A 72,089-nucleotide genomic window follows, 5' to 3' on the forward strand; every position below is an offset into this window, starting at 1 on the left:
ACCAGCATAGTCAGAATCAACATATCCAACCACACACTGACCAAGTGTTTCATCCTGTTCAAATATTAAACCAACATCCACGGTTTGTTGGAGATACCGTAGAATCCATTTCACAGCTTGCCAATGTCCTTTTCCAGGATCATGCATGTACTTGCTTACAACTCCAACTGCTTGTGAAATGTCAGGACGCGTACACACTATTGTATACATCAAGCTCCCAACTGCATTAACATATGGAACTTTTTTCATATACTCTCGTTCTTCGTTAGTTTTAGGAGATAACTAAGAACTAAGTTTCAAATGAGAAGCCAATGGGATACTTACATGTTTGGTATTTTTATTCATACCAAAACATTGTAATACATTTCTCAGATATTGCTTCTGTGTTAAACAAAGCTTTTCTCTCTATTTATCTCTTCTTATCTCCATACCAAGAATCTTCTTGGCCTCACCTATATCTTTCATCTCAAACTCTTGATTCAATTGAGCCTTTAATTTGTCTATCTCCCTTTTACTCTTCGAAGCGATCAACATATCGTCAACGTACAAGAGAAAATAAATGAAATATCCATCTTTGAGCTTTTGTAAATACACACAATGATCATATTTGCTTTTAGTGTACTTTTGCCTCCTCATAAAGCTATCAAATCGCTTGTACCACTGTCTCGGAGATTGATTCAATCCACATAGCGATTTGTTCAACTTACAAACCCATTTCTCACAACCACCATCTTTGTATCCTTCTGGATAAGTCATATAGATCTCCTCTTCTAAATCACCGTGCAAGAAAGTCGTCTTTACATCAAGTTGAGTTAGCTCCAAATTCAACTATGCTACCAAGGCCAACAATATTCTAATGGAGGAATGCTTCACAACAGGGGAAAATACTTCATTGTAGTCGATTCCCTCCTTTTGAGCGTAGCCTTTAGCTACCAACCTTGCCTTGTAGCGAACATCTTTCTTGCTATGAGATTGTAACATCCCAAATCAGGGTCAGTGACTAAATTGCAAACTTTGAAAGTTTTGTGTTTAATTTAGAAATGAAATTAAAAGTCTCGGGATTTAAGTAAAGAATTTTAATATTGGATTAAATAGCAAAGATGGATGAACTAAAGGGGCAAAATGGTCTTTTCATGGGAAAGATGTTTATCTTCCTTTTTGAGTATTATAAACGTGGGAAATATGAGAGAGTTCCGGACTTCTCTTCTTCATTCTCTTCTTTTCCACCGTGAAGCCATAAACAAAGGTAAGTTTCTTCATTAGTTGATTATTTGTTCAACTAAAGGTTTGGTTATGATTATTGGATGATAATTAAGCTTAAGGAAAGCTTAAATCATCTTAAAAACAAAGGATGGTGGAATTAGGATGGATTAAAGATTAAGAGTTTTTGAATGAAATTCGGGACTAGAGTTCTTTACTCAAATTGGAAGATAAATTTGACTTGTCAATGGTTGAATTAAGAGATATGAAGTGATAGAATTGAATTTAGAACAAGAAGAAAAATTAGTGTGATTCTTGAATTCTATGTAGAGAATTAGATTTTGAAGTTAAAGATGTATTGAATGAGTAGTAATGAGTTTAAGCATGTATATGTAAGTTAAGAATAAGAAAGGGGATGATATATGAAGTGTTTGAGAGGAAATGAAGTAATTTTCGTGCTGAAAAATGATTTCTGGGTTAGGGGGAATCGGTACCCATTCAAAGGGGTACCGATACCCTCTCAAACGACAGAATTTCATAATGTCATGAGGGTATCGATACCCCCAGTAGGGAATCGATACCCCCCTAAAGGAAAATTGTGAATATGAGTTTAATAAGTTCGTTTAAGTTGCTAGTATCCAATTACAAGGTGTAGGTATCTAATGATTGCCTCAAAATGTACATTTATGTAGATTCTGCGCGTAAAGCAATTCCGGAACATTTGGCAAGTAAGATCGATCAAGGGAAAGATAAGAGAGATTGGAATTGACTAGTGAGGCCAAGGTGAGTGCATACTAGTGACATGTAGTGTTTAATGGAAATAAGACTTGCGATGAGTCTATTTCCTAGAGTAATATGCATGAAGTCATAGACATGATTATGTGTTGGTTATAACTATATGTGATTATATGTATTACATTGATTGTATGTATGCATGACTAAAGATAATGATATGCTTTGTATATGCTATATGATTTATGTAAGACTTTATTATGTAATAATGGAAGAACATGGAATAAGTTATATGATAGAGTCATAAGAAATGAAATGAACATGAGAGAATAAGATAATCAAGTATAAGTCATATGATATGGTATAAGTAATTATACGAGAAATGTTAGGAGACTCTAAGAGAATAGTATGAATTCGAAGGCATAAATAAGGATACATAAGTTATATAGAGAAGATTGATAAATTAAAGGAAACTATGGTTTATGTATTAAAGTGAAGAGCTACAAAGTTTTATTAAAGAGTATTGTGGAAGTCATGAGAAATTGAACTAAATAAATAGATGGTTTATGTGAGTGAAAAGGGAAAATGATATAAAATAAGTTATGAAATTATAGGAATATAGAAGATAAGTCGAGAGATGTAGGGAAATAGAAATAGATGTTTATTAAGAGTCATAGGAGAACAAATATATGTAATATGATAATGAAATATAAGATTATGTGGATACATGATTATGAGATAAAATATGTAATAATAGGAAAATATGATGAAAGTGAGTTTATAAGAAGTGATATGAACTAGGTAAACATGGGTAACAGTATATGCATAATGGAAACATGAGTTGGACAAGTACATAGTGGTATGATTTATTATGATAATTAGTATAATGGAGTTATATGAAAAGATTATAATGAATATATGAAATTGAATTAAGTAAAGAGATTAAATTAGTACCTAAATAAAAATACTATTAAATGATATATGTTTAGAAATACGACATAATTTATAATCTAAGGGAATACAAAGAAATGGAGCATAAGGTAGATAATATGATATCCGTTATTATATATCTATATAATATATGTCATCAGGTAATATGAAAGGACTCTGAAAATTGATATAAGCTATGAGAAAGTGTTCTAGGTGTTTCTATGTGTTATATGAAGCATATATGATCATATGTGAACAAGATATGATATGTATGTTTATATGAATATCTGAGAAATGATCTAAGTTATATGATATGATATATGTGATTATGTGCACTTTGGGATATATGTTATATGATATGGATCTATGTAACTACGTGAGAAAGTATATAAGATATGTGACATGTAAATGTGACTCATATGAAAATGTTCTATGAGTAATTGAACTATGTGTTATGTGAAATGATAAGTATAAAAGAAAATGCCCATGTTATGTGTCTTGAGAGCTAGGGGTATAGTTGGCATGCCAAGAGTTGAGGGTCTACGCGGTCCTTCGGGACATATATGTATTCTTTGGAACATGTGTGAAGTCAGGTGAGACACATACTTGATCCTTGGCATATGTATATGATTCTTAAGGAATGATATGTGGTCCTTCGGGACATATATGTATTCTTTGGAACATGTGTGAAGTCTGGTGAGACACATACTTGATCCCTAGTATATGTATATGATTCTTAAGGAATGATATGTAGTCCTTATGGACATTATTATATGGCACTACGGTGCAATTCTACGCAGCACTCCGGTGCAATTCTACACGGCACTTCGGTGCAATTCTACGTGGCACTTCGGTGCAATTATACGAGCTGTGGTGACAGTATAGTGCACAACCTCTATAGACTCACATATCTATAGTTCTCACATGTGTACATGGGCTTTGAAAAGAGAACATAATTTGATATAATGATATGTGTATTTCTCGTGACATGGTAGAAGTGCATATATATCTTGGTGATATGAGAACAATGTATGTGATATATGTATATGATTTGTGATATGATGTGTGCATGATATGATATATGTGTGATAGGGGTTATGGTATCTGTTACATAATATACATGAATATATGTTGATGTATATGTAAATGAGTTGTATAATTTGATAGCATAAAACAGTCATGCATGATTAGTGGGTATGAATTCCATTAGATGTGTTTTCTTTATGCCTCACTAAGTCATCGACTTAGCGTGTGAGTGTTTCACACGCAGGTTACAGAAAGTGAATATGGAAGCTGTGAGGAGCAATACAGGTCAGCATCTCCCTTACAAGATTTCAGATCAGAAAATATATGAGATAAATGATTTTTGTTATTTTGAATATAGTTGGCATGTATTAATTGATTGAGTTAAATATGCTCTGATCGATTTTGGTTATTGTGGTCAAATTATGTAACTAAACTGCTTTTACTCTAAGGAAAGTTTTAAATTTTCTTTGAATTTTGTCAAGAGTCAAAGTTTGAAAAGTCAATGTGACACCTCGGACTCGTATCCGGGTCGGGTACGGGTTGGGGGTGTTACAGAGATCCATCTTTCTTTGTAAATACCCACTTGCATTCAATTGCTCTTTTATCTTTCGGTAATTGTGCCAGTTTCCAAGTGTTGTTCTTTTAGAGAGATTGCATTTCTTGATCAATGGAATTTTTCCACTTATCACTTTCCAAGCTTTGTATTGCTTCTTGGTAAGTGATAGGGATATCTTCTTCAACAACTGGAAGAGTATAGGCCACCATATCAGCAAATCGAGCAGGTCTACAAATTTCTCTCATTGACATTGTAACTGCAAGTGGTTCTGGTGTCTCCAATGGTTCTTGGGTTTGAACCTCTTCATCTTTTGATTCTTCTATTGGAGTTGAAGAATCAACTGCATCAACTTCTGGGATCATCATCTGTTGAAACTCCACCTATTTTGGAGTATGCTCCACCTGCTACGGAGTACTACTTGTCTGGACAGCTTTATTTGTTACCTTCTTTACTAGGGCAGATTCATCAAAGGTAACATCTTGCTACAAATTATCTTCTTGGTGTCTAAAACCAAAGGCGGAATCCCTTTACTCTATGGGTGATTTCCATAAAGAGAGTCTTCTTTGCTCTCGGATCAAGCTTGTATTCATTCATATGATAATAAGCATTGGATCCAAATACATGTAAAGAATCATAATTAGTAGAAGGTTTTCCAGACCATACCTCCAATGGTGTTTTTCCTCCTATCGCTAATGATGGAAGACGATTGATAAGATGGCCAGCATATGTCACAACCTCAGCCCAAAATGACTTGCCTAACCCAATATTAGATAGCATACACCGAACTTTCTCTAATAATGTTCGATTCATACGCTCTGCCACCCCATTCTGTTGTGGTGTATTTCTATCAGTAAAGTTTCAAACAATACTATACTCGCTGCAAACGTCAAAGAATGGGTCACTTTTATATTCCCCTTCATTGTCCGTCCTAAGACGTTTGATCTTTCTACCAGTCTGGTTCTCGATCATATTTTTCCATTTAAGGAAAATTATGAGCACTTCATCTTTAGACTTCATTGGATACACCCAAACTCTTCTGGAAAAATCATCTACAAAAGTTGCAAAATAATGGTTTCCTCCCAAAGACGGTGTCTTTGAAGGACCTCATACATATGAGTGAATATAATCCACAATACCTTTTGTATTATGTATAGTGGTGCCAAACTTCACTATCTTCTGCTTTCCCAGAACACAATGCTCGCAAAATTTCAATTTTCAAGCATTTACACCTTTCAACAATCCTTTCTTTGCCAGAATTTACAAGGATTTCTCTCCAGCATGTCTCAACCGCATATGCCACAACTGGGTTGTGTCCAAATCATCACCTTCGGAAGCTGCTGCAATTGCTCCAATAATTGTACTACCTTGGTAGTAATACAAATTATTTTTCCTGATGCCCTTCATCATCACAAGTATGCCAGATGTGACTTTTAAAACTCCATCTCTCATAGTGACTACTAAGCCTTTGGATTCCAAGGCTCCCAACGAGCTGAGATTTTTCTTCAAACTGGACACGTATCAGACATCATTCAGAACTCTAGTTGATCTATCTTGATTCTTCAATCAAATTGAACCTATCCCAATAGTTTTACAAGTATTGTCATTGTCCATATAAACAACTCCTGCATTTAGTTCTACTAAATCGGAGAACCACTCCTGATTAGGGGATATATAATAGGTACAACCCGAATCTAATATCCGCTCATTTGAATGGAATGTTGTTGATGAAGCAACTAATGATATGTCTGAGTTATTTGCATCATGCTCTGCAACACATGCATCTGGAGCAGCTTTTCCTTTCTTCTTCAGCTTCAGACAATCTTTCTTCTAATAGCCTTTCTTATGACAAAAGGCACATTCATCTTTTCCCAGTCTGGACTTCGACTTTGATCTCCTTCTCCACTTTGGCTTTTGACTTTTCGAGCGACCTCTTGCCACCATATCCTTTGCTGCTCCGTACTTGCTCTCATTCTTGGTTTTCTTCCTGAGCTCATAACTATACAAAGCAGCAGTTACATCTTTAAGGGTAACATTATCCTTACCATGAAGTAACGTTGTCTCAAGGTGCTCAAATTCATCTGGAAGAGATGACAACAACATCAAAGCTAAATCTTCAAATTTGAAGGTTTCATCAATGCTCAATAAGTCTGCCACTAGCTCATTGAACACAATGATGTGTTCATTCATACTGGTGCCTGGTTGATAATCAAATCTGAACAATCTTTTTTTCATGTAGAGACGATTCTTAGAACTTTTCTTAAGGAGTTTTTCCTCCAATGCTTTCCACATCTTACTTGTAAAAGTCTCGTTCTTGTAATCATACTTATGCTCCCTAGAAAGACAAGTTAGAATCGTATTGCACGCCAAACGATTGATTGTTCCCCATTCTTTCTCCTCCATATCTACGGGTTTTTTTTCTCAATGGCGATGTCTAGACCTTGTTAGAATAAAGTGTCTAACACCTCGCCTTGCCACATGCCAAAATGATCAGATCCATCGAACAACTCCATCGAGAAGTTTGCATTTGACATTACACTCCTCACCGGTCCAGATGAAGAGCTTAATGTCTCAACTGATCTGTATTTTGGCATTTTAATTTTAACGAACAATATTCAATAGCACAAACTGTATCCTTTCAGCAACGAGACCACCAGGATAACCTCAACCGAAGCTCTAGATACCAATTGTTGGGGAAACTAGGTTATTTCCCACACGAACGTAGTTTCAAACTTGATCTGAAATGTCAAGATCTAAAACACAAAAGGTTGCACAGCAGACAAACCCGCCAAACTATTGATTATTGAAACACAATGGAAAAACCGAATAATGAACAATAAAGGAGATAACACACCACATTTACGTGGTTCGACGAGAATATCGTATACTCCTCAGGCACCACATCGGATGATAACTTCACTATCAACAAATATTACAACAAATGAAATTCTTTAGAATTCTCAAAGTGAGAGAATGAAGAAAACAAATGGAAAAGAGAACTTGTTTTTGGGATGATTTCTAATGAAATACTTAGGCCTATTTATAGTTGAGTTTTAAGGACTAAACTTATAAATAACATAATATTTTATGGACCAAAGATGAAATTCTCATGTGCAAAGTTGACCACCTACCAAAGATGAATTTTCCAATAAGTTGCCACCAACCAAGATGAAATTCCCATGTGCAAAGTTGGCCACCTACCAAAGATGAATTTTCCAACTTGCCAAATTTGACAATTTACATGCCAAACATAACAACATATAAATCACATATGAAGAAAATACGAAAAAATATACATGTATTATATATATGGTTATAAAATACAATTTAAATTAGATTAAAATAATATCATAATATTGTAAAAATTTATAATTAAATTTAAATAAAAACTCAAATATTTGACTCGACTCGACTCGAAAAAATTTCAAGTCAACTCCGAGTTATGAAATAGGACTCGTCAACTCGAATAACTCGAAATTTTTTGACTCGACTCGATCGAACGTTCACCCCTAGAAAAAAGAAAAAGATAGATAGCTTGAAGAAGAAGAAGAAGGGAATTTAACGGAGTTAAGTTCCACGTCAATAAAAACTGACCGGGGGTAACGGTAGGGATCAAAATGAAAACGGACTAAAAGTTCAATGATTGTATTATAATTTTTAAAAGTTGAGTGACCAAAATACAAGTATCCTAAAAATTTAGAGACTATTTGTATACTTTACCCTAATTTTTTTTTATAGAAAACAACTTAAATATATGGATGATCATACTAAAAGTTACTCTTCACTTAATTAGAAAGTTTGAGTGTGAATTTAAAAAGTTATACTAAAATTTTAAAAGATATATAATTATAAAATTTTAAAGTGAACAAAATTAAATAATTAATAAAAAATATAAAAATATAAAAAAATAATATATAATATAAGTGAATTTGAAAATTTTAAGGATACGTCCCTAAATTAAATTTAAAGCCGCCAATACTGGTTTATTTCCGTTGAACATATCATAGCAGTCAACATTAAATTTAGAGCCGCCAATACTAATATATTATATTATATTGTATTATTTTATTTTATTTTATTTTATATTGTTAATTAGCTTTTAAATTTGTAGATAAATTAATCATTAGGTTATTTAATTATGAATTTGATTACAAATAATTCATTTTTTCTTTTAAAAATTATAAATATATAATTTAATTAAAATATTATTATAAATATTTTTTTATTATTAAACTTTAAACTTATTTTAATATAATAATTTTTTAAAATAATAATTTTTATCACTTAAGTCGCTCTATTCATGATATCAAAAAATTAACATTGAATGATAAGATGTATTGAAATTCCAAATATAAAAGAAATTCGAAAGGATTAACCATAGTTTGGTGGGATCCCTATGATTATCCTATTTATAGTACACATCCTATCGCCGGTGTTTTTATTTTCAGCTTCTTGTTTATCCATTATTATTTCCTTTCTTTTAAGGTTAGTTTCTCTACCAATTCATTTCACTTAGGGATGGCAATCTTGTTTTAGCTACGATTTATTTTGCATCTTGTGTTGAATTTCTTTGTTTTATACTAGGGTAATTTAGAATGGGTTCCGCGACTCTTCACGAGGAGATCAACTCGTTCTTTGAGTCAGCTCCTCCGCTTAAAGATTCCGTTAAAATCGCCGACAAATTGAATCAATTCGTCCAGCTCGATTCTCCATCTTCAGGTACAAGATCTTGTGGCTAATCAATTGTGTACGTGTATTCCCCTACTGCTTGTTTATACGTATTTATATACCATTTTGAAATTCCCTGATGGAAAAGGGAGGAGGGTTGTGTGTGTGACATCTGGCGGAACCACGGTTCCTCTGGAGCAGCGGTGTGTTCGGTATATCGATAATTTTAGTTCAGGGAATAGAGGAGCAGCTTCTACAGAGTAAGTAATATAAATAATATCTGAATGAGTTGGGATATTTGATTGAAGGTTTTGCTGTTTTTTTAACTGATTGGATTTCTTTTCTGCAGGTATCTTATCAAGGCTGGATACAAGGTCATATTTTTGTATAGGAGGTGAATTTCATTTTGGATGATTGTTTATTTATGTTTGGTTATTTTGTGGTTGTGTTCAACAGATGTTTGTATTGATTCTTCAACTTCTGTGCGTGTAGAGGAACCTGCCAGCCATAATGCAGGTCTCTTCCTGAGGATCCTTTGCTGGAATGTTTTGAGCTCGCTGATGATTCCGATTTTCAAGGTTTGTGGATTATCTTTACCTCAAATTATACATTTTTAGTGGACTGTTTCTCTTTGTTCAATACTTCGACATTGGCCATAACTTGAATGCATTATAATGGCTTTGGATATGTTATTTTCTGTCATAGGTAATAGAATTATAGAAATTCACTTCTGTATTCCATGCTGTTTTTATAATATATTTTAAGACATTGATCTGTCAACTTTTGCCTGCGATATATGGTATTATGTGTTGTTATTTCCTACTGAGGTTATTGGGTTATGTCTAATATTTCAGTGCGGCAATCACATTCCGAAGCAGTGAAGGGTGCTATTAGGAACCATCATGCTGTATGGGCTGTTAATATTACTAATTAATCTTCCTCTACTTTTCATCTTTGATCTAGCTTTTGGCTCTTTTGGTTCATGATTGCAAACCGAATCAACATTGCTTTAACAGTTGGCTTCTTTGCATTTTGTTGCAGGCAGTAGCTGGTGGTCTCCTTTTGAAGCTACCCTTTACAACCATATTCGAGTATCTTCAGGTTGGCTTCGATAAGCTTTCATATGACTCCTTGAAGTTCATATTAATTACACATTACGAATTGTAGGTTTAAATATATTCACAACTTAGGCCCTTTCTATACCCCTTTGGCCTTTTTCATGGGTGAGCTACCTTTTTGGTTAAGATAACTTCATATAAATTGTCTCTAAATGGCCTCTTATCTTTGCTTTTTGCAAAGCAAAATGATAGCTTTGACAGAGGCCATGGCCTCGTTATGTTCCTGAATAAATGGGGCGAGAATGTCGGGCACTGTACTTTTTCAGTTTTCTTCATATTTGGTAATCATATAGTTCTCATGGTCATTAGATAATAGCTTTTAAGTATACTATTTGGTATTACACCGAAAATATTGTTAAGTTAATCCTACACAACAATCATCTCTGATAACTTGAATGGTCTTTTCTTGCTAGAGAAGATGTTAAGAATGATTGCATCATCAATGAGAAGCCTTGAGCGTCGAGCAATGTTTTATCTTGCTGCTGCCGTCTCTGACTTTTACGTTCCTTGGAAGAGAATGGTAATGATTTGATATGATAAAATTATCTTCCTTTTCTGGACTGATATAGTTTTCATTTGAATAATCTTTTATGCATCTCTATTTTCTTTTGGGAAAAAGACTGATTAATTGCACAGGCAGAGCACAAGATTCAGTCAGCATCTGGCCCTTTAGACATGCGACTTATGCAAGTCCCGAAGATGCTCTCGGTGCTGAGGACGGAATGGACTCCGATGGCCTTCTGCATATCCTTCAAGGTAAGACATGGTGGTGCACTCACTTCATCGTCTGCTTTGGAAGCCAGGACTGATTAAAAGAGGTTATTGAAACGAATGCTCTTTAGCATTATGTATAATGAATTCATTGGTTCTGTTTTATCTGGTTTTGATCAACAGCTCGAGACGGATTCAAAAATTCTCCTAGAGAAGGCCAATATGGCTCTGAAAAAGTACAAAATGCATTCAGTTGTAGCGAATGAGTTATACCCGGAAAGAGGAGGTCACGGTAGTCACAGAAAACGGAAATGTTTTAGTTTGCCGGGATAAGAATCGACCGGGGTCTGATGTGGAGGATCCACTGATTGAACTCCTTGTGAAGAAACACTCAACATACATTAAAGATGCTAGCACATGATCTCTAGGTAAGCATGACCTTCCCCTGATACAACATAGCTCCCAAGATCACACTTTTATCATCTGAAATTCTGCGTTAATGTAGTTTTTCTTTAATGTTAGTCTGTTACACAGTCTAACAAATTGTTTAATTTCAATCACTGTTACTAAGTTTGTAATCGATTGTTTTCCATCGACTCTTCTTCGTTAATTAACAACTATAAAGAAATGGGATTGAGCAAAAATAATACTATCCAGAATGTTGAAAGACCCAAGTTCCAATCTCATGACAAAATCTATACATTGTAGCATGACAACAACAATCAAGTCCTTTGGAATGATGCAGACGCTCTATTTTCGTAGCCCACCAAACAGCAACTAGCAAGCCTACAAGACAATCAGAACTAGGAGTGTTTAATTGTTTATAACCGGGTAATCTATTATCCGAATAGTTAAAAAAGTGGCTCACATCCAGACCTGTAAAAATTGGGTAGGTGCAAGTCGAAAAGTTAAACCGGTCACCCTCTATATTCACTTCACAAGGTCATCAGCCACTGGATGCACCGGTCCATGTTGTTGCATACATCCAACAGAACACAGCACAGCACATACATCCACCATTCAAAATAGTGGAGAGAAGGGAACTTAACCAGGAATAACATTTCCTTAAAACTTGACACAATTTTATACATTTCCTCTTTTTGCCTTTCGTTTAAGCACAGAAGTATGTATATGCGAATATGCGTGGGGATCGAAGAAAGTTCTACGTAAAGAATTTAGTAGGGGGCCGGGCCATATGTACAACATTTCCTACTGAGATTCATCATCTGTATCAAGCTCAAGGCCTTCTGCAGCTAAACGCTGACTTATGACCTTTTTCTTCTCTTCTGCTTTCTTTCGCATCAAATCCCTTTTCTTTATCACTAGGGTATGCCGTTTAAGAGTGTTGTTGAAGTGTTCTATTGATGCTTTTTTCTCTTTCGCCAATATTTTTCTTTCTTCATCAGGATCTATCTGAAATTCCACCCAAATACAAGTTTTAGTTTGTGCAGTAACTATATTGGAGAGAGACACCATCTGTTTAACTGAAATATAAAATAATGATGTGAAGTCAGTCGTGTATAGGTAACGGAAAAGAGTAATATAATACCAAGTCTTACGGACTTTGAGTCACAATTCTGGAATTAGTTTGAAGCTCAAAGATCAAATTCTAAAAATGGCAATCTATTTCTTCAATTCTAGACCATGTGTACTTTTATTAGAATCTACCGCTCTACAGTGTGTACAACACTAAAACTTACCATAAATTCGATGGTGAACCAGTCAATGTTTAGAAAGTCCACCCTGATACAGTTACACTGTTAGAGAAATTTTAGAAATTGTTTGTTACCTTAGAACGAGAAAGACGGCGAACACGAAGATTTAGCTCGCGCTGCTCCCAAGCTGAGACAGCCATATCTCCTCGCTGATCCCAAGCTTTTCTCTTTTTTATAAGCCACTCCATCCATGCTTCTGATGCCTGGAATAAAGGAGAAAATTAGGAAATTCCACTCTTAAAGAACTCACACAAAGTAAAATAAGGGGAGAATAATTCAAGTTGTGCTGAACACAAATTTTGTGAATAACTGGAATGCTCACTGTAGTAAACCATTTAATCATACGTCTTTAATATCACCAGCACGTTTCCACTTGATAAGTCATTTTTTATTCAAAGAAACCAATATAAGGAATTTTGTTTCAAAGAAAAAAGGTGTGGGTACCATATAGGCTTTGGAAACAAAAATTAGTAGGAAGTCTGACTCAAGTTGTGCTTGATTAAGAATCGTAAGAACCAAGTCAATAAAACATATATTTATATAAAGGGGAAACAGCACGGTTTTATAATATAAAATTATGATATAAATTTGGATTGAGGATATTAGATCCCTCATTCTGCTCATAGAATCTTCAATTTCATAAACAAAAAAAGGACAAAAAGCAATGATAAATCACTTAGAAAATGTACATCATCTAAGTAGACCAAGTTCCAAATTTCAATTCCATAGAAAATGCATATCTTACCTTCATTGGATTGACTCGGTTATCCATATCATACTGCCTCCGTCTCTCCACGTCTACGAGCAATTCATAAGCAGCTTGAATCTTGATGAATCTTTCTTCAGCAGTTTCACCTTCTTCAAGAGCTCCTTTACCATCATACACTTCAAATTGAAAATTGACCAGTTAGTAAGAACAGATGCCAAAAATTTTAGGAAACCAGTGAAACGGAAACAAATTTTCAGTAAACCAGATAAACACATCTATAATAGCATCCAAAAGGAATCCTGAAGCCAACTGGTTAAGTTCTCCAACATAACATTATTACACTCTCCTCTCAACAGTCCCAGATGCCGAGTTCTTATTTAATGCAGTTAAATGAATTTCACAGGGGAAATGTCCTACCAAGAGGAATACCCCAAATGATTCCCAAGAATAAAATAACCCTATACCACATAACCTAGCAGTCTAATACTGAAACCATAACGACAGCAAATACTTGAAAAGAATTGACCTATTACTGAAACCACACACAAATTTTCACTTATGAAACTTAAAGAGACACATACCATCAGGGTGATAAAATTTGGCCAAACGTCTGTATGCAGTCTTGATCTGTTCTTCATCAGCATCCCTTTCTAACTCTGTTGTTTACAAATCAAAGTTCCAATATAATTATATATATTTATCAATTAGCAAACCCAGAAAAAAAAACCATTTCTAATTCTGGAAAATAACCAAACCAAAAAATATTAATAATAACGGCGCTGTGTTCATCAAGCTAACAACGCACAAGGGTTAAAAAAATTACCAAGAGTTTCATAGGGAGATTTTTGGTCGGACCAATTCGATGCCCTAACGGCAGTTCTCCTTTGATTGGCCCGAAACCACGGTTCCTTCCTGCTCAAATTTCTGGACAAATGGAACCACGGAGAGAACGAAGACGACCTGAAATCAGGGTTTCGAAAGGAAACCCTACTTCTGGATCGTGCTTGATGGAGGTGGAAGAGCCTGCTACTACACATCAACGAAGAAAAGACCATGTGCGGTCTACAAGCTGTCCTCAAATTGCTCATTTCCTTTTTTTTCTTCTTCTTTTTGGGAGCTTGAGCTTGGATTATTAGAAATTAAAATCAAAGGAAACGAAAATAAAATTTTCGAAATTAAGAATTTAGGGTTTTATCGATTAGAATTGGGATTTTGCATGGCAGAATAGGCAGACTGCAAAAGAAACACGGGGAAGAAGACGTGAAGGAAGTGAAGAGGCTCATATAACGAAAATTTGAATCTGACTGAATTTAAATTAAAAAAATGAATATTTTGTGTTATTTTTTTCCTGGCTAAAATTATTGCCATTTTCATGTAAAAATAAATATTTTAATTCTTTTTACCGGGAAATTTGTGGACGAAGCTGAAAGTTAGTCGGTTACTAAAATTATTTTGGGGTAAACTATCTATTTGGCCACTCATCTGTTACTTAATTTCTGGTTTGTTCATTCAATTATTTTATTAATATTATATCTACAGTTATGTTTTAGTTATATTTTGGTCACCAGCTGGTAAAAAAGTTAACGATATATCACTATAAGATAATATCACAATAATAATAAAAAATAATTAAAAAATTTAACAGATTTTAAATATATTTTATTATTATTTTACATTTGTTCTGATTTTGTATTTTTAGTGATTTAAAAATATTTTATATTTTAAAAATCGTTAGTAATATTTTCTTAATTTTAAATACTTTTCATTTTTAATGTTCGATCTATATTAATCTCCGATCTAGATATTATCAGCTACAAATTTAGGAAGAAGATCATCCTAAGAAAGCTTTCAAGACTCAATATGAATGCTACAAGTTTATGGTAAAGTCGTTTGGTTTAACGAATTTTCCTGCGACATTTATGATTTTGATAAACTGAGTATTTCAATTATACTAGGACTAATTGATGATAGTGTTCATCGATGATAATATGGTCTATTTTAAGACTAAAGAAGAATATGATGCATATTTTTGTATGATTCTCCCAATTCTTCGAGAGAAAGAATTGTATGTTAAGTTGATAAAATGTGAGTTTTTTTTTTCTAAAATTGCATTTCTTAGCCATGTGGTTTTAGTTGAGGGGATAAAAATAGACTTTAGGAAAGTACAAACGAAAAGATGTGTTATTTAATTAGATTGATAGGTGACAAGAAAATTTCAAGATATTAAAGAGAATACCGATAGAAGCCTAGTGTTAGTGTAATCCAATCTGGAAAAGACTATGTGATCTATAGTGGTGTGTTTCATAAAGATTTGGGATGTGAGTTTATGCAAAAGGACAAGTTATGGCTTATGCTTTATAGAAATTAAGAATCATGGAAGAAATTATTTGACTCGTGATCTTGAGTTAGCATGAGTTGTGTTCATTTCATAGATATACCGTCAGTGAGTGATGTTATATTTATATTGATCTCAAAAGACAAAAGTATGTGTTACTTGAAGGAGTGAAAATAAAGGAAATGGATTGAATTCCTTAAAAAATGATGACGTGCTTATCGACTACCACCAGGAAATGCTAATGTGGTAAATGATACAATAAAGCTGAAAGACATTTTTGTTTTGAGAGTTTGAATATGTGATTGCCTTTAAAGAGAGATGGTGCTTTGATTGCGGAATTAAAGTTAAAGCCTATGTTGTTAGATTTAATATAGGATCTTCAAAGAAAGGATGAAAAGTGCTTGTAAAAGACATGATAAGTAGAAAACGTGAAACCAAAGACCATGAAATTAAGTTAATGGATGTATATATTATCGAGGAAAGAGTTGATACTATCGGTAGGTATGAAAAGAGCTATCACCAAGTTTGTTTAAAATGCATGTCATGCCAACAAGTTAAAGTAAAACATTAAGTGTTTTCTGGATTGTTGTAAGTGATTTCCATCCCTTAGTGGGAATGGGAATGAATTAATGGAATGGACTTTGTAATAGGTAAAGTTTATTTAAGATAATCTCAAGTTAATTGTCAAATGACAAAAGTCTTGTTCAGATTTAAAAAGAAAAGAGCACAAAGTATGAAAAAAAAAACAATTTTTTCATCTATCTACATTAGATACGTATTAAAAATTTGAGGATTATTTTTTATTAAGGCGAAAGAATTTTAATACCCCAAATTTTGATTAGTGACCAAAACGTAAATTTTGAAAGTTTAGTAGCTAAAGTAGAAAGTTAAAAAAGTTTAGGGACCAAAAGGATAATTTTTAAAAGTTAAGAAAGTTTAATACTCATAAATGAATAGTTCAACCTCAAAAATGATGTTTTCGTGTGAATTAGAATTTTGATCCGAAATTTGTGTTAAAAGCTATAAAACAGTAAAGTCCGAAAGAAAACTAGATAATCGGATTGAACCGAAATTTTACGAAAATTTGAATGATGATAAATAAAGGTTAGAAATATTCTTTCTAAATTTTATAATAGTGAAATTTAATGTGGATAAGTGGAATTGAAGTGGATTTTACATATTTAGCTTAAATTGGAAAATTTAGTGACTAAATGTAGTTTTTGAAAATTTGCAAGGGAAAAGGTGGAAAGTGGATTTTTATTTGTTCATCTTTGACTTTGGAATATTAAAATGGAAGCTATTCCAATGGCAAGTTGAAATTATCATATTTTATAAAGGGTAAAATGATCATTTCACATTGATAGAATTTTAAATTTATTTATATTAGATTAAGCCAAGTGTATTATGTTTTAATTGAAGAAAAATCAGAAAATTTCAGCTTCTTCCAGCCCCAAACTTGAACCACCATGGCTATTAAGGTAAGAATTTTCAAGTTCATTTTTAAGCTTATTCGATTGATTTTTGGATTAAGCTTTTAGATAGATAATTAATCCCCATTGAAATTCTCTATCATTTGGTATAAATATTACATGGATATCATGTTTATATGATGAGTTTAGAAATTAGGGTTTATGTAGGATTTGCTGATTTTGGGATTTGATGAAAGATTTTTATATTGTTGATGTTGGAGATTAATTCTAAAGCTTGTATGATGATTAAAACAACTTGAAATTGGGTGAAATTCTATTTGACCATGAACTAGGGTTTTGAGAAAATTTTGGTTTGGTTAAATTATGTTAGGGCTTTGATTGTAGAAGCCTTGAAATGTTGTTTAGAGGTGGAATCCATGCTTGAATCAAGTGAAAATCAATAACCCTAACTACTATGATATTCGGCCCTAAGGAATTAATTGGGGAAAAATTGTGAAAAATTTCCCTAGGCTTAGAAATGATGTTTGAAAGGTTCTACAAGCTTTAGAAAGTTAATTGAACTATTTTATAATTTTATGAATGTTGGAGGACCTATTTGGAAATTATGGAAAATTATGGGGTTTTTGTAAATGTTAGAAAGATGATGTACTATGATGGAATTGAAAGTTAGAATATTGAATTTGATGTTAGAATGTGAAATTTGACTATTTTGAAAGTCGGTAAAGTTTGAGTACTAAATGGAAAATATTGAGAAAGTTAGTGACTTAAGTGGTAATAGTGGAGTTATTGAGGTATTGGACTGAAAATTAGATGCTGGAAATTTAATTAAGTTGTTTGAAACTTGAATTGAAGCTAAAAGGCAAAGGACTATTTGGAATAAAATGGAAAGTTGAAATGAATTCTAAAAGAATTCATAAATGGTAGTTAAAATGGAAAGTTGAAGAATATTATGTGAAGTTTGGGTAAATTTGGATAAAAAGAGATTTATTGGTCAATTTGAAGTATTAAGGTCAACATTGATGATGTGATATGAAATTCGTATAGAATGAGCATCAAAATGTTTTTAGGAATTTATTTTCTATTGTGTGTCTATGTTAGTAAGATTCAAATAAATAGTTTGAATTGTATATGTTTTGCAAATGGTGTTTATTTAGATTGTGATTGAAATCAAGATCGAGAAATGTTAAAGCTAATGAGAAGCTTAAGGACGTAATATGAAGTGATGGTAATGTTTACAAGCTAAGAACACAAGGAGAGTGTAAATTTAATTTGTATTTATGTTATCAAGCAAACATTGGCTTGCGATGAGTCAGTGATGGAGTTTGCTATAGTAAGAAGTGACTTGAAATGTTGTGTGACTTTGTGATTTATGTATATATGTGCATTTGGTAAGCTAATAGAATTAGTGAACAAGCTGAAAATGCAAATTGGGGAAATCTGCCTAGATTTATGATTGGAACAGTAAGTTTAGAAAATCACCATAAATTCTAAATAAATGATTAGAGAATTATTTTTGTACCTTTGGATTCTTATATGAGACTAGTTTTGTGTAAAATAAACTACTACTGATTTCAATGAGTATAAAAAAAGATATGAATTTTTAATCGATTATAGGTAAAAAACAAGGCATCAGATTCTGCTCAAAACAACTTCTATAAGTTAACTTTGAAAATTCACTATAAATTGTACAAATTGAACTAGAAGAAATGTCTTATATGGTTAAATTATTATTCGAGTCCAATTTTCATTGGTATAAGTAAAATAATTTTTAAGTGTGTAGGTTAATACATAATAATATTTCTTTGAATGTAGTACAAACTGCAGAATATAAAATTGTGATAAATTTTGTGATAGAAGTGAATCGAAAGCAAAAAAATCAAGCTTAAAGCTTAGTGAGACTTATATTTTGACTTGTATACAAAGTATTAATGTCAGTGCAATTTATTTATTTAATTATTATGATCGAGGACGACTTGCGATAAATCAACCTCATTTTATTTTCAAATATGATTTATAACTTTTAATCATGGATATTTTTATAATATTTTTGATAAGTTTTATGAGTGATTTAGGGTATGAACTGCCCAAGTAGGATTTGTATGATGATGAATTTTTAAGGTTTATGATTTTCAAACGTTGATTAATTAATGATTATATTATGATATATAAGCCCATTGTATGTTGCATTGAGAGTCGTAGGTACATTTGTCATGCCATTAAGTTGAGTACTTTCCAGTTAAATTATGGTACATTCGTGTACATTATGATTTGCACAATTGGTTCTCATGTTATGATTGTACTTGGAGTGCATTATATGTTTTAGCTAAGATTGGCACCATGATGTACCCTGTGCGCACCTTATGTTCTACTCACGTACATTGTGTTCTCATAAATATGCATTGGGCTTTGAAAGTAAATATGAAAAGTGAATATGAAAGTTAAGAAAAGTATCTGAAAGGAAAAATTATGAAAGTGAAAATGAAAGTTTTGAATTATATACGAATGAAAAAAAAATATGAAATAGTTGTTATATCTGATGTTGATTTACATGATTTTGATAAAATCATGAGATTGTGATTTTCAGGTTTTCTGAAGAGGAAATCGACTTAAATAGTTTGGTTTGAAAGTTTCAATGCTTTTTCATTAAATAACTATCGACACCTGTTTTTATCCGGGTTATAATTTATTATTATATTATCATTATTATTCTTATTTATTAATATTATTTTTATTTTCAGATTATAAATTACAAGCCCAATTACAAAGCACCAAACGACCCAACAAGCAAACCCAAACTCGGTTAAAGAAAACCCTAGTTTTCCCACTACCCAAGGACTGCCACCACCGGATTCGTTGCATGCTGCCTCGGGACGGAAAAAGATAGCCACGGGGTAAAAAATATTTTACCCCGTCCTTTTCATACCATCACTGCAAGCTTATCTCCTCGGTCAGACCCCAAAGTCGAAACAAACAAATATAACAAAAAGGAAATCAAAGGATATCTTCCCCATTTACATGCAACAGGAAAAAAAAGTCAAAATCGAAGCCTCTATATCAACCAAGAAGAGGGAAGAGAGAAAGGGGGAACAACAACCAAGAAAGTAAAAATCTGAGAACACAACAAAAAGAAAAAAAGAGCTCATTTCGAAAAGGAAAAAATGAAAGAAAGAAAGAGGAAGAGAGAATGAACATAACATCACTGATTTCGCAGAAAGATCTAAACATATCCGGAAAGTGGTGCCTTTTTTAAGGTAATTGCTTCGAATCCTTTAGATCTAGGATAAGATAATGGATCTAGGGCAAAAGGTGATTGGATTCGGGCTTAAGGAAGGTTGAGCGTTATTTTGGATGGCAGAGGGCTCTGGCGAGCGGTGACCGGAAGTTGTCGGCCTCCCCTCGGCGAGGAGGGAGAAGAGAGAAGGTAGAGAGAATAGGATTTTCTCTCTTTAGAAAGAAAAGAAAATTGGCAAAAATGAGTATGTTTCCTTAAAAGTAACCTTTATAGTATTGTAAAAATGCTCATTAAGGGCCCGTGTTTTTTAATGGCCAAGGGTAAATCATTTCCGTAGTTCCTCTTATTTTGTCTCGATTTTATATTGGTCATGTTTTCATTTTCTTTTTTCTTTTGATTTTGGCTTACATTTTTTTCATAATTTTATTTTTTTCCTATTCGCGCCTTTAATATTTATTTGAAAAACTTCTATATAAGCCCTTGATATTTTATTTTCAATCTTTCTGTAACACCTCAAACCGATGCGGGTAGCCCGATCCGATTCGGGAAGTCACATTAGGGCCACCGGAGCGACCCACCGTAAAAATAGCGGAAATTTTAAAACTTTTTATCAGAACATGTAAACTTATAAAATCATTTATCACTATTTAAAAATAAAACAGATTTCCAAACTCGTATATAAATCAAAATACAATTACATGCCCCCTAATCACAAGTACCATACTCTGCAACCACGCCGAAAGAACTCCCTTATTGAAGTCGATAGATGCACTGGTACAATTGTTTTAACCTGAAAAGGTGAGTAATAGAGTGAGCTTTGGAAAGCTCAGTAATACAGAACTACCAGATGATGCTACATGACATGTAGATAAATGGAAAGCCATATAATTTCCTTATTGAATCATATGTATACCAGCTTGCAGAATAATTTGGGGTTCCCTTAGAAGTTCATCGAGTAGAAGCCATGAATCTCAGTTCATAAGAAACCTTTCAAAGTATGACATTTTCAGGAGATCGAATAGGATGTCTAGTGTGTTCCAACAGTATAATAAAATCATAATAGGTACAAATCATAGTCTAGTAAATCTCACAATTTTGTAAAAGAGTTTAACTTTTGAAAATCATAGTTTAAACCCTTTTCTGGTAAACCATCAGTAGTTCCCAAAAATTATTTTCCATATAGCTTACTTTATGCACATAGCAAAAAGAAAGCCGACTTAAGGATAGGCTATGAAGCTTGTATCCTTAAGCCCAAGTCAATAAGTCCATATAGCTTACCCTAAGCACACAGCAAAGGAAAGCCGACCTAATGAAACATCTTGGGGCCCTCAAGAGTCACATTAGGCCCATTTAGCTTGATCAGAGCTATTCCATCGTAATTCAATTCCAAAATTCAATTGTACCATGACATAAATTCCATAAATCCAAAAACATGGTAATCATATACCATTTCAAAACAAAAATTAGATAGCAGCCATATTCCATAAATTGTCACATTAAATTGGTGCATCCATAAAACAATAACCAATGAATTCGATGTACCACATATTAAAACCAATAAAACAGTTCAGTAATAAGTAGGGAACACACTAGAGAATCCAAGTATTTCCAGAGGCCATTGTAGTTATCATTTTGGATAACATGAAACTTATGAAATTTGAACGAATTCCTGGAACAAGGTCCTATTGAGGAGAATCGATTACTAACCGATCTAGCCAGACATTTAATGTTGATACATTAGAATCCCACTATATTTTCGTGTGCTTTAGGAAAACGTTCAGGAACCTTTATACATAATAATTCTAAATTCAGATTTACTGCGAGTGATTCCATTACCCAAACAATCAGGGGTATTCAGGAATATACTTTAAATTCATAGGATTTCAGCCCAATTGAACCAAATGAGATATTCAGAATCTTTTCCATCTGCGTTACTTGTTTTTTTTTCTTTCAAACATGACCGAAGTGATTTTAGATGAAATATAGAATCGAAGATTCAAGTCATTTACAATCTACGACTATCGATCATATTATCAAACAACTCGAGTTACACAACTCTCAAACTGATGCATGTCAACAAGTCAATTCATTATCCTTCCAGTGTATTCACTCTTTAATACCATAGTTCATATCCATAGATCATCCCCATAATCATCACTGAATAAATCTTCCAACGGTCTTTATTTCATTTCCACGTTTCAACAATATCAGGAAATACTGACGTAATTGATCCATGGCTCATAACCCATAATGACAATTCATCATGTAAGTTCAACAGTGTTTCCAAACTCATCAAATCACCTATTTAATCCTTAGTCATTGATGTTACTTAGTTCGTTTGGTAAGCAAATCTATCCCGATTACTTTAAAGTTTTCCAGAATAATTCAGACGTTTCTGAATTTCAAATACACGTTGTACTTCATTTCATTTCAATTTATTCATATAATAAAGTCATTCTGGTATTCGTGGTTGATTTGACTAACGACTACCCACTTATTAGTACTGTATGCGCTCTAGAGTTGAGCTGCGCCAAGTACTTCCAGAATTATCATCGATCCAAATTTGAGAAGATGAACAAACATTCAAGTGATACTTATATCATTCAGGTAATGATATAGTACTAACGTTGGTTAATCACTTAAGTTACGTTCCACAACTTTTACTGGTAGCACAACATCCATGTTTATTTGGATTTCTTAATTAATCCAAGACATTTACTTATTCTAGGTCATAAGGGTATTTTGGTCATTTTGGTGCTTAACATTTTTTCTATTCATTTCAAAGCTTGAGTATATCCATTCATTCATGAGCTTGGTGACATTCTTGAGTCATTTCCATTCCAGGGGTAATTTGGTCATTTTATAATTCTAGAATATTTCAATCATTTCCTTCCATCCGGTCTTATTATTTAATTCAATCTGATCATTTACTTCAGTCCTTTCGAACAATTCTGTCAGCAGAATACCTCCGATAAATTACTCTTCAAGTGTTTACTCCTTATTCGAATATTTTCGGGTCAAGTGTCTTCTCAGATTTTACAAACGGAATATTATAAATTTTTCTGTACAAAGACAGGATCTTAACAATTAAATTCGTACTTAATCGAGTTAAGTACAAATCCTCAAAGTACTCTCTCATTCAGGGTCAATTCAGACTATTTTATCTCTAAAGGGCATTTTCGTAATTTCTTAACCAGATAATTTCAATATTAGCTCTTAACGAAAATAATTATAATTTAGAGATCCTATGATCAATTGCTTTCCCGAACATTCTTTGATTTTGAAATGATTCCTTCACAAACTCTCATAAGATTAAAACCGGTTATCCATAATTTCCAAATAAAACTAATATTTCTTATGCACATCAGTAGTTATATCGGATCAATATGTCTTTTCAGAGTTATTAACCAACTTCCAGTGACAATTCTTATCATTTTCCAACATAAGGGTAATTTCGTAATTTTACCATATCGGAGTATTCTCATAATTTTTCATCCAAATATCTTTAACATTTAACCCTTGATGATATAAAATATAAGTTACAAATCCAGAGCTGATTTCTTTATCACCAATCACAAACTTGTAATTTAATTCTAACAATTATCAATCTCTTATCTTAGTCATTCGATCCGTATTCAGTTACAGAATTTCTAGCACATTCATATCGAGTGAATAAATTATTCAACTCCACAAAATTGACCAACATTATCTTATTCATGCATTTACTAATATCATCATGTTCCATAAAGCATAAAGAGGTAGTAAAGTATTACCTCGATTTTCATGCAATACCGATCGACCATAAAAATTCCATTCGAATGCCTTTGATCTTCAATTCAACTTCAAATAATTCCTCAGATACATATCAACATAAATTATATCAGAAACGAAGCTTAATTGCGATAAACAGATCAAATCAGGTGATAAATCAGTGAAAGACGGCTTACCGGGTTCGAATTTGGCGAAACAGACTTCGGATTCGGATTCAGGACGTCGAAAGCATAAAATGTGACTTTTCGAAAATTTGGAATTTTCGGTCAAAATCAAAGTCAACGGGTTTGACCGGTAATTTCGAGGCCTTCGGGTTGGAATTTCGAAAAACAGACAGCGGAATCGGATTTGGAACGTCGAAAAATGTCAGGATAGGTATACTCGGTCGAAGTCAAAGGTCGTTTAATGCCCGGTCAAAGCCAGTCAAAGTTTTGGTCAACAGTGGTCAACGACGGTCAACGGTCAACGGGTCGAGTCAACGGGTCGGGTTGGGTCAACGGGTCGGGTCGGGTCGGGTTGTGACCGGTTAAACCGGTCAACTATGCACCAAAACCGGTCAAACTTGTCATTTTTTCTTCCCCACGGGCAGTGGCGGCGCGTGGGGGCACGTGAACAGTGCTAAAATCCCGGAAAAATTGCTAAAAATTATTTTGAGCGATTTCGAGATACTTACAAAGCTCGGTTCACAATTTTGAACGGCGGAGAGCTCGATTTCAACAAATCGGAAACTTTGACCGTTTCACCTCCTCACGCGCCGCCGTCGACGGAGACCAAGGATGACACCGGCAAACTCGGAACGATGCAACGAACACGATGGTGCGGGAGGTGTCATAAATAGATGACCCGATCGTCGTGAATCGATGAAAAACCAACTAAAACTGAGTTATTACCGACGATACTTCCGACTGAAATTCACGACGAACGGCGATGACTCACGACGAAAGGTTTGAGGGGTTTTGTTCCTCGATTGACAACGAACACGATGGTGGTTTTAGCTCGTCGTTTGGAGGTCGGACGACGAGTAGATCGGAGTTGGAAGTTGGGTTGTTGGAGAAGGGAAATCTGGAAAATATGAAACCTGCGCACGGGGAGGAGCTTATAATTCATCATATATAAGAAATGGTTAAATCATGGGTTTAGCCACTGAATTTCCTGCACTTTATAAAACGGTCTACCAATTTTAAAACTTTACAATTTAATCCCCAATGTTTCTTTCAAAATATCAATTAAATCCGCCACTTTATAATTTCTTAATTTTAGCCCCTAAATTGGGGTGTTACAATTCTCCCCTCCTTAAAAGAATTTCGTCCTCGAAATTCATTCATGTCACATAATTGTAGAAATGAAACTTTCATCAACTCTTCCATATCTTCGAGTAGCTTTTTATAGAAATACGGATTCTCCACTAATCCTTAACCAGTTGAGTATACATTCTTATCAGTACTCTTCCTCATTTCAATAAAAGAATCTGAACGAAAATTTTCTCGAGTAATCAATCTCTTCAGAATTCTCCCTCAGTCCAAGTAAGTAATCAAAACAACTTTATCCTTGTGAAATCAATTCAGCCTTGGTTACGTGAATAGGCTCGTAGAGCAGCAACATATCTCAATTTTATTTATGGAGTCGAGTCAGAAATTCTCAGACGAATAACTCTCACATGGCTAAGGTACTTTACTGCGTTAAGACAGATGTTACTGGTATTCCTTTTTGTACAAGTATAGCCTTAACGGATAGAAACTTCAGTTTATTCGTTACAGAAAGGGACTCAGCCCTGGAGTTCCGGCTCAGAGAGGTATGATTGCAGTCTAGGGGCATGTACTGATCAGACATATTTTGATATTCGACCGGCTGGTCTATCTTGAAAAATTTTGACTTAAACCATAGCTCTGATACCACTAAATGGAACACCCCAAACCGATGCGGGTAGCCCGATCCGATTCGGGAAGTCACATTAGGGCCACCGGAGCGACTCACCGTAAAAATAGCGGAAATTTTAAAACTTTTTATCATAACATGTAAACTTATAAAATCATTTATCACTATTTAAAAATAAAACAGATTTCCAAACTCGTATATAAATCAAAATACAATTACATGCCCCCTAATCACAAGTACCATACTCTGCAACCACGCCGAAAGAACTCCCTTACTGAAGTCGATAGATGCACTGGTACAATTGTTTTAACCTGAAAAGGTGAGTAATAGAGTGAGCTTTGGAAAGCTCAGTAATACAGAACTACCAGATGATGCTACATGACATGTAGATAAATGGAAAGCCATATAATTTCCTTATTGAATCATACGTATACTAGCTTGCAGAATAATTTGGGGTTCCCTTAGAAGTTCGTCGAGTAGAAGCCATGAATCTCAGTTCATAAGAAACCTTTCAAAGTATGACATTTTCAGGAGATCGAATAGGATGTCTAGTGTGTTCCAACAGTATAATAAAATCATAATAGGTACAAATCATAGTCCAGTAAATCTCACAATTTTGTAAAAGAGTTTAACTTTTGAAAACCATAGTTTAAACCCTTTTCTGGTACACCATCAGTAGTTCCCAAAAATTATTTTCCATATAGCTTACTTTATGCACATAGCAAAAAGAAAGCCGACTTAAGGATAGGCTATGAAGCTTGTATCCTTAAGCCCAAGTCAATAAGTCCATATAGCTTACCCTAAGCACACAGCAAAGGAAAGCCGACCTAATGAAACATCTTGGGGCCCTCAATAGTCACATTAGGCCCATTTAGCTTGATCAGAGCTATTCCATCGTAATTCAATTCCAAAATTCAATTGCACCGTGACATAAATTCCATAAATCCAAAAACATGGTAATCATATACCATTTCAAAACAAAAATTAGATAGCAGCCATATTCCATAAATTGTCACATTAAATTGGTGCATCCATAAAACAATAACCAATGAATTCAGTGTACCACATATTAAAACCAATAAAACAATTCAGTAATAAGTAGGGAACACACTAGAGAATCCAAGTATTTCCAGAGGCCATTGTAGTTATCATTTTGGATAACATGAAACTTATGAAATTTGAACGAATTCCTGGAACAATGTCCTATAGAGGAGAATCGATTACTAACCGATCTAGCCAGACATTTAATGTTGATACATTAGAATCCCACTATATTTTCGTGTGCTTTAGGAAAACGTTCAGGAACCTTTATACATAATAATTCTAAATTCAGATTTACTGCGAGTGATTCCATTACCCAAACAATCAGGGGTATTCAGGAATATACTTTAAATTCATAGGATTTCAGCCCAATTGAACCAAATGAGATATTCAGAATCTTTTCCATCTGCGTTACTTGTTTTTTTTCTTTCAAACATGACCGGAGTAATTTTAGATGAAATATAGAATCGAAGATTCAAGTCATTTACAATCTACGACTATCGATCATATTATCAAACAACTCGAGTTACACAACTCTCAAACTGATGCATGTCAACAAGTCAATTCATTATCCTTCCAGTGTATTCACTCTTTAATACCAAAGTGTAGATCCATACATCATCCCCATAATCATCACTGAATAAATCTTCCAACGGTCTTTATTTCATTTCCACGTTTCAACAATATCAGGAAATACTGACGTAATTGATCCATGGCTCATAACCCATAATGACAATTCATCATGTAAGTTCAACAGTGTTTCCAAACTCATCAAATCACCTATTTAATCCTTAGTCATTGATGTTACTTAGTTCGTTTGGTAAGCAAGTCTATCCCGATTACTTTAAAGTTTTCCAGAATAATTCAGACGTTTCTGAATTTCAAATACACGTTGTACTTCATTTCATTTCAATTTATTCATATAATAAAGTCATTCTGGTATTCGTGGTTGATTTGACTAACGACTACCCACTTATTAGTACTGTATGCGCTCTAGAGTTGAGCTGCGCCAAGTACTTCCAGAATTATCATCGATCCAAATTTGAGAAGATGAACAAACATTCAAGTGATACTTATATCATTTAGGTAATGATATAGTACTAACGTTGGTTAATCACTTAAGTTACGTTCCACAACTTTTACTAGTAGCACAACATCCATGTTTATTTGGATTTCTTAATTAATCCAAGACATTTACTTATTCTAGGTCATAAGGGCATTTTGGTCATTTTGGTGCTTAACATTTTTTTCTATTCATTTCAAAGCTTGAGTATATCCATTCATTCCTGAGCTTGGTGACATTCTTGAGTCATTTCAATTCCAGGGGTAATTTGGTCATTTTATAATTCTAGAATATTTCAATCATTTCCTTCCATCCGGTCTTATTATTTAATTCAATCTGATCATTTACTTTAGTCATTTCGAACAATTCTGTCAGCAGAATACCTCCGATAAATTACTCTTCAAGTATTTACTCCTTATTCGAATATTTTCGGGTCAAGTGTCTTCTCAGATTTTACAAACGGAATATTATAAATTTTTCTGTACAAAGTCAGGATCTTAACAATTAAATTCGTACTTAATCGAGTTAAGTACAAATCCTCAAAGTACTCTCTCATTCAGGGTCAATTCAGACTATTTTATCTCTAAAGGGCATTTTCGTAATTTCTTAACCAGATAATTTCAATATTAGCTCTTAACGAAAATAATTATAATTTAGAGATCCTATGATCAATTGCTTTCCCGAACATTCTTTGATTTTGAAATGATTCCTTCACAAACTCTCATAGGATTAAAACCGGTTATCCATAATTTCCAAATAAAACTAACATTTCTTATGCACATCAGTAGTTATATCGGATCAATATGTCTTTTCAGAGTTATTAACCAACTTCCAGTGACAATTCTTATCATTTTCCAACATAAGGGTAATTTCGTAATTTTACCATATCGGAGTATTCTCATAATTTTTCATCCAAGTATCTTTAACATTTAACCCTTGATGATATAAAATATAAGTTACAAATCCAGAGCTGATTTCTTTATCACCAATCACAAACTTGTAATTTAATTCTAACAATTATCAATCTCTTATCTTAGTCATTCGATCCGTATTCAGTTACAGAATTTCTACCACATTCATATCGAGTGAATAAATTATTCAACTCCACAAAATTGACCAACATTATCTTATTCATGCATTTACCAATATCATCATGTTCCATAAAGCATAAAGAGGTAGTAAAGTATTACCTCGATTTTCGTGCAATACCGATCGACCATAAAAATTCCATTCGAATGCCTTTGATCTTCAATTCAACTTCAAATAATTCCTCAGATACATATCAGCATAAATTATATCAGAAACGGAGCTTAATTGCGATAAACGGATCAAATCGGGTGATAAATCAGTGAAAGACGGCTTACTGGGTTCGAATTTGGCGAAACGGACTTCGGATTCGGATTCAGGACGTCGAAAGCATAAAATGTGACTTTTCAGAAATTTGGAATTTTCGGTCAAAATAAAAGTCAACGGGTTTGACCGGCAATTTCGAGGCCTTCGGGTTCAAATTTCGAAAAACGGACAGAGTAATCGGATTTGGAACGTCGAAAAATGTCAGGATAGGTATACTCGGTCGAAGTCAAAGGTCGTTTAATGCCCGGTCAAAGCCAGTCAAAGTTTTGGTCAACAGTGGTCAACGACGGTCAACGGGTCAACGGTCAACGGGTCAACGGGTCGGGTCGGGTCGGGTCAACGGGTCGGGTCGGGTCGGGTCAACGGGTCGGGTCGGGTTGTGACCGGTCAACTATGCACCAAAACCGGTCAAACCGGTCATTTTTTCTTCCCCACGCGCAGTGGCGGCGCGTGGGGGCACGTGAACAGTGCTAAAATCCCGGAAAAATTGCTTAAAATTATTTTGAGCGATTTCGAGATACTTACAAAGCTCGGTTCACAATTTTGAACGGCGGAGAGCTCGATTTCAACAAATCGGAAACTTTGACCGCTTCACCTCCTCACGCGCCGCCGTCGACGGAGACCAAGGATGACACCGGCAAACTCGGAACGATGCAACGAACACGATGGTGCGGGAGGTGTCGTAAACAGATGACCCGATCGTCGTGAATCGATGAAAACCCAACTAAAACTGAGTTATTACCGACGATACTTCCGACTAAAATTCACGACGAACGGCGATGATTCACGACGAAAGGTTTGAGGGGTTTTGTTCCTCGATTGACAACGAACACGATGGTGGTTTCGGCTCATCGTTTGGAGGTCGGACGATGAGTAGATCGGAGTTGGAAGTTGGGTTGTTGGAGAAGGGAAATCTGGAAAATATGAAACCTGCGCACGGGGAGGAGCTTATAATTCATCATATATAAGAAATGGTTAAATCATGGGTTTAGCCACTGAATTTCCTGCACTTTATAAAACGGTCTGCCAATTTTAAAACTTTACAATTTAATCCCCAATATTTCTTTCAAAATATCAATTAAATCCGCCACTTTATAATTTCTTAATTTTAGCCCCTAAATTGGGGTGTTACACTTTCTCTTCGTTTTTAAATTCAGTCCTGCTTTGACAAACTTCTATATAAGCCCCTGATATTTTATTTTATTTTATTTTCAATCTTTCTCTTCGTTTTTTAATTCAGTCCTGCTTTGCATTGTTTATTACTAGCTCCATTGCATTTACGTGATTACATCTATTTCTTTTCAGCATTCTATATGTGCTCTTTGACTTACCATTTACCTTGCATTTTTTTTAGTTCAATATTTATTTAATTTAACGTTAATTTTGGTTGATTTGAATGTAAGCCATTAATATTATTCCTTATTTTTGAGGATTTTTGTTTTATACTGTCAGTTTGGCTTCCTATAATCTTTGTATCAAATTAAAACATGCATGTTGCCTAATATTATGCAAATATGAGTTCAAATTACGTATTCACATTCATGTCGTATATACATGTGTGCTATATGTTTATAGATGTGTAAACCCATTTAATATCATTACATGTGTGTAATCACCATTTTTACCTCTCCATTCCAGCAGCTCCACGTTGCATTTCCAGCAATTTCCAGCAGCTGCAGCAGCTCCACGTAGCAGCTACAAACCGCCTCCAACGACGCTCGACCTGCTGCCTCGCCTCGCCGAAGTATCCAGAAGACTCAAAGTTACCGTCCACGTCGCTGCCCTATGGTGAGTCACTACCATAGTTTGGTGACTCACCTCAAGGGCCATTCTTTACCCGGTTCGAATCCATCACCAATGATGGTTATAAAAACCATCGACCATGCCTGCAAACAAAAAAAAAGGAGGACAACAAACAACCAGAAAGAAAAAAGAGAGCAAGAACGAGAGAAGAAAAAAAAAAGAGAGAGATAGAAAAGCATATAAACCAACGATCCCAGACAATATCAAAACGAAGAACAAAAGGAGAAGAAGTCGAGAGCCTTACCACCAGCTTTAGAATCTATGGTAAAATAGAGGGTTTTAAAAGAAAATGCTATATTCGGGTTAAAGGTTTAAAAGCGAATCATTTGGGTTAATTTGTAATTTCCGGCCACCGGAGACGGTGGCCGGCGGTGGCGGTCGATGGCGGTGTATGGCGGCCGGTCGGAGACCGGATTCCACCCGGTGAAGGAATTTAGAGAGGGAACAGAGAGAGTTCTCATCTCTCTCAAATAGAGAGAGATTGAGAAATGAGAAATGAACATGAATGGCCTTAAGGCCAATTGGAATAGGGTTTAAATACCCCCACCAAAACGACGTAGTTTTGGTAAGGGCTTCTAGGTAATTTCACGTATGGTTAAATACGTCCCGTAATGTCTATAACTTTGTAACATTATATTTTAGTCACTTAAATCAAACTTCGAACCTTTTAATTCAAACTCTTAATTTTATTTTATTATATTATAGTCCCTACTATATTTATAAAATATTTAGGATAATACCATATTTAATCCTTTTAATTTTAAATATTTATATTTTAATTACCAGTTAATAATTAAAGCTAATTATATTATATGTACCTATATGATATAATATTTCAAGTTATGTCTATTAACTTTAATATTTTTATAATTTAATCATTAAAAGCATATTTCTATTTATTTTAGTTTGGCATCTATATTTTATTTTATTTCCTTTTAGTCATTTATATTTTAGAGTAAAATATGATAAAGATGGTATGATTTTTTTCCAGACATGTAATGATCATATTAACCTAGTTGTAGCATGATTTTGTTATATAATTTATGTATGTAGGGTATATAATTAAATTAATACTATTTGCACGTAGTTGTAGTTTGAATCATTGAAAGATTCCAAAAACATGCGTCCTAACTAAAACAATTCATTATTGTTTTCTATAAAGTACAATTTGGACTTATCTTGATGATATTATATTAAATCACCATGACCCCATTTTCTTTAATTTAACAAAATCTTCAAGAAAGATACCTATGTCTAGATGTATCAATAAATTGATTTTTTTTAGAATTTAGTATTTAAATTTTATTATATTAGTACATGTATACTATATTTTTAATTTCTCTTATTTTAATCATTATTCATTTGCACTATTATTTTGATATTTTAATTATTGCTTTAAGTATTATTTTATTATTTTTATCTTAGTCTTATATATATATATATATTTGTTTAAATAATAATATTTATTTATTTTTAATATCACAGAAAATGACAGTCTTAAAGCAACTAGATGTCATATTCTGGTATTTTAAAAATAAATAAATATCCTACTTATAAAAACCATAAAACACATTGTTTTATTTTATTAAGGAAAATTATTATTTTTAATATTTATTTAAATATTAAGAAAGGGCAGTCTTAAAGCAACTGGATGTCTATTTTATGATATTTTAAATAAATATTTTGCTTTTATCAATTATATATATTAATCTATACTTAATTATCTTTAGATAAATATTTTATTAATATTTATTTTTTAATATTAAGAAAAGAGCTGTCTTAAAGCACCTAGAAGCCCTTTTCTGATATTTCTAAATAAATACCTTATTTAAAAATATAGATATTAATATATTATATTAATAAGTTTGAAATAACAGGATTATGAATTAAATATATTTTTGAATTTTTAAATTTTCAATAATAGAGACAATTTATAATTAATAAGTACCAATTTTGGGCGTTGTAGGGGTGCTAATCCTTCCCTAAACGTAACCGACCACGAATCCCTTTTTATTATTAAAAAGAACGAATTTTTTGGTTAAAACGCAGATCAGTTTATCTTTTAATTGATGTTTTCTTAAAAACTCTTTTAAAAGATATTTTTTAGGTATTCGACCTACCTGACCCAAAAGGCCGATGGCGACTCCTAAATTATTTTCAAAACCATTTATTCACATCATTTTTCCCGCCAAGTAAAAATTCGTGCCCGGACGAAAACCGGTTACGATAGCTTGGAGACTCCGTTGGGGGACCGGTCAATCTTTTAAAATCAATTATAAATTGTCTCTATTAATTATAAATTAAAAATTCCATATATTTAATTTTTAATTCTTTCTTTTCAAAATTTTTATATATACTTATTATTTTCATAGTATTTATATATTTTCTTATTAATATTTCATTTTATTTGCAAATATTTTATTTCATTATTTATTTTTTTTTCTGTTAGAGGTTTGAACATTTCTCCTCACACACAACACTTGCATTGCATAACATAAAGCTCTATAATTGAGTTTGTCCCTTTTAAGTGGGAGTGAAAGCGACGTCTTCGTGAGAATTTATTCTCCGTGTCAGACCTAGCAAGTAACTTTCGGGGTTCATATGCTCTATGTCTTCGTGAGAATTTATTCTCCGTGTCAGGTATAGAGAAATGTATCCCCTCGAATTGAACTCGATCCGCTTAAGTCTGTAATGGACTAGGATTGAGGGTTGACAGCCCAAGGGGGCATCAACAATGACAGTTCGAGTACCTTTATTATTAGATCTGAAACCTTGCATATAATAAACCCTAGCACTTCACCTGATCTAAGACAATATTGAACCTCTGTCCGTAAGTGTACACAAAGGAGAAATAAGTTCTAGCTTTTAATTTATTCATTATTTTTTTTTCTGAATAAATGCCTGCGAACTAGAAATCATACAGTTAGGTTAATTTTTCCAAACAAAGCATGGAACTAGAAAGCATGAGGTTAGGATTTATACTTTGATAAATAGGATCTTTTCTTTCCATTAATTGGTACTAACCAATTTTTTTTTTCACTTCTCATTTTTTTCATACATATTGTTTGCTCTAAACTTGTTTATATTTGATTTCTTTTGTTTGCATTACATGATCATGGCATAACCAAAAGGTGTTTACTGGAAAGACTGTTCATCATATTGGAAAGAAATCGTAAATGGACAAAAAGTTTTATGATCAAACAAAATATGATGCGGCCAAAGAAAGACATCCTGAGGAAACTCCGAGGATAGAAGCAAGCAAAGCACACAGAGATCCTGTTATATTAATACCAAAAGTATTACACAAAGATCCTACCAGATTGATACCAAAAGCAGTCTCTGGTAAGAGCATCAATCAGGGCATTCAGATTAGTGGAGGTTTTTATGAAGCTCAAGCATGTTATTTGAAGGACTTGAACGACCAAAACAAGAAATTGAGCACAGAAATGAAAACTATGCATGAAGATTTTCAGAAAATCAGTCAAGCTTTTCAAAATACTGGCCTAGGAAGTACCCCACAAGAGTGGATCACAGGGGTCACCAAGCTGAAAAAGAACTGCAACATATATGAAGATCTTGTTCAAGAACTTCTTGGACAGAAAGGATCTCTTACAAGGGAAAATGAGCAACTCCGAGAAATAACACAGAAGATGAAAGAGAATGTCATGGAAGAAGTTGCAGTCCAGACAAATAATATGGTTCTTAAATGATAAATTTAGCTGACTTTACAAGGAGATGAAGCAGACTGAAGACTCAACTTTTGAGCATAAATGGAAACTAACTGGGCTTTGGAGAAGTTAGAAGTGAAAGATATCCCTATATGTAAAGTTTTGTTTGATGTACCGAAACTTTTGTGTTCAATGAAATCTGTTCTAAGATAATCACTCTTGAGTAAACACCTTTTCATACATGCATTTGCATTTTGCATCTTTGCATTTTTCATTGTGCATTTATACTTTTATATTTGTTTTTGTACTATACAATTTGCATTTTTATTGTTACATTCACATATTTACATTTGTATTTGCATTTGCATTTTTTACGTTTGTATTTACATTTTCATTTTTACATAATTACATTTGGTTTTAAACTATTTTACATACATTTAAACATGAAAACATGAGAGTAATTCGTGGAGAATTCCATGATAGAATTTCTGAAATCAAAGTGGAGCTAACTTGGTCTTCCTAAACAAGGATAAGAATCATGAATGAGATTTTAGCAAGGGTTGGTAGAATTGAGAAACTACAAGAGCAACTTATCAAGACTCAACAAGAGATGATTGATCAAGTAAAAAATCCCATAATGATTCAAAAGAGCAAATGACAAAACTGATGGACCTGATAAATGTTGTACTCCATGGAGAGAAACCCTTAAAGTATCCCACTATGAAGGCTATGAATAAGGTTTTGAATGATAATGATGAGTTCGATGTGATAGTGTCTGATGATCAAGAACCTATTAAAGAGCATGGTAATTCAAGACAGATTCAAGATTTGGTCTCAAGGGGCAATCTAAGGAGTCTGGTGAACACTACCCCAATTATAGGTGAAATGAGCACCCAGAACCCCCTCGATAACATGAGAGCATTCATTCGTTCAGAACGATCAAAGAAAGTGATAGCCTCGCGAGCGAGAAAAACTCTAAAGGTGTTTCAAGAATCTATCTCAGACCTGTACCCTCATTTTGTTAAAGCTCAATACATTGCACCAAGATTGGTGAAGGTGTCACCAAGGCCTTATGCTCATTGCTATGATCAAAATAGCTTCTGTAATTTTCACTTGGGAGTATCTGGACATTCAACAGGGAATTATTGGTCACTGTTAAAGGAAATAGAGACGTTCGTCGATAAGGGAGTCTTGACACAAGAAATGATCAAGAAATGGGGAGCAAATAAGGATAAAAATCCTGGGCCAAGTACATACCCAACAATAGAGGAGTGATGAGTCATGATAAATAAATAAGTAGAAGTGTTATCTACCACTATAGTACTTTTCTATTTTCAGCATCTTGTTTGAACTTGTTTTTTTTGTTTCTTTCTCCGCCTTTTGTGCAAAAAAATAAATTGTGTTGCTTTTATGGTTATAAACAAAGAATCAAGTTTTAATCTTGAGATTATTGAGTATCAAGTAGATTAAATATTCTTTTAAATTTGCAAGAGTTATAGATCTATTGGCAAGTGATAAGATTATATCTTCCATATCCCATCCAACACCAATTACTCGACCTTTACCAAAACCAAATCCTGACACTACATTTATCTGAGACTCTGAAGAAATGTCTCTACCTGTTTTTGAGACACAAACTCTAGATGTTTACCTTCTCGGGTAGAGTCGATTGATTGATGATACTACCTTCCACCATATACATTACTTTATAAGTCACACATTTGTCCTTCCAAATACAAAACCATCATAAACCAAAAGACCTCAAAAGAACCAAACTTTCAACTATTCGTGAATTTTACTACAAGAGGAGACGAGATGAGGCATCATGGACCAACTCATTGATGATAATTTCGAGTGATTAGGGCATACTCAAAGAAGAAGGGGAAAGTGATTGATTGAAATAAATATATCATGCATTAATTACATTTTTTCATGTAAATAAAGTTAATCTTGAATATTCATCCCCCTGTGGATACCTCTTTTTACAAAGGTTTCTGTGTATGAGATGATGAACGTCATTGTTTCATTTATCCTTTAATATATATATATATATATATATATATATATATATCCTTTGTTGTCCCCATTTGAGCCTGAATAATTTTTCTTCTAATTCAACCCTAACCAAGGATCACCCTCTACATTGGGGGGCAAGGTAAAGGATATTGGCTCACAAGAATAAAGATTGTCAATACAGTTTTATTACGAAGACAAGTTTCCATGAAGTCATGAAAGTTTTGAACTACAAAGTATGTCAAATACAGAGTGCTTGAAGATCAATCCAATCAAGAATAATGGAAAACCTTCAAAATACAAAAGGAAAAGGAGGTGCTCAAAGCAATTGAAGTATTATACTCATCCAGCAAAGAAAGAAGAAAAAAAAAGGAAAAAAAAAGAAAAAGGAAAATTGAATCAAGATGGGTGATTTATTGAGCCTCAAGTTACAAGGTTGATCAAGTACAAACAAGAAGAGCAAGAAATACTGGAGATATGAGAAAATGGAAATGAATCCAAAATTTGACAGTTTAGAGGGATCCAAATGATGGAAAAATCCCCAACAAAGCAGATCCAAGTTAAGCAAGGCAAGATTGATGGCATCAGAATGAATTGATCCTTGGTTTGATTACCCTTAAACACTTATTTGGGCCTTTTTATCCCTTTCTTTCAAGACCATAAGCCATGGCCTACGTTACGTACCTGAAAAGTCCATTTTAATCATACATGGATTTCTAAGTAAAAGAGAATATCTTCAGAATTCATTCCGCCTCTCAAGATTGATTTTTATTTGCAAAAATTGGTTTTTAAAATCTTTAATGCATGATATGAAAAATGATAAAAGGAGGGTTCAAGATATAATTTTTTAAATAACATCTTAGAACCAAAGGAGGATTCGAGTTGAAAACCTGAAAAGGTGGCTCGAATATTGAATGGTGCAACAAACGACATAAGAGATGATCTTAAGCTCTTAAATGAAGCACCACACATCCCAAAGATGTTCCTGAGATTCTGGAATCAAGAAGTATCTCTATAAGATGAGCATAAACAACCATTTCTTCAAGTTAGTGGAAGCCCGAAGCAACATACTGAACCAACTTAAAAGAACCTACTTTACCAGAACCAACCTATACCTTAAATCAGTCAATATTTTTGACACTTGCTATAGGACTATGATTTTTGAATGATTTAAAAGTGTAGTTGATTTATTTGATATTCATTAAACTCATTATTTATGATTTGATTCTAATGTGAACTTGAGAAGTGCATTACTTTGCAAAATTCTTTCATTCTTCGATAAAGAAAGGAGAAGAAAAAAATATTTTCAAATAGGACAGTCTCAAATGAGGAAGGTCCTTAAAGCAATTGTTGCTTATTCTACCTCTGTTGTAGAAAAAAGAATGAACGAGGCCAGAATGATGAAACACTTCACATTTTTAAAGGCAAGTGGTCCAAAAAGTCAGAAAGTCTGGAAAATTGAACTTGTAACACTCTCCTATGACATTATTAATAGCTCATCAAGAAAGATTATCGTTTATCTCATGCTGAGGGCGATAAGCATCACCAGACAGATTATTTTCCCCAACCATCAATTCATGTTCTCTAGAAGATTACATCATAGAGCCATGAACAAGTCACTACCTGCACTCTGGTGTTGGCTCAAGTCTTGATACATCATTGCTACTTCTTCTATGCCGATCATTTTCTTTGTCAAGATGATATTCATTATGTCCTTCAGAAGATTGCTGAATTTGAATTTGAGGACTTATGGCACAGAACAAGACATTGGAACAGAATATATCCTTATAGGCCTTTTTTATAGGATTCCAAAAATTGAAGATGACCAGTTTTACTGTTAACTAAATTGTTCCATGATTCGAAAAGAGTGGGATATATTGAAACAGCAGAAGAAACCGTCACTGTGGCAGTCATTGCAAGGAAATGCACCAACGAAAATCTTCTAGTTCATCCTGATGACGTTTATTTCTTCCAGTAAGGTTGTTACATTGGATGCCATCGACAACAAGGTTGAATCCTCCAAATCTACTCATCAATTGCTCCAACTGATCATTATTCAGTTCTTGCATATTTGTTTTCAAAAGTATGCCAAGACAGTAGAAGACAACCTCTACATCACTAATCTTAGAGAAAAGAGACAAGACATTGATACTATCGGGGAACATGTCTCTAGCAGATCCTCCTCCTCATGTATGGTTTTCATGGAAACCTAGAAGCATTTCCACATCATCAGGTTTAAGTGGAACAACTTTATTCCTTCCAACTCATACCAGATTCCATTTTTGGCACTCATCAAGAACATACTTTTGGACACTCGAAGGTGACTCATCGTCATGAGCTTCAAGAGCCTTACGGATCCTTTCTGTCAATTTGGTACTTCATGTACATGTTTGTAAACAGTTCAACTTTGTGACGCATTGAGGAAGCGGAATAAGAAGAAATTTGTTCTCAATTGGCAGATTATGAACATAGCCCCTTTTTAGTGCAGTAACATGAAAATACTTTGAATCTTCGAATTCTGGCTCTACATCATTTCGGTCCAAACATCAACTAGAGCAAGTGCCACATTCTCGTAGTAGAAATAAGAAGACCCAATAGCATCTTCTGGAAGTGTTCTTTGAGTTATCTGATCTGGTCATTGGATGTAGAAGATGAACTGCATGATCGTCTTCATTAAGAAGCTTCTTTTCAAGCTTCCTCTGTTTCTTCATTTTCCAAAAATCATAGCCCAAGTTTCGTCTTTGCTTGTAATTAGGGTCATTACATATTTGCTTTCTATCTTCTACTGAAAGAAGTGCGTCAGCAGCCTTAACCAGTTGATCAGCACATATAAAATCTGTCAATTCTGCAATTGATGAATCTGAACCACATCTCTTCATGGCTATTAAAGCCTCAGCCTCTGAATATCCTATTTTCGTCAAGTATAACAGTTTATTCTCCTCAACAGAATCAGAATTCATGATTTCCTCGATATCAGAAGAACTATCAGTATCTGTGAAATCATCCTGAAAGATCGCTTCATAATCAGATGAGTTGTTATCAGAATCATCTTGTTATTGTATCAGATTACTATTCACATAAATTGGTTTCTCTCCCACATAAAAGTATATTTCAGAGACAACTTTCACTGAAAGCTGATAAAACATTGTGTCAGCCTGAAATGGATTACCAAGCAATTTATACCGCTCTGTCTGACTAAATCTCTCCAGATCCAAAAAAATGGTCACCTCATTCAGAAGACACATATCTCAGATATTTCTTTCAGAATGATTGAGTACTTCTTAATTTTGTGACAACAAGAAGAGAATTCCTCCAGTTACTTGACAAAACTGTTGTTTAGTGACACCAGAATGAGAGCATTCTAAATAAACAGATTTGGGGCATGAAGAAAGCTACAAGTACCTACAACCATGCATTGTCAAAATTGAACCTTGTAGGAGCATGATATTCAAGTCAAACAGACATTAAGAGTGAATATGTATCAGCAAATATTGGGGCATCTCGAAAGCCCATTTCAGACAGAAATGTTCCATGTGGGCATCTCGAAAGCCCAGTTCAGACAGTTCCCTGTGGGACATCTTGAAGGCCCATTTCAATCAGAAATAGAATATTGGGGCATTTTGAAGGCTCGCAGCAATATGAATACTTGGCCATTTTGAAGGCCCATCTCAACAAGAAGTAATGTTGAGCATACTTTTAGCATCTGTATCAGCCAATGTTGAGGCATTTTAAAGGTTCCTTCAGACAGATCCATGTGGGGAATTTTGAAGGCTCAGATTAACAAGAAGCAAATGTCGGGGCATGCTGAAAGCCCCTTTCAATCAGAATGAAGAATGTTGATGTAGTTTGAACGCTCATATCAGTAAATAGTGGGGCATGCTGAAGGCCCACATCATCCTATGTCAAGATCATTGACTTGAACAAATATTTACAATAAGACAGAAAGGTATGAAGAATGAAAATGATGAAACAGTGACAGTTGAGCTGACTATACATAATTTCTTCATTCATCAAACGCTTACATCAGGGTCCTGTTGTTGAACAAATATCTACCCAACAGGGATAAAGATGGTCCCCAGGTAGACTACTCGATCCAGGGTTCAGTTCCTCAAGATCTCAGCGTTGAATTTTGCATTCTCTGTATCAGTGATAATTGAAAATATTTCTTTGAGGTTCCTGGCAGTTAGTTTCAACCAATCTGTTGGGATTATGAAGCTGTTTTTCACATCAGTTTTTACTTACTTGATGACATTGGAAAGGAATACTCGACTCACTTAGATTACTGTTATTCACGTTGTTATTGGGGTCATCATTGCCAGCCAAGATGAACTGATTTTCCATCCATTGGGTTTTATCATGCGCGTTTCATCCCCAGCAGCAAGAATTCCCTGGACCTTTTTCTGTACGTGGATCCTATAGTTGATGTGTTTCTACTTCCTACAACGCTCATTATGGAAAAAAATGTGATCAGTATTACACTTTCTCTTGCCTGAGATAATATCAAGAGCAATTAGTATCTCCTATTCAATTCGACACCAGCACATTTTGTGAATTTGACCAACTTTTTTTGGTCATACTAACATTTCTCTTGTATTCCCATTGAGTTTTGCTCTCAAGTGATCTTGTGACATTATACAAAAACTTTGAACACTAGGCAAAGAGCTTCAATGATTGAGACATCTGAGCAGAATACACAGAAAATGATGAATGTGTTGTCAAATGTTTTACATCTGAGTAGAAACCACATGAGATGATGCATGTGTTGTCAAATGTTTTAAGAACCAGTTATTCTGATGCTGAACCAATGTTGTGATCATAAGGTTTTCACTTTTTGATCAAAGATGAAGTTTGTCTTCTTCAACACCAAGCTTAGAAGTAATATATGATGAAGATTTATTTCCACAGAAGGAAAGCTGAAATTTTAACAACAAGAAACTAGTGGAGCCAACTAAGGTTGAAAGGTAGGTTGTTGTTAAGTATCTCGATATGATATGGTCCAAGTTGCCTTATTCGAGATTTGATTAGATGTGGAGACATGAAAGGAATTAGGATAAATTCTCCTTATGATGTGTTTCAAGAGTCAAATGAGAACAGACGTTTCCCTGCTGAATTTGGCATATCTACATCTACATTCTTCAAAGATGATAGATTCTCTTTTTAAAGATGATAGATTCTCTTTTCAAAGATGATATATTCTCTCTTCAAAGATGATAAATTCTCTTTTTAAAGATGACAGATTCTCTTTTCAAAGATGAAAGCTTTATTGGATTTCTACACAAGTCCAAGCAAAGAAAGTTGGTTTTATCCAAGACAAGATAAGGCATCAAGGTCATAGTTCTGACTACAGTAAGAGTTCCACAAATGAAACATTTCTTATGAGACTTAAATGAAGAAAAGAAGACACAAAGATACAAGTTGATCAGATGGTTCTTCATAAATGCAAGCTTAATAGCATAAGTTGCTACACTGATATCCAGAGGTAACCCTAACAATAAATGATCAAGTGAAGGAAAACCGAGTTCACCACTTTTAAGACAAATGAAGATTGCATCAACATTCATGCATTCATAAAAACATCATTTGTAAAATAGACAATGCATTACATTGATACATCTGAGTGCATTCAAACATGAAGTTTTACAGATCTTCGTAAGAACAAGAAGATTCATGGTGAAAAATACCTTACAAGAAGAAGGTATTCAAAATCGCAAATGCAGGAATCACGCAAACATCTGAAGAAGAGATAGACGCAATCCACGAGAATGAACATTATCTTAAGAATGGGGCATGTTACCCAATCAACATGTTATTTTGAAAAATAATGAGAAAACGATTTTCATAGTTTCTCATTCAATCTTTTCTAAAAATGAAATTGTTGAATAGTAAGAAAATGATTTTCATAGTTTCTTACTTAGTAAACTATTTCCCACATCTGTAAGTCATACAGTGCATGATGTTTCCAAAAAGCCTTCGGGAGCTTTTTGATATTTTCAAAGCCTTAGGGTCATCTGTAGAGTTCATAATGAGAAGAACTCATCTGAAGAAGGAAGAAGAAGTTCATAATAAGAAGAACTTGTTCAACCTTTTGCTTGAATTCATCATTCGATGGATCAGCATTTCCAGAAGAAGTTCATAATAAGAAGAATTTATTCAACCTTTTTGCTTAAATTCATCATTCAATGGATCAGCATTGCCAGGTCAAGTTCATAATGAGAAGAACTCATCTGAAGAAGGAAGAAGAAGTTCATAATGAGAAGAGCTTATTCAACCTTTTGCTCGAATTCATCATTCGATGGATCAACTTTTCCAGAGAAAGTTCATAATGAGAAGAACTCATCTGAAGAAGGAAGAAGAAGTTCATAATGAGAAGAACTTGTTCAACTTTTCGCTTGAATTCATTATTCGATGGATCAACATTGCCAGGTCAAGTTCATAATGAGAAGAACTCATCTGAAGAAGGAAGAAGAAGTTCATAATGAGAAGAGCTTATTCAACCTTTTGCTCGAATTCATCATTTGATGGATTAACTTTTCCAGAGAAAGTTCATAATGAGAAGAACTCATATGAAGAAGGAAGAAAAAGTTCATAATGAGCAGAATTTGTTCAACCTTTTGCCTGAATTCATCACTTGATTGATTAACTTTTCCAGAGAAAGTTCATAATGAGAAGAACTCATATGAAGAAGGAAGAAAAAGTTCATAATGAGAAGAATTTGTTCAACCTTTTGCCTGAATTCATCACTTGATGGATTAACTTTTCCAGAGAAAGTTCATAATGAGAAGAACTCATATGAAGAAGGAAGAAGAAGTTCATAATGAGAAGAGCTTGTTCAACCTTTGTTTGATGCTATCACAGAAGGAAATAGATCAGTATCAGCATTTCCAAAAGAAGTTCATAATGAGAAGAGCTTGTTCAACCTTTTGCTCAAATCCACCTCTTTTAAGGATCAGCATTTCCAGAAGAAGTTCATAATGAGAAGAACTCATCTCAAGAAGAAGAAGTGCATAATGGGAAGAACTTATTTAACCTTTTGTTCGACTCGTCATAAAGAGAAATATATCAACATAAACATTATTTAACCTTTTGTCAAATCCATCACAGAAGGAGGTGGATCGTCATTCCCAGCAAAATGTTCATAATGAGAAGAACTTATAGCTCAGAAGTTTAAACATTTCAAGCTAAAAATGGTGTTTTTATGTCTTTGCTCCATTCCTGTTCCACAGCAACGAGCAAAGAGGGGCAGCTGTAATCATCATTTTTACCTCTCCATTCCAGCAGCTCCACGTTGCATTTCCAGCAATTTCCAGCAGCTGCAGCAGCTCCATGTAGCAGCTACAAACCGCCTCCAACGACGCTCGACCTGCTGCCTCGCCTCGCCGAAGTATCCAGAAGACTCAAAGTTGCCGTCCACGTCGCTGCCCTATGGTGAGTCACTACCATAGTTTGGTGACTCACCTCAAGGGCCATTCTTTACCCGGTTCGAATCCATCACCAATGATGGTTATAAAAACCATCGACCATGCCTGCAAACAAAAAAAAAGGAGGACAACAAACAACCAGAAAGAAAAAAGAGAGCAAGAACGAGAGAAGAAAAAAAAAGAGAGATAGAAAAGCATATAAACCAACGATCCCAGACAATATCAAAACGAAGAACAAAAGGAGAAGAAGTTGAGAGCCTTACCACCAGCTTTAGAATCTTCAAAAGCCGCCGGAAATCCAGATTTAACCGAAGGTAACCACTTCGGTTTATTTAGATCTATGGTAAAATAGAGGGTTTTAAAAAAAATGCTATATTCGGGTTAAAGGTTTAAAAGCGAATCATTTGGGTTAATTTGTAATTTCCGACCACCGGAGACGGTGGCCGGCGGTGGCGGTCGATGGCGGTGTATGGCGGCCGGTCGGAGACCGGATTCCACCCGGTGAAGGAATTTAGAGAGGGAACAGAGAGAGTTCTCATCTCTCTCAAATAGAGAGAGATTGAGAAATGAGAAATGAACAAGAATGGCCTTAAGGCCAATTGGAATAGGGTTTAAATACCCCCACCAAAACGACGTAGTTTTGGTAAGGGCTTCTAGGTAATTTCACGTATGGTTAAATACGTCCCGTAATGTCTGTAACTTTGTAACATTATATTTTAGTCACTTAAATCAAACTTCGAACCTTTTAATTCAAACTCTTAATTTTATTTTATTATATTATAGTCCCTACTATATTTATAAAATATTTAGGATAATACCATATTTAATCCTTTTAATTTTAAATATTTATATTTTAATTACCAGTTAATAATTAAAGCTAATTATATTATATGTACCTATATGATATAATATTTCAAGTTATGTCTATTAACTTTAATATTTTTATAATTTAATCATTAAAAGCATATTTCTATTTATTTTAGTTTGGCATCTATATTTTATTTTATTTCCTTTTAGTCATTTATATTTTAGAGTAAAATATGATAAAGATGGTATGATTTTTTTCCAGACATGTAATGATCATATTAACCTAGTTGTAGCATGATTTTGTTATATAATTTATGTATGTAGGGTATATAATTAAATTAATACTATTTGCACGTAGTTGTAGTTTGAATCATTGAAAGATTCCAAAAACATGCGTCCTAACTAAAACAATTCATTATTGTTTTCTATAAAGTACAATTTAGACTTATCTTGATGATATTATATTAAATCACCATGACCCCATTTTCTTTAATTTAACAAAATCTTCAAGAAAGATACATATGTCTAGATGTATCAATAAATTGATTTTTTTTAGAATTTAGTATTTAAATTTTATTATATTAGTACATGTATACTATATTTTTAATTTCTCTTATTTTAATCATTATTCATTTGCACTATTATTTTGATATTTTAATTATTGCTTTAAGTATTATTTTATTATTTTTATCTTAGTCTTATATATATATATATATATATATATATTGTTTAAATAATAATATTTATTTATTTTTAATATCACAGAAAATGACAGTCTTAAAGCAACTAGATGTCATATTCTGGTATTTTAAAAATAAATAAATATCCTACTTATAAAAACCATAAAACACATTGTTTTATTTTATTAAGGAAAATTATTATTTTTAATATTTATTTAAATATTAAGAAAGGGCAGTCTTAAAGCAACTGGATGTCTATTTTCTGATATTTTAAATAAATATTTTGCTTTTATCAATTATATATATTAATCTATACTTAATTATCTTTAGATAAATATTTTATTAATATTTATTTTTTAATATTAAGAAAAGAGCTGTCTTAAAGCACCTAGAAGCCCTTTTCTGATATTTCTAAATAAATACCTTATTTAAAAATATAGATATTAATATATTATATTAATAAGTTTGAAATAACAGGATTATGAATTAAATATATTTTTGAATTTTTAAATTTTCAATAATAGAGACAATTTATAATTAATAAGTACCAATTTTGGGCGTTGTAGGGGTACTAATCCTTCCCTAAACGTAACCGACCACGAATCCCTTTTTATTATTAAAAAGAACGAATTTTTTGGTTAAAACGCAGATCAGTTTATCTTTTAATTGATGTTTTCTTAAAAACTCTTTTAAAAGATATTTTTTAGGTATTCGACCTACCTGACCCAAAAGGCCGATGGCGACTCCTAAATTATTTTCAAAACCATTTATTCACATCATTTTTCCCGCCAAGTAAAAATTCGTGCCCGGACGAAAACCGGTTACGACAATGTGTACTTTATAATGTATATATATATTTATATGCAGATTACATCATTATTATCTTTAAACATGTTTGGGTTAGATTAATATATATATATGTATATTAGTTTTTTTATATATAAATAAATATTATTATGTGCGACCAATTTATATAAATACACCTTAACTAACAAGGAGTTTGTTTTTCAGGATTGTTCGTACGAAATAATACCCTTTTCAAAATTTTTATAGGATCATAATTTAAATGAATATTTAAATTTGCCAATTTTAATATTTAAATGACGTATGATCGCTTAGGTACCGATTTCGGGCGTTGTGGGGTGTAATCCTTCCCCACGCGTAACTGACTCCCGAACTCTTTTTCAAAATGAATTTCTGGTTAAATGCATATCATTTTTTATCTTTTAAAATTATTTTTATTAAAATTATTTTAAAATGTATTTTTAGGTATTCGACCTACCTAACTCAAAGGTCGATGGCGACTCCAAATCTATTTATTTGTTTTTTTAATTTAAAACCTATTTTTTTCCAAGATTAAGTTGGATCGCTCCCTGTCATGGCCCAAAAAGCTTAAGAATCGTTCCGACAGTTACATTTCTTTTTATGTCTTAAAATATTTTATTGCATTTTACGTTTTAACTCACTTTAGTTGTATAAACGTCTCACTAAGTTTTATTTAGTGCGTGATGATTTTCATGCGTAAGTTTGAATAAAGAAAATGACGTGAAGTGAGGAGCTTTCCGAGCATATTTTTGAAATCAAACCTGCTAACATTATCAGTAAGACATCTTATTTTTGACTTATTAGTAACATGTACATTATATTTGTTGTGTTGCTTTATCGAATTTATTTTAAAAGGGTATGTAATAATAATTTAGGACTATTTTAGCTTTGGCTATTTTAGTTATAATCATATTATGAAAGAATAGTATAAATGTTAGGTTTTAAATGGTTTTTAAATTAATCAGTATTTAGGCAATTTTATATAATTATGAAACAAAATTGAACTGCCTAATTGCTACGTAAAATCGGATTTGTATTGAATGATAAAATATTAATTTATGAATATATATGCTTAATAAAACATGTTTAAGGTTGATAAAGAGATGTTTTACAATGAAACGAAATTTTTAAGCAATTATGTTCAAGGAATATTCTAAAATGTTAATGTAACATTTTTAACTCGTAATTCTAGATGTATACGGTTAATGAGTGTTACAAATACAACAAGCTATAACAGCACCGGTAAATCTAAATTTAATCACCCAAAATTCTTCTTGATATACAGCTCAAAGATTCATATTTACACATTTTATGCCCAAGAAGTTCCTTTGAACAGCTAAAAGTATATATATATATATATATATATCGTGTAGTTCTTACTCCACAAACCAAGACCTCCAAAAATCCATTTCCTTACCAGTTGAGGAACAAACCTGTGGTGCATACAGCCTACACATATTTTGATGGTTATCTAAAGTAGCCGGATTCTCGCGGACGAGCAGCCCAAAGCGAACTCAAAGCACGTAGACGATGAAAGTATTCCCCCATGGCAAGAAAACCTCGAGCTGCTTGACTTGTCGTCAGGATTCGAACCATCTGTTGCAATGTCTGCTGGCGAAGGTGGTCTGCCTGTTCTTGGCAACAACACATGCAAATTCCAGTGAACAATGTGGACATTCTTATGGCTTAGACACAATTGATGTAAAGCATAGAATGAGAGCAGAGCAATTCACAACACTTGAAGTGATGAATGTTTAATATGAAAATAAAAGCAAAAGAAAAGAAGAGGATGAATTAGAATGTCGTACCTGATTTACAAAGTTCTCTAGGGCTTCCAACTTATCTATTGCATCAACCATCTGAGCGCTGTAGTTTACCGAGCACAAATCGGACGCCATGCCCTCGGCCAAACTCTGCTGCAGTTTATCTACTCCTCGGGAAAGAGCATCTTCGGCTTGCTGAGATGATTGTCGAAGATTACAAACCTCCAAATGTTGTTGATCGGTCAATGGCTCAATTTGTGGCACCACAACCTGAAGAAACATCATTATTAACCAAAAATCGTAGGAAAAAGAATAATAAAAGAGTTAAATGCGGTGTGAATTACGTTTAGAATCTCCGATGGGCGGAATCCTCCGATCCAGTGGAAAAAACGCTCGGCTGAAGTTCTCCAAGTGCCTGAGATCAGATAGAAGACATCCGCCTTTGCAGCGTCTGCCTTCATTCGGAACAGATTACAATAGTGGTTCAAGCCACTTTCTACCAGTATACGAAGCTCTATATCCGAAACGTGAGCCTGGAGTGCGGTTCGAAGTTCACAAATCTGCCTATTTTGCTCTTCAACCCAGTGCATGTACTCCATCTCGAATGCAGTAATCCCTGGAACATTCAAATCAAACTATTCTAAACAAGAAAGCAAGATATAAATGTGATACTCATAGGGAGGGAAGCCTTAGAATTGTTTACCACTTAAGATCACAAACCTGATTTTACAGTTCCAGGCAATCCAAAACAACCGGCATCCGGTGCACCGCTTATGCATAGACCCTGCATCGAGGCATTAACCAATTGGTCACCTATACCACGCCACATTTAGAAACACGGTTAAAGAAGAAAACATACCTGCTGCCTAGTTCTTTCCAGCTCCTGCTCCAATTGAGCTAGTTTCAAACGACTCGATTCTAGTTGTTGAACATAGGCCTATATGATGAAATCAGTTCATAAGTACATGTCCAAGCAATGAAATAAGTACCATAAGCAAATTCTTTGTATCAAATCCATCTCCGTCTACCTTTTTCCGCAAGCGGCTTTTCCGAGCAGCTTCGCGATTCTGTGCCAGACGTCTCTGTATCTGCACATATCATGGTTCTTTAATAAAATATACATACAATTGAAACAAGAAGGACATGTATGTGCTGAATATTACCTTATCGGTGGGTTTGTTTGTCTCTTGATCACTTATGGAAGGTTCAACTTGCTCATAAGATATATATTCAGCCTGCGATTTGAGTCAGCACAATTGAGTTCTATAGCCTAAAACTGCAGAAAATGATCAACCAACCAAGAAATAGAACAGTAATGCAACTTCACCTTGTTCTTTAGCCCGACATCTGCCGGCATAATTGTCGATGATCCAGTATTCGGACTATTGTCGACGACGAAGGCGTCTCCCCACCTGGCTATGTGGTGGAATTGCTCATATATCGCCATACTTCTCGTAAGTTCGGTTGATGGAGAGTTCATGCTCTATCAAGCAACTGGAACAGAACCACAAACCAACAAATAGCTTACAGAATCCTATGACGAGAGGATCGAGTATGCGATTTTCGACAATATTCGCACGGTTTCCTTACCTCTATCTATGGATCAATCTCCATCGGAACAAATGCCTGAAACGAAAACAAGAATCAACTCGATATTCGCAAAAGTCCCAACAACTATGGAACAAACAAGGAAAACAAATGAACCTCTCAAAAGTTTCATAAACCCAAAATTAGAAGAAGAAAAAAAACTTGAGATTTGAGAAACTATACTAACCTTGTGGATCAATAGAACTTCCTAAGCAAATGAACACTCAAAACCTTTAGTATTTCTCTGGGGGAAAAAGCAGCTTCAACCACTCGTTGAAAGCAAACGAAGAATAAAAAACAACCCACAAATTAAAAATAGTTCATAAACAATGAGAAAGTAAAGGGAGATGTAATTTGATTTATTTCTAAGAATCGCTAGTCAAAATCTGTGAAAAGGAATCGCTAGTCTAACGTTAGTGTCCGAGTGCCGGCACTTAAAGCAGCATAAATATCAATAAGCAAGCAAAAGAAAAAACGCTACAGCTAGGAGAAAAATAATATGCCCATAAACTTTTTTGTCGTACGCACCCCCTTAACCTATGCCACTTGTTAATTAAATGCGTAAATATATATTTTAGGACTTTATCTTGGTTCCTAAGTCAATTTGGTACTTGAAGATTTTTTCTTGTCTGAGTAGACATTTCAATTTGACTTACTGGTTCAATTTAGTATGGGTTAACTACATGGATAGTCACTTATGTTTATGTTTTGTCCACTTTTGGTCACCGATTTCAAAAAAATAAGATATTTTCAGTTTCGTTTTTATTTGATTAAGATATGGTCACCTTCGTTTTTATTTAATTAAGATGTGGTTATCCCGAGTTAACTGTCGTTAACGACAGTTAAATATTTTGATATAATCACACATTTGGTCACTGATTTCAAAAAAATAAGATATTTTCACTTTCGTTTTTATTTGATTAAGATATGATCACCTTCGTTTTTATTTAATAAAGATGTGGTTATCCCGAGTTAACTGTCGTTAACGACAGTTAAATATTTTGATATAATCACACATTTGGTCACTGTCATTTACATATTCTCTTAATTTAGTCATATTTTTAATAAATTAACTTAAATTTAATCCTCCAATCGAATGATGACAAATATCATGTCACGTAGAAGGTGTTCAAAAATACTCAACCCGATATGTCGACCCACCGACCCAGTTAAAAAATACAAGTATTTATAATAAAAGTACCTAATTTTTTGGGAAGGGTGCCCGACCCTATATTTTTCGATTTCTAGGTCGGGTATGGGTCACAAAATGTTGGTTAACCAGGTACCCGTTGACTCGGTACCTTATTTATTATATATTTTTATTTTTATTAAATTTTTTATTTATAATTCTCAAATTATTTCACTATAACATTCTAAAATCCTAATTTCTTAAATTTTGACACCATAACCATTATCATTCTAAATTATTATTTTTAAATATTTATTTTAACTTCAAACATTTGAAATTTAATTTTATTTCTTTATTTTGATTTTTAATAAATTTTATTTTCAATTATGTAATTTATTTTTTATAATTATATATATATTATTTTAAAAATATTTTTATATTAACTTATTAAATATATTTTATTATTAACTTATTTTTAAAATATTTTTTTTATTTTCATTTAAAAATATATAATTTATTTTGATTTATTAAAAGTATGGCTAAATTGAGAGAATATATAAATAACAAGGACCAAATGTGTGATTATATCAAAATATTTAACTGTTGTTAACGGCAGTTAACTCGGAGTGACCACATCTTAATTAAATAAAAATGAAAGTGATCGTATCTTATGTTTTTTTAAATTAGTGAGCAAAAGTGGACAAAACACAAATATAAGTGATCATATGTGATTAACCCATTTAGTATTTCTGGTTTTTTTGTCCAATCACATAACTGAACTTGGCTTTTTAGCTTAAATTGATTCTTTAACATATTTTAAAAAGTTAAATTTTACCAAATGTGTAACAACAGTGGTTAAAGTACTTGTTAATCTTTAAGGTTTCGAGCATGTCTATTTTTGAGATTTTAGTGGTCTGAGGTGAATATAAAAATTAGGCCTCAATAACAAGTATTAAAGATGAATTAAAAAATAATTAAGTGAAAAGTAAAAAATAATTTCAAATTGCTATTAATTTTTAATGATGAGTAACAAAAAAGAAACAAAATATAATGTTAAGTATGATTTTGAAGAAAAATAATAATTTGATGTCCAAAACAAAAATAAAATAATAAGTGAGTGGCTAAATAAATAATTTATCCCTTTTAATTATGTATAAATTTATAGTTTTAGTCCCTGAGCAAGTGGGGGCCTTGGGCGATTGTCCCTTTTGCCCATGCTCAGGGACGGGCCTGGTTCCGAGTTCGAGTATCGCAAATGTTATGAAAATGAGTGTAAATTGTCAAATAATTGAAAGTATTTGAATAGATATTACATTGTTTATCCAGATTTAGCAAAAAAAAGAAGATAAATTTATGTATCAATTTCAATATCAAATTAAATTACTGGAAAAAAAATCATAAATACAAAATTAAAAAAAATTAACCCAAATATAAATTTACTTCAAAAATTAAACTAAATATTTAATTAAATAAAAAATAAACGTTTTTGGTAAAGAATATTAAATTAAACTTTAAAAATTAAATTTAAACATATTTGCCCTACTTTAATTTGTAGTTGAAGTGTTGGTGATCGATTAATCATACTATTCAATTTAAATAGTTCAAATGATTATTATAACAAATTTTGTTAGTTATAGTTTAACTGTTAAATAGTCCATGAGGAAGGGGTCCCACGTGGTGGAATATCAAAGTAATAGAGTTCCATAGTTTAAATCAAGGTATATCAAAGTAGTAGAGTTATGGACCATTGATTACATATGTCAAGCCTACACATAGTACAAGAAACCAATGAAAAGGTCGTTTAGTTTTCTTCAATTTATAATTTACACTCGAGGTCATTCCTTAAATCAAAATCTCATTTCTATCCCTAATTGGGTCCAAAGTATATCCAAATCAAACCTAAACTTAGTCCAATGACCCTAAATATATGAACTAAACTAGTTCTTAAGATAAGGGTTAATGAACAGACGTTGATTTGCAAATACGAGTAGTTACGTAATCATTTTAAGATTTCAATATCTAATCGATTTGATAAAATGGGGAAAATGAAGGAATGGTGACAATTAACAATATTACAACTATAATGGTATGTCTAGAATTGTCCACTACTTCTTATTGATGATGAATGAAGAAGTTGGATATGGATAGGATTGTAATCCAAATGAAAACAAGTTCATTGGGTTATAAGGCAAAACTAGGCAAGGGTCTATCATCAAATTAAATAGCACAATAATTTTGAGGTAAACCCCAAGAGCTCATTGTTTTTAGTTCTTTGAAGGGGGATAAGGGCTACCCCATCATCGAAATTGTCTCTCAAATAGCACCACTAATTTGCATGTATGATCTGTCAGCGCTAGAACTCTTTCATGCTCTTGCTTTGACCCACAATTACGTTGCTAGGATGCATTACATAGCCCCAACTTGCTAGCTCAATGATTGAATCCCCAGTCATAAGGCCTTTTCGTGCTGCTATTTATTTTTGAATTTTTTTTAATAGCATGGGTGTTTATAATGTAATATTTGTTTATAATTTTACTTAGTTATTGACACATACATTCCGGACACAACTACTCAAACCCATAATCTCCTATAAGTCGGTATATAAATTTCAAAATTCGATGTATCCCAAAAGACTCTCCTAACATTCTTATAAAATCATATCTACAACGGAAACTCCAAAGTTATAAAGATTTAAAAACTGAGTTTGCCTTAATTAAAGTTGATTAATTAAGATTAGGGAGAGGGAGAGAATATGTGTGTAAAGTATAAAGAGGAAAAGACATCCACTACACACAAATTAGGCCATGTATGTAAGTGACTTCACTTTTTCTTTAATGCTTTCAGGTTGGAGGTTTTGGATTCTTTCTTTGCCTTTTTTTGCCTTTTATTTTATGTGGTTATTATTTTGAATTTAACTTCCTTCCCTATCCCTCTCACCACTCGTGGAATAGAATCTAATTGATCTTCGTCCGTCTGACTAATTATGATGTTTTATGTTTTCGCCAACCAGATCCATGGGGTTTTAGACAGGAACACATTTTAGCACGTTTGGCATTATATATTAGTTCGGTTCCGATTAGGGATGAACATATAATTTTATATTAGAGATAAATTTTTAAAATTTTAAGAGAGAGAGAGAGTGAACCTATAAAATTCTAGGAGACGAAAATTTATTATCAATAGAAAATAAAAATAAAATTTCTTAAAAAATATGATAATTTAAAATTTTCAGGGCTAACGTCAGCTCCCTTATCACTCCATTCCCGATTCCAAACAATTTTTCCTCCTATCTTTAAAATATATATTTTATATTTTTATTTAATATACTATCAGTGTATAATTTAATTTAATTATTTGGATAATTTTAAGAGTTTTAAATGAGATGTTAATGATTTATATTGAAGCCTCGTCTTTTTTATTAGTTTTAGGTGATTATAATGTAGTATCTGTTTAGAATCTGTTTTAGTCGTTGATAATGCAAACACTCGCAGATGCATTTGCTTGAACTCAAAAGCTCTAGGGAGGATAACTAGGGGTGTAAATAGATCAAGTTTTGTACGAACGAGGTTGTGTCCATGTTCGTTTGTTTATTTTTAAAGGTGTTCGATTCATGTTTGTTTAAATTTTTAATATTGTGTTCATGTTCAATTATTTATTTTTTGAAGGTATTTTTACTTTTTTCATTTAGCATTCACGAACATATTCGTTTATATGTTTGCAAACATATTCATTTAGTGTTTGTAAATAATGTTTATTTGCAGGCTAAAAATGGTAAAATTATGCCACTGGTGTTTAAACTTCTTAAGCTTCATAGATTAAACTCCAAATTTCACCATATGTTTAATTTAGTCCATGCATTCACTAATATTTCAAATGTAAAACAAAAAGTAAATGTGCTTCTAAACGAGTAATTAAATTTGCTTGTTTTTTAATATAAACGAACTGAGCAAACTTTTATTCGCATTCGTTCGTTTATTAAATGAACATAGAAATCTTCTTCATACTCATTTATTTAGCTTAACAAACGAACATAAACAAACGTTATACGAATAGTTCATCGAACGCTCTATTTATTCACACCCTAAAAATTACTATCTCTTCAACTATTAAAGTTACTTAATCGGTTGATAACGTCACCCTTTTATAATAGTTAATGGATTTTGTTCTCCTCGAATTTTTAGATTTTTTTTTTAATTTTCTTTCAATTCTTTAACTAAAAAAAGTATGGATCCCTCGTGTATGGGCAAAACACGAAAGCAAGTAGATGCAGCTTTGTTCATTAATATAATTGATTAGACCTAAAGATAGGGTAATGGTCTGCTCTCCACTACCACTTGCCCTTTCACTCTTTTTCCTTTTCTTTTTATCAAATAAGGCCATCGCCCCAATAATTTGTTTGAGATGCAATGCAAGCGTTATGGAAATGACATGCTATTTCCACTTTTCTCCTACACAATTACTGATGTTTTCCATCAAAGTTCTCTTGAACATTGAACAAACTTGCAAGTTATTTTCATTATATGTTTGCTAAAGTAATTCAACCTTTCTCTTTCGTGTTGGATGGGCTAAAAAGAATCCAAAACAACTGGTTGGACTGATCTTTCCACTTATCAAGTACACACGAAAAGTATACCCCGTGTACACACCGTTATATGTATAACATAAGCTTTACCAGAAAATAAATACTTCAATTATATTTCTTTTCTTTGCTTTATGTGTTTACACTTTTTCTTCTTCTTCAAAATAAATATCTAATGTTTATTCTGATATCATTTAAGATGTCTGGTCGTTAACGAAAAATACTTAACGTGTATCATATTTTTTTAATTTCTTTTAATTTTATTTAAAAAAAACTAAAATCTTAATTTTCTAAAATTTCTAAAATATCTAAATCTCTGTACCCAAAACCTTTAAATCCCATATGTCACTACCGAATCAGCCACCACCGGTCACTCCTTCTGCCATTAGACTCCCACCTGTCGATTGTTTCCTTGATGTCGTGTGTTGTCCTCCGAAACATAATAATCGCATCACTTAGTTGTTAATCCCAAATCATCATTTGTCTATCACTATGAAAATTAGTATGATCTCCGTTTGTAGTATGATCTCCAACTGTTTAAGGAGATTTAGGGATTTGAATTTTTTTTGTGAAAGTTTATAAAATGTAAGGTCTTATTTATAGAAAATTAATGTTTTTTAATTAATATTAATAAATAAAATTTATGGCACGCATCAAGAAATCATTGGTTGACGATTTTTTAAACAGATGTGGATGGGATGACCTTAAAATAATAACATAATAAAACTTTAGACACATTAATAAATGGTAATATAAAAAACATTAGACACTTACTTTGGCATCATATCTTTTTTTCGTTTTTGTTTGATCGACGGCATCACCAATTTTAATGTTGGTTGTCGATAGCTAGTATTCTTTATTTTTTTTCTTTTCTATATCGTATCTTTATTTTCTTTTTCTTTTTTATTTTAAATAAGTCTGTCCGTGTTACAAATTTTCATTTGCCTTTATGACACATTTTCTTATGATTTTTTACATGTTTTTTGTTTCTTTAGCAGTTTTTTATTTATCTTTTTTATAAGAGTTGATTTAACATCGGTACGACTGATTAAGATGACGTTTATCTGATATCTTGTGATCTCCCATGCTTTAGACCCTTGGATTAATTTGGATACTCGATTTACGTTTGTGGATAACTTTTCACGTCGCTCGAGTCTGATTTACGGTTTGTCGGTGGTTTTTTAATAACTTGATCCCCTTTTGTGATTCGTTTGCCGATACATCAAGTCTATTTGTATCTATCTTTGTTTGATTTTTGATTATATTTAATTTTTCTCTGTATGGTCCTTATGTGATATCAAGTTACTACTTTTGTTTCAATGATTATAGAAAGTTTTCCTAATTATGTGCTTATTTACGATTGTGGTTGTAAATCTTTATTGTAATTTGAGATATTTCCTATTTTGAATAAAATTAGGTTCTTCTATAAAATAAAATAAAAACACTAAATTTGATAAATAAATAAAAGACTGCTCAAGCAAAAAAAATACAATTTATACACTTATTTTTCAATTATGAGGTGATCTTAAAAATATTTAACAAATCGTTATTTTTTTTAATTTGTAGATAAAATTATTTTAAATTTCGTGATAGAATCAAAACTAATTTAATTTTTTTTAATTTTCAATGTCTTTTTTATATTCATGTTGGTGTTCATATTCATATCGGCAAGTGTCTTCCGTATATGAAAGATACTATTATTCTATGCTAAATTTGGTGGGTTCAAATCAAAACAATAAAATGGAATTGCCTTTTCCTTTAAGCTAATGTGTACAGGCCTAGAAGTCCAAAAAGTGCAAAACACAAAAACAACTTTAGGGAAGGTACCCCAGAATTGGCAGGGGATTCTTCGCTATGATTTAACGGCATTAGCCCTTCAAAAGAACCAACACCTCAAAGAAGAATATTCTTTTTGGAGCGACTGCAAGAGAATGTTGGGGGTTTAGAGGGCTTATAATGAATTGAATAATAAGGTTTTAGGGCAGTCCCTGTTCTGAATAATAAGGCGAAGAAAAAGAAATTATTATTTAGAATTCCAAATTAGCGAACATGTAAGATTGTTCATTGTTTAGTTAAAATGGAACTGATGGAGTGTACCAAATTATGATTTTTGTTTACAAGGTTGGCTCAAGGCCTAGTATAAGAGCTCATTTCCTAGAGTCACGTCAAACCCAATCGGCGTTGTGTAAATTCATGCAGGCCGTTCGGAAGCCTTCACGCGTACTGTACCAAATTATTTTAGTTAAAAGAAAAACAATTCAAGTTTATTCAGTCAAACTATGATTAATTTTTAATTATTAATTAATCCGATTCAAAATTAATTAATTAATTGAATTAACTAAAATTATTAAATCTTATGAAACCCATCAAAATTTTAAGAGCCCAAGCCCATAGTGTACCCATACAGTAGACCCAAATTAAAAAAATACTCGTAAGTTATCTAGCGAAAGAAAAAAAAACCCATTATTTGCATTTGTTCGAACCACTTTCCAACGTTCAAGTTTTATTATAGGATTAATATAAAAATAAATGTCGAAATTTTATCTTGAAAAATATTTTAGTACATAAAGAATATTTTACTAAAAATAGATATCTAAAGTTTCTCATTTATACTTTTAGGTGCCTACTGTTATATTTTTAATAAAAAAAACAAAAATTATTTTGAAAAAAATTAAAAAACTTAATTTATTTATAAAAACCTAAATTTTTACTAAAATTATTTTAAAAAACTCTAAAAATTAAAATCTTTCATTTGAACCCTATTACCAACCGTTGTCGGACATCTCCGGCCATCATCATCATAGTCGAACGGTCACCCACCCGTCGCCCTTATCGTCACCCAAATCCCCTAAATCTCTAAAATCCGCAATACCCAAATCCCTAATCCTTTAAAAATCCTAATCACCACGATGGAACGACGGAGGAGCGACAGAGAAACAACGAGGAACACGACCACTTGGGTTTTGATCGGAATTTCACAGTGGTTCAAATGGTGGTGGCGGTGTGGCTTATAGATGTCGGGATCGACCGGAATCGACGAAGAACATCGACGGTGGCTTAAAATCCGATGAACCTTTGAATGATTCTCCACAGACAAACGGTGGTAGATTACGACAAACAGTTATAGGGATTTGATAACGGATCGACGTCGATGTTGATGATAGTGACGATCAAGGTCACGACTGACCATCGACTATGGAAGAGGGAAGGGGGAAGGGGGAATGGGGAGAGGGGAGGGGAGCACGGGTTGTTTGGTTTTTTGTAATAAAAAATAATTTATTTTTTAATTTTTTAAATAAATTCTTAAAATTATCAAAACGTGACACGTTTCACTTAACAAAGATTTTTAACGGCGATTAACATCCGGACACCTAAAAGTGTAATAAAAAAAATAATAGATATTTATTTTTAGTGAAAAATTCTTTAGATACTAAAACGTTTTTTGAAGCATGATTTGAGCACTTATTTTTGTATAAGCCTTTATTCTACCTTAAGAAACCTCATGGCAGAAACCTTTTTATTTCTAAGGCCAATTACAAACCAATATCTAACCCTGTAGAGTTACTTTTGAAAAAATAGTATGAGTTAAAGATGACTGACGGATGCAAACTTAAGTGAGGCTTGTTTTAAAATCTGAATTTTCTTTAATTAATAAATATAAAAGGGTATATGAGATATTTATACTTCTTAAAAACATTCAATGTGGTTCTCAAATTTTTTTACACTTAATGTAATCCTCGAACTTAGAGAAAGAATTTAATATAATTTTTTAACTAACGATTTTCATCGTTTACTGTACAATATTAATGTGACATTTCACGGTGCTAATGTGACAATACACAGTACTGACATGACAATTCACAATGACCGGTGACATGATAAATACGTGACTGATGGCTTAAATTGGATTTTTTTTTTAAATTCGAGGGTCAATTTTCTTTTAAAAATTTAAAGGCTTAATTGATTTTTTTTAAAAGTAAAGATTTAATACTACAAATTTATGTTAAGCAGTTTAGTCTTTTGATTTTTATTTTCCACCCCTCTTAATATTTGATTTTTTTCACTTTAGCATTTTTTTTCATCATTGTTGGCATTAGCATCATTATTTTGGAACACATAATAACGTTAGCAAGTATTGTAGAGCGTAGATATTTTAGAGTTAGTTACAAATTTTAACATATCTAATTTTTTATATTATTCTGTTATGATATTAGAAAAGATATTTATGAATTAATAAATTTGTGATTAAGATAATATAAATTTGATTGGATGAGAATTATTTGTAATGCAATATAAATATTAGCTGAGAACTCATTTTATCCGTATTAGTATGGAGATTTTATTCTTAATTTCAAATTATGTATTTTTTATTCTCGTATATTTTATATTTTATTTTTGTTTACTTTTTACTCATGTTTATTTTTTCTTAACTTTATAGTAAATATTTATTTATTTTAATATTTTTATTTAATAAATTAAACTAATGAATAATGATATTTTTATATTTAACTTTTAAATATTTTAATATTTTAAATTTAAAATATTATATTTGAAAAAAACCAAACTGCCCTTAAACTTTTAAAAAAATCAATTTGGCCTTCAGATTTGAAAAAAAATAACAATTTAACCCATCTGTCACATCATCAGCCTCGTCGTCAACCACCAATGACTGTCATGTAAGTATCATGACTATCACATAAGTATCGTGAAGTGCGACATCATCATTGTGACGGTCAATGATGGAAACCATTAGTCAAAGAGGCATTGAATTTTTTTTTCTAAGTTCAATTGTCACATTGAGTACAAAAATATTCGAGTGCCACATTGATTTTTTTGGAAAAGTACAGGCGCCTCAAGTACCATTTTGCCTGAAAAATATTGTATTAATTGTATTAATCCTAAAATTTTATTTGTATTCATTCCATATAAAATTTTATGTAATATATATATACCCACTATCAAATATATTTCTAGATTTGTCGATGATCGAGTGAATTTTGCCCATGATTATGAGTGAATTTTATAAAGAAGGGATCATAATGAAATTGAATTTAAGGTCCATCTATACCAACCCACCCTCAAATACCTAAAAATAATATTATATATACTATTTAATATATTTATGAAAATATCATTGCACGTGTATTTAATAAGTTTATTATTTATAAAATAATATTTTTGTTGAATTTCCTTTTTCATTAATTAATGTATTATTCAACTACAAAGAAAAAATACTATTGTCTCAAAAAATATATCAAAGCCATACCAAAGAATGTAAAAGCAGGGGCACTATATGCTCAAAATCCTTAATGAATTTGCATTCACAAGTAGGAATAATTTATACTTCCTTACACATTATTAATGTTGGTAATGCTCAATCCCAAATAGTATTGGAAATACTATTGGGAATAAGTATTTAAGGTATGGATTCTCCACTTCCTTGTTGAGTGAAAGAGAACAAGGGGAACTCTTAAGCACCGCTGTCGCTGCTGTCCGTCCATCTCGTCTCGGCACGGCATGGCACGACTCGGCTCAGCTCGGCTCGTGGTCCCAACGAATCCTGATATTCTTCGAGCAACTTGATCTTGACTACGTGCTGCTCAAGCCACCACCTATCATGCCGCCAACCCCAGCTGTTGGTAATGATACGGATGCGGTTCTGAATGATGATGCCTTAGCAATTGCCGCATTCGCTTTCGCTGCCTACGAGAAATATGAGAAAGATAACAAAACGGTGCGAGGACATCTGCTCAGTCACATGTCAAATAAAATTATTTGATATGTTTCTTAGAGAAATAAGTGCCAAGACAATTTGAGACACTCTGGAGAAAAAGTATGGTGCGGATGATGCGGGCATCAAAAAGTATGTTGTCGGTGAATGGCTTAAATTTCAGATGATAGACGACAAGCCGATAATGGATCAAGTTCATGACTATGAAAACTTAATCGCTGACATCATCACCGAAGGGATGCAAATGTGTGAGATATTGCAAGCCAATGTTCTCATTGAGAAGCTGCCCAAGTCCTGGTTCGCCTATCGTAATTCTCTTAAGCATAAGAAGAGAGAAATTTCGCTTGAAGAGCTGGTGGGCTATATGAAGATTGAAGAAGCTAATCATTTAAAAGACAAGGTTACTAATTCTTTGAGTAATTTATCTTTTAGAGCTAACATGGTTGAGTCTAGATTCAAGAAGATCATGAAACGAGGGAATCAAGACAAGAAGACAAAACCTCAGAAGGCTACCAACTTCAAGAAGTCAGGAAAGGCCAAACCTAAAGGAAAGACGCTCAAGTGCTATGTCTGCGGTTTAGCAAGCCACAAAGCTTACCAATGCCAACACCACTCAGACCGCCAAAATGACAACAAGACAAAGATGCACGTTGTAGAAGAAGATGATGAAATCATTGTTGCGATGGTCTCAGAAGTTAATCTGGTGGAAAATAGTTCGAAATGGGTAGCTGACACTAGCGTTTCGCATTTCTGCGCAAGGAATGAGTTTTTCACCGAATTTGAGGATGGGAACATAGGTGAACATGTGTACATATGGAACTCTAGCAGCTTTGAAGTGCTAGGCAAAGGCAAGGTTTTACTCAAGCTAACTTCTGGTAAAACTCCGACTTTAAATAATATTATGTATATACATGCCTTGCGTAGAAATTTGATAAGTGGTGGGCTTCTGAATAAGACATGTATTAAGTTAGTTTTTGAGGCAGATAAACTTGTACTTTCCTGAAATGGTGATTATGTTGGGAAAGGGTTTTTAAACAATGGTTTATTTGTCATAGAAACTCAATTTAATGAAAATAAAGCTACAACTTCTGCTTATATTGTTGAATCCATTGATATGTGGCATGCTAGATTAGGACACGTGAATATTCATACTTTAAAGAAATTGATGAATATGATTGTTCTACCTAAACTAGACATAACTAGCTTTAACAAATGTGAAATTTGTGTAGAAGCTAAGCATACTAGACCTCACTTTAAAATTATTTCTAATAGAAAGACTGAGCTATTAGAACTCATTCATACTGCTCTAGCAGATTTTAGAAACACTGAAAGTAAAGGGGGAAAACACTACTACATAACTTTTGTAGATGATTATTCAAGATATACAAAAGTTTATCTCTTAAGAACTAAAGATGAAGTTGAAAACTTCTTTCTTATTTATAAGGCATAAGTTGAAAATCAGTTAAATATGAGAATTAAACAAGTTAGATCTGATAGATGTGGTGAATATGGATCTAATTTCTTAAAAGATATTTGTGAAATGAATGACATAATTCATGAAACTTCATCCCCCTATTTTTCTCAACAAAATGGTATAGCCGAAAGGAAAAATGGAATTTTAAAAGAGATGATGATTTTTTTACTAATAAGTTCAGGGTTATCTGATAACATATGGAGGGAAGCCATTCTATCGACAACTTATATCTTGAACCGAGTTCTTCATAAGAAATTAGATTCTACCCATATGAATTGTGGAAAGGATACACCCCTAATTTACAATACCTGAAAGTGTGGGGTGTCTGGCCAAAGTGGGTTTGTCGGACTTTAAGAAGTCTACCATCGGACCTAAAACCGTTGATGCAGTGTTTATAGGGTATGCTACAAATAGTGTTGCATACATATTCATACTTTTACAAGATTATTCTATTTGTGAGTCAAGGGATGCTATTTTCTTTGAAAATATTTTTCCTTTAAAGGAACCGAGAATAAATGTCAAAACACAAATAGAATATATTTCATCCACTTCTTTTAGTAATCCTGCTAGGTCTACTGAACAAATTGTTTTTGAGCCTAGAATAAGTAAAAGGCAAAGAGTTGAAACCTCTTTTGGACCAGACTTTATTATTTTCTTTATTTCTGAGATAAATGATTTAGACTCCATTTCAGATCCCATAGCTCAAATATTTCTATTAGATGAGGATCCTAAAACTTTTGAAGAAGCTATAAGATCTATCAATGCTAGTTTCTGGAAAAGCGCTATTAATGATGAACTAGAATCGATAATGTCTAATCATACTTGGGAACTAGTTGAATTGCCTAAGGGATTCAAACCAATCTGCAACAAATGGGTCTTCCGGAAGAAACTGAGGCCAGATGGTTCGATTCAGCGATATAAGGCAAGGTTAGTCGTCAAAAGGTTCACTTAAAGGTTTGGTTTAGACTAATTTGTTACATATTCTCCCGTTACAAAAATCTCAACGATTCGTGCATTATTTGCGCTAGCCTCTATTCATAAGTTGCAGGTACATCAAATGGATGTTAAGACTGCTTTCTTGAATGGGGATCTAGATGAGGAGATTTACATGGAGCAACCACTAGGTTTTGAAGCACCTGGTATGGAAGACTAAGTATGTAGACTTAAAAAGTCACTTTATGGACTTAATCAGACTTCTAAACAGTGGTATGAGAAATTTCATAAAACTATTCTTAGTTTTAGTTTTGTTGTGAATGGTTCGGATACTTGTGTGTATTCGAAGATGTTTGGCACTAAATGTGTCATCATAAGCATGTATGTTAATGACATGTTGATTTTCAGTTCTAACATTGAGTCCATTAACAAAGTTAAGAGTTTCTTGTTCACAAAGTTTGAGATGATAAATTTGAGAGAAGTCGATGTAATCTTAGGATTCAAAGTTACTAAAACTGAAAAGGGATTTTCTTTAAGTAAAGCACATTATATAAAGAAAGTGCTAAAGAAATTTGACAGTTTTGATGTCGTCCCTGTTCGAACTCCTTATGAACCTAGCATACATCTAGTTAAAAATAAAGGAAGTAGTATTTCTCAAACTGAATATATTAAATTAATTAGAAGCTTAATGTTCTTAATGAACTATACTCGGCCTGATATTGTTTATGTTATGAGTAGAATGAGTAGATATACTCATAATCCGAGTGGTGAACATTGGATAGCTCTTAAACGCTTACTGAAGTATCTTAAGAGTACTTTGGATTGGAAACTTGAGTTTGTTGGCTTTCCTGCGGTACTAGAAGGATATTGTGATGCCAATTGGGTTTTTGATAATGATGAGGTAAGTTATACGAGAGGGTATGTTTTTACTTTGGGTGGAGCATCAATCTCATGGAAATCATCAAAGCAGGCTTGTATTGCTCATTCTATCATGAAGTCTGAGTTTATAGCTCTTGATCTAGCTGGGCAAGAAGTCGAGTGGCTCAGAAGCTTGTTAGTAGATATTCTGTTGTGGGGAAGACCGACTCCTCCAGTTTCCTTGTTGTGTGATTAACAAGCTACAATATGTGTGGCTAAGAACCAAGCTTACAATGGTAAGAAAAGACACATTCGCATAAGACATGAATAAATTATACACTTAATAAAGAATGGAGTGCTCTCTTTAGAGTATGTGAAGTCAAAAAGGAACCAAGCAGATCCACTTACCAAAGGATTAAGTCGGAAGCTGGTCTTAGATTCGTCGAGGGAGATGGGTCTAAAGCCCATTGGTTGAGGAATTCATGGTGGATACCCAACTTAGTTATCTAATTTGGAAAGGAATTCATGTGGTCAAATGAAACCATGGAAAGACTCGTACTGCACATTCCTACTGCCTATCCTTATAATGAATAATGTGCATGCCCAGGATGAGCTTAATTACTCTTAATAAATTTATAGCCCAGACTTTGGGTGGTCTTAGTGAGAAAGACTTGACGAATTTACCGATTTTGGATGAATATCTATTCTTAATAAGTTCATAACCCAGAGTGAGTGGGTAGTCCTAAATGAGAAGGAAATAATGAACTTACCGACATAAAGGTTGAGTTTGTTAAACTCTTAATAAATTCAAATCCAATAATTTGGATAGTTCTAATGAGAAGGACTTATTGAATTTACCAATAAATGAGGTTGAATATTTATTCTTAATGACTTCTTATCCTAGAGTTTGGGTGGTTCATTAATAATGAACTTGAAGAAAGACACCATACCCTTTGTGAGGTTGAGCTATTATAAAAGCTCTTAATTATTTCATATCCCTATTAAGGGTTTATGTCGAGAAACTTGATGAAATACCTATGTAAGTGAGAAGGGTTAGCCATCTTCTATGAAAAATGTTTATTTTACTAGCACACTTACTAGAATCCTGAGGTAGATGGCCAAATATATACTTTTGTATATATATATATATCTACACATCGAGGACTCAGGTGGATGAAGGGGTTAGTTGTGTGCTATGAGTTTACCCCCATCTTAGAAAGTTCAAGACTAGTTTCACTTATTTAAGAGAATGATTGCTCATCATCACTATGTACAAGTTCCAGATACGTTCACTAGTGCTTAAGCAACTAATCTCGCTATTGCTCTCTGGAAAGTTTGTTTCGAGTTTCAAAAGAATTATTTTCATTAGTGGGGGAATGTTGGTAATGCTCAATCTCATATAGTATTGGAAACACTATTGAGAATGGGTATTTAAGGTCTGGATTCTCCACTTCCTTGTTGAGTGAAAAAGAACAAGGAGAACTATCGCGCACCGTCGCTGCCGCCGTCCGTCCGTCTCGTCTCTTCACAGCACGGCACGACACAGAATGGCTCGACTCGAGGTCGTGGTCGTTGTAATACCCCAAATTTGGACCAGTGACTAAAATGTAACTTTTGAAAGTTTAGGGGCTAAAGTATGAACTTTGAAAAGTGTAGGGACTAAAATTTGTAATTTTTAAAAGTTATATGTTTTAGTCTGTAAATGAATAGTTTGGATTAAAATAGAGATTTTAGTGAGAATCAGATTTTTTTATACGAGAATTATGTTAAAAGCTAGAAAACAGTAAAGTTCGGTATTAAAATCGAATAATCGGATTAAACCGAAATTTTACGAAAATTTGAAAGATGTTAGAAAATTGTTGGAAATATTATTTTCATATTTTATATCAAAGAATTTTTGCTCAGAACAATGCAATTTTTCAGATTTGACTGAAACAGTGAAATTTTATTGACTAAAATGCAATTTTTGAAAATTGGATGGACAAATTCGAAATTCAAAGGCAAGTTGATTCATTTTTTAACAAGGAATATTTTAATGAAAGATAATACAATGACATTTTGTAATTTTCAAGATTTATTAAGGGTATTTTTGAGATTTTTCATTAATTGAATATTAAATTCAATTAATTGGAAATTGCCATGTGTTTTATCTTTTAAATGCTAGAATATTCAACACAATTAAGCCATTATCAGCATTCAACGTCTTCAAGGAAGAAACTCCAAGTTCTCCAAGGTAAGGATTTTTATTTGGATTTTTGAAGCAATATACTTTATTTTTGGATTTAGTTATTAGATATAGAATTAATCTACATGAAATTCTCTATCATTTGGTACCAATATTTCATGGTGAAGATGATTATGTGATGCAATTTCATGATTAAGGTTTGAGGAGGTTTAGTGATCTTGAAGAATTGATGAAGGATTTTTATGTTTTTGATGTTAGTGATTATTTCTAAAGCATGTATGATAGTTAAAATTAATTGTACATGCATAAATAAGGTTTGGCCATGTTAGGGTTTATGAGAAGGAAGAGATTTTGATTCAATTTGATGTTTTTATGATTGGAAATGCATGAATTTAATCATAGGAGGTTGCATTCATGCTTGAAAATGAACAAAAATTTCCCCTAAATGATTTAGAGGTATTCAACCATAGGGAATAAATCTGGCAGTGAGTTTGAAAATTCACCATAAATTCTATAAAACATTATTTGGAGGTTATTTTTATATATTGTGTTATTATATAAATCTAGGTTTGTTTAAAACAAACGGGGATCAATTTCAAGGTGTATACAAAAAGATATGACCTTTTAACCGAGGAAAGGTCAGAAAAAAGGGCAGAGATTCTGCACAAAACAGATTATGTCGATCAACTATGAAAATTCACCATAAATTGTACAGAATGAATTAGAAGGATTTATTTATATGGATAGATTCCTATTCGAGCTTAGTTTTCAAAGGAATAAACAGAATTAAATTCCAGTGTGCATATTAATACAGAATACTGATTCTTTAAAGGTAGTGCAAGTTGTCTGAATATGGAAATTTTAGAATTTAAGTTGAAATGGATTAGAAGATGAAGAGTAATGTTGAAATGTTGAGGTATTGATTTGAACATTTTATTAAAGTGCTAGAATTTTTATATTTAATGTACAATGAGCATAATGGTGAAGGACCGTTATGAATTAAATGGAAAGGTTTAGGTGAATTCTAAAAAGAATTCACAATTTGTGGCTTATTTGTGTAATTTAGCAAAGATGAAGGGTTAAAAATGAAAATAAATATTCATGAATTTGGAAGAGTATTTTTGAGAAGTTGGAAATTATAATGGAAATGTGATTTAGTTGATATCGATTTAATCTCGATTTTTATATTTTCGAATGTTAAAATCAGCTCATGCTAGTACAATACTAATATGTTGTTCGAACATTTTGTGTTATAATTTGATATTGTCAGACTACGATAAATCTAGCAATCCGAACGATCCGAAAGGAAAGGACAAAGCTCGTGACTAAGACTATTGTATAAAAGTTCTGTAGTGAGGCAAAGGTGAGTGCAATTTATTTATTTAATTATTTTTGATCGAGGACGACTTGCGATGAGTCAACCTCATTCAAATTTATAGAATAATTTATAAAGTTTATAAAGAATATTTTTATAATATTCTAAATCAGTTTTATGAATGAGTTAGGGTATGAACTACCCAAACATTATATTTTGATTATGGATTTAATTATGGTACATGAGCCCATTGTATGTATAATGAGAATTACTGGTACACTTGGCATGCCATTAGTTGAGTATTATCAGCTTTGGTACATTCGTGTATCAATGTTATCATATCAACTTCGGTACATTCGTGTATCAATATTATCATATCAGCTTTGGTACATTCGTGTATCAATTTTATCATATCAGCTTTGGCACATTCGTGTATCAATGTCCAGTACCATTGGTGCTTATTCAGGTTATGATGTCACTGAAGTGCATCATATCTCAATATCAATTACGATTTGCACCGTGTTGTGCATAGTGCGCACCTTACTCACGTATCTTATGTTCTCATAAATATGAATTGGGCTATGAAAATGAATATGCAAGTTGTGAATGATCTCCAACTGACAGAAAGCATTATATGTTTATTTTATCAGATATGATTTATCAGAATTTTCATGAGTTCATGATTTAAAAAGAAATTTCAAGTCTCAGTGAAGAAATCGACTGGGAAAAGTTGGTTTGCTAGTTTAATGTTTTAAGTTGAATTATTTTATTTATGTTTATGATATTTTCAGATTTTTCTCACCTTAGAATATTACTGCCTCACTAAGTTATACTTAGCAAGTGATGATTTTCATGTGTGGGTTCTAATAAGGATAAGTACGATCAGTAAGGAGCTATCGGAGCATCTTTCTGGAAAGACATACATATCATCAATATTAGTAAGACATCTATGATGTTTCTTTTGACTTATAGTGGCATGTATAATTATGTCAGTAGTTTCTATTTATCGTATTTATTTTTTATAATTTGTAATAGTAAACTAGAACTATTTTAGTTTATTTTACTTAGTTTAGTTTTATCGATATCTATGCATGACAAGAATTTATTACATTATTATGTTTTTAAAAGATTTTACGAAAAGACATGGTTTAGTAAAATTACTGAATAAACAATGATTTTATTTTCCTGTAATAAAGAAATAAATTATAAGTTGAAATATACTTTAAAATAGATTTTTAAAGTTAGAACAAAAGTGTTTTCAAATAAACAAATTTGTAATAGTAAATATTTCAGTTCAGTTAGAACAAGAATATGATAACGCGTGTTCCTCCAGATAAGATCATGTGGTGATTCTTCTTAGAGGCCTTTCAGAAGAAATATATCGGTGAACAGTTTATTACCCAGATAAAGTAGGATTTCTTTAATCTGATTCAGGGTGGTAAATCTATATACGAGTATGAACGTGAGTTTAATAAACTTGCTCGCTATGCCTCGGATATGGTTCTTACCGAGAAAGATATATGTCAGAAATTTATTCGAGGTCTTCGTCCCAGACTCAGGGAACTTTTGTTGGCTACGAACTTAACCACTTTTCAGGAAGTAAGAACAAAGCAAAAGATTTGAAAATGGGCAAAATGAGAATTTTCTGATAGAGCGGAGATGACAGTCTAAAAGATCAGGAGCATCATCCTCATCTCAATCTAAAAGAGGTCGAGGTTCAGGATATTAGTACCATAGTGCATCTAGTCGCAGAGGATCCGAGGCTAAGGAAAAAGGGTGTCAGGTACAAACAATGGCTACATGAGCTGGCAGATCAGCTTAGTCTCAGGGACAACATCCATCATATCTGCGGTGTGGAAAATATAATTCTAGTGAATGTAGAGCAGGGTCAGGAGTTTGTTTTCGTTGTGGAGACCCTGGTCATTATATCAGAGACTGCCCAATGGCAGGAGAGAGATCTGTTCAGACAGAGCGGTCAGTGGCAATGCCTCATAGAGGTGGTCGAGGCAGAGGTAGAGGGAGAGGATATTCATAGACAGCCTCTCAGTCTGATGTTCGTACTCCAGCGAGAATTTATAACATCAAGACTAATGAGGGTTGTGATGACCCAGAGATCATAGAAGGTACTTTCTATCTTTATGATAAGCCTGCATTTGTTTTGATTGATCCGGGTTCTACACATTCCTATGTTAGTTTGGAATTAGTTAAAAATAAAAATATTCCGTTAGAACCCATCAATAGTGATCTGATAGCTATAAATCCACTAGGTCATAGTGCTAGAGTCACACGGACTTGTAGAAATATTCCGATAAAGATTCAAGGGGTTGTATTTTCGGTGAATTTTTGGAGTTATCGTTTGACGAATTTGAGATTATATTAGGCATGAATTGGTTATCTCGATATTATGGTTGGGTAGATTGTCACATGAAGTGATTATTTATAAAGGATGTAGAGGGTACCGAGATAATAGTAATTGGAGAAAAAATAAAATTTTTGCCCAATGTGATATCCGCTATGACAGCAGCGAAAATGATGGGAAAAGGTTGTACGTCTTTCTTAGCAAATGTAATTGACACCCGGACATCTGAAAGTCGATTGGAGGATATTCTGACAGTTTGAGAATTTCCAGATGTATTTATTGATAATTTACCTGGATTACCTCCTGATCGAGAATTGGAGTTTAAAATTGATATTTTCTCGGGCACTGTACCTATTTCAATGGCTCCATACAAGATGGCTCCAACGAAACTCAGAGAATTAAAGGCGCAATTGCAGGAGCTACTTGATCGAGGTTTTATTAAACCGAGTGAATCTCTGTGGGGTGCACCGGTACTTTTTTTTAAAAAGAAAGATGGATCGATGAGATTATGTATTGATTATCGTAAACTGAATAAGGTGACGGTGAAGAATAAATACCCTTTTCCGAGGATCGATGATATGTTTGATTAGCTCAAGGGTGCTTCAATATTTTCTAAGATTGATCTTCGATCAGGGTATCATCAGCTAAAGATAAAGGAGGAAGATATTCCAAAGATGACTTTCAGAACCCGATATGGTCATTATGAGTGTTGTGATGTCGTTTAGACTGACCAAAGTTCCAACAGCGTTTATGGATTTGATGAATCGGGTATTTCAGCCGTATTTGGATCAATTTGTTATTGTGTTCATTGATGATATTTTGGTGCATTCTAAGACTAAGGAGGAGCATGACACACATCTCTGTATCGTATTACAAACATTACGAGATAAAAAGTTATATGCTAAATTGTCAAAATGTGAATTTTGATTGTCAGAGGTCGTCTTTCTGGGCCACGTGATTTCAGTAGAATGAATTAGAGTATATCCCAAGAAGGTGCAAGTGATAGTGGAGTAGAAACCTCTGTAAAATGTTTCAGAAGTTCGAAGTTTCTTGTTATTAGCTGGATATTATCAGAGATTTGTGAAGAATTTTTTAATAATTACATCTCCACTTACCAAGTTACTTCGAAAGGATGTACCATTTGTTTGGACCGAAAAGTGTCAAGAAAGATTTGATATGCTTAAAAAAATTCTGACAGAGGCCCCAGTGTTAGTGAAACCAGAGTCAAGAAAAGATTATGTAATATATAATGATGCGTCCCATAATGGTTTGGGATGTGTTTTAATGTAATAAGGTAAAGTGGTAACCTATGCTTCAAGGCAGTTAAATGCACACAAACGGAATTATTCGACACATGATTTGGAGCTAGCAGCTATAGTGTTAGCTCTGAAGATATGACACCACTATTTATATGGTGAGCGATGCTACATTTATACAGATCATAAGAGTTTAAAATATTTTCTCACTCAAAAAGAGTTAAATCTAAGGCAAAGGAGATTG

The 72,089-nt window shown here is 33.1% G+C and overlaps 2 protein-coding genes and 1 pseudogene across 2 annotated transcripts; 1 reads left to right on the forward strand and 2 right to left on the reverse strand.

Annotated features, from left to right (window-relative positions):
* Window positions 1-8,969: 8,969 nt before the first annotated feature.
* LOC120126249 lies at window positions 8,970-11,373 on the forward strand (annotated as a pseudogene).
* Window positions 11,374-12,015: 642 nt separating this feature from the next.
* On the reverse strand, window positions 12,016-14,623 carry LOC120126248 (pre-mRNA-splicing factor cwf23-like). The gene is made up of 5 exons (XM_039144483.1): window positions 14,186-14,623; window positions 13,944-14,018; window positions 13,399-13,538; window positions 12,728-12,856; window positions 12,016-12,351 (listed from the first exon to the last, which is right to left on the reverse strand). The coding sequence occupies exons 1-5, from the start codon at window positions 14,448-14,450 to the stop codon at window positions 12,148-12,150; spliced, it is 813 nt and encodes a 270-aa protein (XP_039000414.1). The 5' UTR covers window positions 14,451-14,623; the 3' UTR covers window positions 12,016-12,147.
* Window positions 14,624-47,928: 33,305 nt separating this feature from the next.
* On the reverse strand, window positions 47,929-50,326 carry LOC120126318 (transcription factor TGA3-like). Its single transcript, XM_039144539.1, has 10 exons — window positions 50,214-50,326; window positions 50,030-50,065; window positions 49,767-49,933; window positions 49,603-49,674; window positions 49,468-49,527; window positions 49,299-49,376; window positions 49,160-49,223; window positions 48,784-49,055; window positions 48,485-48,709; window positions 47,929-48,305 (listed from the first exon to the last, which is right to left on the reverse strand). The coding sequence occupies exons 3-10, from the start codon at window positions 49,917-49,919 to the stop codon at window positions 48,144-48,146; spliced, it is 1,086 nt and encodes a 361-aa protein (XP_039000470.1). The 5' UTR covers window positions 49,920-49,933; window positions 50,030-50,065; window positions 50,214-50,326; the 3' UTR covers window positions 47,929-48,143.
* Window positions 50,327-72,089: the final 21,763 nt, after the last annotated feature.

The sequence above is a fragment of the Hibiscus syriacus genome, unplaced genomic scaffold (assembly GCF_006381635.1).
Source record: "Hibiscus syriacus cultivar Baekdansim isolate YM2019G1 unplaced genomic scaffold, ASM638163v2 tig00110457_pilon, whole genome shotgun sequence".
Classification (NCBI taxonomy): Eukaryota; Viridiplantae; Streptophyta; class Magnoliopsida; order Malvales; family Malvaceae; genus Hibiscus; species Hibiscus syriacus.

Bases quoted from the DNA above. Each gene is read 5' to 3' on its own strand.
- LOC120126248 (XM_039144483.1), bottom strand. From the start codon at position 14,450: ATGAGCAATTTGAGGACAGCTTGTAGACCGCACATGGTCTTTTCTTCG. The intron at 13,539-13,943 runs GTATGTGTCTCT...TTCAATTTGAAG, and splicing joins CAAATTTTATCACCCTGATG to TGTATGATGGTAAAGGAGCT. The intron at 12,352-12,727 runs GTAACAAACAAT...GTGGAATTTCAG, and splicing joins GCCGTCTTTCTCGTTCTAAG to ATAGATCCTGATGAAGAAAG.
- LOC120126318 (XM_039144539.1), bottom strand. From the start codon at position 49,919: ATGAACTCTCCATCAACCGAACTTACGAGAAGTATGGCGATATATGAG. The intron at 49,377-49,467 runs GTAGACGGAGAT...TTCATCATATAG, and splicing joins AAAGCCGCTTGCGGAAAAAG to GCCTATGTTCAACAACTAGA. The intron at 49,224-49,298 runs GTATGTTTTCTT...GCCTCGATGCAG, and splicing joins TGGAAAGAACTAGGCAGCAG to GGTCTATGCATAAGCGGTGC.